At 32.5% G+C, this 72,089-nt stretch overlaps 3 protein-coding genes and 2 long non-coding RNA genes across 5 annotated transcripts; 2 read left to right on the top strand and 3 right to left on the bottom strand.

Moving 5' to 3' along the window:
• Window positions 1-5,531: 5,531 nt before the first annotated feature.
• On the bottom strand, window positions 5,532-7,171 carry LOC120088645 (peroxidase 2-like). The gene is made up of 3 exons (XM_039046061.2): window positions 6,735-7,171; window positions 6,382-6,573; window positions 5,532-6,294 (listed from the first exon to the last, which is right to left on the bottom strand). Exons 1-3 carry the CDS (start codon window positions 7,035-7,037, stop codon window positions 5,704-5,706), a joined length of 1,086 nt encoding a protein of 361 aa, XP_038901989.1. The 5' UTR covers window positions 7,038-7,171; the 3' UTR covers window positions 5,532-5,703.
• Window positions 7,172-26,723: 19,552 nt separating this feature from the next.
• On the bottom strand, window positions 26,724-28,754 carry LOC120088651 (peroxidase 2-like). The gene is made up of 3 exons (XM_039046066.2): window positions 28,030-28,754; window positions 27,662-27,853; window positions 26,724-27,576 (listed from the first exon to the last, which is right to left on the bottom strand). Exons 1-3 carry the CDS (start codon window positions 28,234-28,236, stop codon window positions 26,983-26,985), a joined length of 993 nt encoding a protein of 330 aa, XP_038901994.1. The 5' UTR covers window positions 28,237-28,754; the 3' UTR covers window positions 26,724-26,982.
• Window positions 28,205-29,733, top strand: LOC150033086 (uncharacterized). Its single transcript, XR_016523841.1, has 2 exons — window positions 28,205-28,341; window positions 29,598-29,733. It is a non-coding gene; the product is annotated as an uncharacterized LOC150033086 (long non-coding RNA).
• Window positions 29,734-43,539: 13,806 nt separating this feature from the next.
• LOC120088602 (peroxidase 2-like) lies at window positions 43,540-45,296 on the bottom strand. The gene is made up of 4 exons (XM_039046012.2): window positions 44,780-45,296; window positions 44,501-44,689; window positions 44,218-44,383; window positions 43,540-44,127 (listed from the first exon to the last, which is right to left on the bottom strand). Exons 1-4 carry the CDS (start codon window positions 44,990-44,992, stop codon window positions 43,682-43,684), a joined length of 1,014 nt encoding a protein of 337 aa, XP_038901940.1. The 5' UTR covers window positions 44,993-45,296; the 3' UTR covers window positions 43,540-43,681.
• Window positions 45,297-59,217: 13,921 nt separating this feature from the next.
• Window positions 59,218-60,556, top strand: LOC120089509 (uncharacterized). The gene is made up of 3 exons (XR_005485200.2): window positions 59,218-59,361; window positions 59,442-59,496; window positions 60,330-60,556. It is a non-coding gene; the product is annotated as an uncharacterized LOC120089509 (long non-coding RNA).
• The last annotated feature ends 11,533 nt before the right edge of the window (window positions 60,557-72,089 follow it).

The raw sequence follows: 72,089 nt of genomic DNA, 5'->3' as shown, positions 1-72,089 counted from the left end.
TGAAGGCATCAAAAGTATCACTTTTTTTTTTCCAGCAAATATACAAAAATAAAATCAGAGCAATCATCAATAAAGGTAATAAAATATCTTTTACTGTCCTGGTCAAGATGCTATTAAATTCACATAAATCAAAATGAATTAAATCTAGAGGCTAAGTACATATGTATATGGAGTTTTAGTAATTTTAGCTTGACTAAAATACTCGTATTTATCAAATTCATTCATGGATAACTAGGTATCATTTGTAGCCTAATCATGTTACTAATTATTTTTTATTAACATGGCAAAGTCTAGCATATTAAACATTCATAGAACACAACATATACACAGAAGATTTCATTTTATTAATGTCTAAATTTAATCTAAACATTTCCTTAGTTGCATACCCCTTTCCTACAAATACATTATTTTTGGTAAGGGTATATAAATTTGCCTCTATGGTTTGAGAAAATTTGACCCTATTAAGAAGATAGCTTGAGACCAAGTTTTTTCTTATCTCCGGAGTGTGCATGTCATCCTTCAATGTGAGGGTCTTTTCGGAGGTAAACTTCAGCTGTACCTCGTCGGTTTCAGCAACTTTCCTATAATGATGATTGTTGGGGTTTGTGCCCTAAAGTCTCGTGTCCAGTAGTTTGTAAATAACTTTGTACGAACACTTGTGATGTATAATATAAATGATATTTACCTCATTACTTGACTTTCCACATTTAGATTTTACCACAAACCAAAAACTTAATATCCCTGGTTATCTGTATGTAACTTAAGCATGTATGTGGTGACATACAAGTGGATCATGTCTTGAGTGATAACCAAAATGGTCTATAGTATATGGATATAGGAGGGAAACCTTATCTTGGTAACACTACGAATGCGGCCCGCTTTGTGGAATTGTCACAAGTCTTGTGACTTGTCACAGATGGTCTGATCCTGATCATTCATGTAGGGAACATGTGAGCAGCGACGTCCTATACAAAGAGTTTGTATATAACACCGTTCATAACTGAGATTTCGATGACCATAGATAACATGAGCTCAATCCTGAGTGAGTTGGGAACTCTTGCCATTGAGGGTGGTCCTTTGATTTATATGGGTGCGAGTGGCCAGAACGCCGATTCAAACCTACCATTTTGGGGATTCGTCTGATTTGGGAGTTGGGAACTCAACTTCACAAGATGGAATTCACTCCTTCCTCGAGGCAAGGGTAAGTAGATAGATAGCTCCCTTAAGGGCTGATTCCAGGGCTTGAACGATGTGGCGCCACGCACCTTCTCATGGCCTGAGAGGTGTTCACACATTGTAGGACTATGTTGTATTGTTCATTAGAGGGATCGGTGGTACTTAAGAAGGAAGATGTAATTACAGGAATGAAACAGTAAATTGGCCTGCTGTAATTACGAGCATTTGTGAAGGGTCATCATATTGATGATTGGTTACGTCCAATGGACATAGAAATATATCTATGGAAAGAAGAGTTCAACTGTTGGTCTTTAGTGGAATGCCTGGCAGTTCGTGACTAAAGAGTTTAGTCAACTATTCACGTACCGTTGGAGGTTCGAGCCATAGGTCCATAAGGTACCCCTAGTAGCTTGGATACAAGTTGAGAGTCAATTTTTGGGTCAATTTGAAATGTTCAAATTGAAAAAAGGGAGTTCGATTATATATGATATAATCGAACGAGTTAATTAAATATGATACAGTTAACTTTATGTATGAGATACATTAATTTGGAGAAAATTGGATATAAATATGATTTATATCTAGTAAAGGAAAAATATTATAATTAACATATGATATTAATTTATAAGTTATGAATGTGATAAGATCACATTCATTGGACGGTTATAAAAGAAATGGGAAGGTGTTTCTTCGTTCTAAATAACGTATGAATGCATTATAAATAGCAGACGGTGTGTTGATCTCGGTGTGCGCGAGTATTGTGAAAAAGATAGTGTCATCGTTTAGAAAATCAGTGTCTATACGATAGAGACTGCACGATCACTTACATATACGATATTGCTAAGCGATTGCGTACCGATTACACCGTCGCGCGCTATTGCTTAAACGATCGTTTACCTTTTTCCTAAGTGATCGTTTAGCTCTCGGTATTTACTAAACGATCGAATAGACAATCGCTTAGTTTTTCCTATGCGATCGTTTTGGATGATCATTCACCCTTTTCTTACACAATTGTTTAGACGATCGTTTACCTTTTCCTACACGATCGTATACTTTACCTAAATGATCAAGCATATTGTTTATGCGATAGACGGCCGTATCTCCTACTTGCGTGATCGTTGTGTACGGTCGCTTTTCCTCCTTCCCTCTACCAAATCCGAACAAAGCCCACACTTTGGATTCTCAATCCAAGAATACTAATGGCTATGAGTGGTGTTGTCTTTTTCGTTTCCTTCTGTTCGAGGTAGACGGTTGGGCTTCAAACTCGCTGTGAAGAAGAAATCTTCATCTGGTATGATTTCTTGATCCCTTTAGCATTATGAAAGTATGTTTGAATCTATATGTGGTAAATTTGTCACAATGAATTGGAAAGATCCGCTTCCACTCGTAAGTATTCTTGAATAGGAGTTCCTTCAACGATATTCGCATAGAATATTCTTATTCTTAGTTTCAATGTAAGTTTTAAATAAACTAAGGTTGTGACAGACATGGCGCATGGCGCCCGTGTCTATCCATCACCCCTCAGAACCACCAATCACATTTACTTATGTAATCATAACAACTAATGATTCCTCAATCAGGTTCGCCTGACTAGCAGGACGATGCCTATTCCTACAATTCCTAACCGTATGTCCAGGTTTATTACAGTTAAAGCAAAGAAATTGTATTGTTTCTCCTGAGGGGGGTTTCCGCTTCTTCTGTTGGTTCTAGTTGCTGGAAACATGGTTTTGACATTTCCTACTTTATCATGGCAAAGGCGGATTTCCCAGGTACGATATTTACCTTCTCCCTTTGGTCTTGCTTCCAGCTTCCTCCTCAATCCTTAGTCGGGTGATAAGATTCTCCAAGGAAAACTCCTGGATTTTATGCCTTAAGATGTTCTTAAAGATGTTGGAACTGACCACCCTCCGATGGTGAAACTCGATAGCAACGAACAGCCAGGAATTGTCAGTCGTCAGAAACTAAAACTCGTTATGGGTTGAGTCACGAATCTCACTCTCTTTAAGAAGTTTCAAACAGTTTCAAAAAGGTCTTGATCGAAAAATGCACCATCACCGACTAAAAACTCACCTCCTCACATCTAACATTGGTCTATCTCCTCACTCCTTTTAAAATATGGGTACTTTTTGGGGTTCAAACTTAAGATCCAAGATGAAAGTATATGAAGGAGAATTCACTTCCCAACTTAACTGATGTGGGATTCACAAAAGCCAATTTTCTTTTTAAAAACTCAATTTTCACCAACAAAGTATCATCTCAACTTCATTTCCTTATATATATATATAGAAGTTTCTTTTTGTATAAATTTATACATATATCATTAAGACTATATAATTTTAATTTATAGGTCTCAAGCAACTCATAAAATTGTCTCTTTTATTATATATAATGAATGAAAGAAGCATAAAAAAATTTCCGTGTCATCAAAATAGGGATATTTTCCTTCAATTACACCTTCAAATTCAAACTTCTAGATTCATAGCTAAGTTAAATATATATATATTTCTTTTGTTGAAAAAAATAATTTTGGTGTGAATGTGGAGAAACAAAATTTCATCATAGCGTAGCTTTCACTTTGCAAATAGCTCCTCATTCGATTTTAGAATTATTTCCTCATATTTGATTGAGTGATTGTACATTGGCCCATAGAGGGGAGACATTGTTGGTAAAATCATTGAAAAGTCTATCAACATCATCAAATAATCAAGAAAACCAAAACTCATTCACATTTTTAGCTAAGCTTTTTTCTTTTTTTTGAAAAAAAAACCTTACAAGTACAATTTGGACACCATTTCAATAAAAATCTGTATTTGAAAATTTTTCTTTAAACCTAATTATTTTTACTTTTTAATATGAAAGAAAAATTGAATGCATTAGATTATATTTCTACTTTGAAAAATGCGTACAAACCACTCTTAAATTATTACATACATAAATTTTAAATTTTAAATTTCATCAATCACCATCAAACTATGGAATTTATTGCAGTGATGCATTGAACTTTTACTTGGTTCATTTACTAACCCCTTAAACTTTGAATTTGTTACCTAAATTAATTTGATCAATCCTTTAGGTATGTCGATATTTTAATCAATTAATATGCACCAAAACTTGATTTTGATTTTCTCTTCAATTTAACACATGTTTTTTTTTTTTTAATTATTATTAAACTGATGTTGACATAGTTGTAAAATTGAGAGTATATGTTAAAACTTTTCATAAATGAAATTATGTCAATATTCAAATTTACCACAACAATACCATATTTTTATTATACACACTTTAAATTTTGCGAATATGTTAATATTAATATAAGGGGCAAATTACAACAATTAATAAATTATAAAGATAACGGAACAAATTAAAAATATGTTGGGTGTAATTTTAAAAAAATCTCTTACATCCAAAGGTTATGGATCAAATTAAAAGTTAAGTGTAGTTATAAGTTATAATAAAAACTCTGTAGTTCAGGGATATTTGTCCAATTTTCTCAAAAAAAAAAATAAAAAAAAAATCTTTTCTTCTTCTTCCTCTTTTTTATAATAATAATAATAATAATAAGCTTACTGGTCACTTTCATAATAAATAAATGTATGGGGTGTGGTGGGTAAGGTTGGGGATGAGGCGGCCAATTGTAAAAGTTTGAACTTTGAACGCCAACCCATTTACTTCAATATTAAATGACTGCCTTTATTTCTCCTAGAAAAAATTGTTTCCTTTTTTTTTTCTTTTTTTATTTATAGAAAATGATTGATTTTTTTTTTTAATACAGTGTATGATAGTACCATTTGACATGTTATTAGATGATGACATTTGTAAAAATTAAACCTTCAAATATATATTTAAAAAAAGAAAAAGAAAAGAAGAACATTTTTAACCTAAGGTTGGTTTGAGATTGGTTATGAACACATTGAAAACTTAAGTGAATTATTGTTCAGTAAAATTGAATTATTTATTAATTTATATATAATTACATTCTAGGTGAATTACATATGATAAGAACAACGGACCTCTACATATCTTCATAATGATATGATATTGTCTACTTTATATATGAAATATCGGACTTTGTTTTGGTTTCACCCCAAAAGGCCGAATACTAATAGAGATAGTTATTTCATTCTTATAAACCTATGATCATCTTCTTATTTAACGAATGTGAGATTTGGTCGTATTTCTATCCATATATGTTTAGTTTCACAAGTAGAAATTGAATATATAAATTTGTGATAATTAATTATAATTTTTTTTTGGGCTTGTAATTAATTATGCTTACCATTATTAGATAGTGATTAAATTGATGCATGAGAGGTGGAGTAGAGAAATGAGTTAATTAATCATATGGACAAAGGATATATTTAATACTTGAGTTTGAATATTTATTGAGGTAAAAAAAGGCGACATAGATCAACGCCAAAACTCAAGAAATGTAAACCACAATTTGCCCCTGTTCTAAATTCCACACACACTCCATGTTTAAAATAAAGATACGACAACAAAAGTGGAAGGGACGAGGAAAGTTTGAAGTTACATAACGTCGTAGGCCCTCACCGGATTAACCCTCTTACAGTCCAATCTGACTTCCGATGCAATGCCGGGAGGAGGCTTGAGATTCCCCATTTTGATCATAGATTTCACAAATTGTTTAAAAAATGCACGCTCGTCTGCGGCGAAACTTCTGACGATGGCTGTGGTATCGGCCCTGGGGGTTGAGAAGAGCTCTTGGTCGCTTTGGAGAAGCCCCTTTAGGCTGATCAGATTTGAGTAATAGGCTTTGTCGAATCTGGTGGGTGTGGTTGGGTCAAAATTCACTCGTGTTTCTTGGGTCGTACACAGCCTCCGTAGCTGCTCCCTGTACGTTGGGTCAAGCGTCGGGTCGGGTCTGCCAGTTCTGTTGAAGTTGCTGAGTCGATCACTGAAGAAAAGGCATCTTGATCGCCCGAATGTGTGGGCTCCTGATAGAGCCACCAGATCTGTAGAATCAAGCCCTTGAGCCCCAAACTTGGCTTTAAGTCCGTTTAGAGTTTCGGAGGGACCAGGCAGGTTTGAGGTTCCGGTTCTATTGGCTATCCTACTGTCTTTTCTTCCCATTGGTACTACCCAAATTGGTCCTCCCGACTGCCAAATACCATAATAAACTTAACATAACATTATTAATTAACCTCATGCATACCCACACTATTAACTTTATTTAACTAATCATACCAAGAAAACAGAGATTTGCGCAGAAATGGCTAAGATGTCAGCGCAAGAAACAACGCCTGGGCAAGCACTTTCAACTGCTGCTTTTATGTTGTCGACAATGTCCATTCCTTGGATTCCACCATTTGGAGGTCCGTTCAATTCACTATCAATGACACCCGGTACGTCCACCAATAGCACTGATCCATCACACCCCTGCACACAACCAAACAATATAAAATTTGAACTCAAGGTAGATTCTTTTATGTATATGTGTAATCCTGTATTATTAATTGAATTTGAGTTGGAACTTCATGTTTATACCGAAAAAAAAATGATGTTGTGGGTATATAAACTAAAAAATGAAATAAAATTACATTGACGAAGCAATCGTGGAAATGAAGGCGAATGAGCTTGGCAGCAGCTCGATCGTCAGCTTGTAGAGCTCGGGCAACAACGTTAAGAACAAGGAAAGGCAGCTGAGGGCATGTGTAGGCGTAGAAGAAAGGGGAAAGCTGGGCGTGAGAGAGTGATAGCACCAAAGCGGCCACCACGACAATGGCTGCCAATTTAGGGGAAGCCATTTTCAGAGAACAATTTTGTTTTGGTTTTGAGGATAAGACTAAAGTGTGCAAAGGGGAGCTTTCTTTTATACACACCCAGCAGCTTTTAAAATACATACAACTTGGGATTAATAATAAACCAACTATAAAGCATTAAAATATGAAATTTTGAAATTAAAATCGGTTCTGTATTCATCTCTTTTCCACTTATAATATTTCTTGATTAGCGCTCCACGTTTCTTACCTTATATACACGATGCTTTGTTTGTGTCACCCTACATATAGTTTAACGGCAATTTTTTTTGTTGTTGGGACTTCAACTTTTAAAATGCTCACTTTAAAATAATTGTTACATTTTTTTCTTTTTCATATTCCATATTTTTACAACTTATGGATCCATCAAATGTAAGATTAAAAGATTTTGGTCTTATTATGTTAGATGATATATTACCAAATTTGCTTGAGGTGATTCACGAAGTCATATGTTTAAATTCCTACAATGTTATTTCCTCCCCAGTCAATATTGATTTTCATTTATTGGATCTTATTTGCATTCATCCATCTATTTAAACTTCTTGGTTAATCGATGTGATTTAAGATATAATTTTGTACCGAATAAATCCATTCATTTTCAAAAATCTTCAATGACCAAATTGATAGATTAGAAATTATATTTATTAGACATTTTAGACAGAGAAATAAAAAAAATTCTCAAGTCTTAAGTTGAGAAATTTAGGAATTCCAACTTGAAAGTTGTTGGGTCAAACTTTTAAATAATTAAGTCATTAATATATGTAAAAAATGGTTTAGATTTATGGATTGTTTAGCACAAATAATAATTAGACTCAAAATAATAAAAAAAATATTGAATAAGGATAAACATATTAGAGATATGATACCAAATTAGCATCAGTTATCATTTATAGCAGCTATCAGCGATAGCTACATAGGTAAATGACTAAAAACCCGCACACAACCCACTATTTCACGCTTCTTCTTCCGATTTTCTCAAATTGAAAACTATCATTGATAGCAAACATCTAGCTACTATTAGTTGCTGTTGATAGCTACTATCGGTAATAGCTTTCAATTTGAGAAATATTAATACAACTTTAAAATAGTAACACTTGAAATATCACCTTTCAATTTGTTATCAGTTTTCAATGGCTATCATTGATACACTTTGATCAATTGGAATCAAACTTGAAAGATTAACACCTAAGACTATCAGTAGATATCGATGATAGAATTTTATAAGTAGTTATCAACTTTTGAAAGGAAACTATCATCTTTCAAAGATTAAAATTTAAAGCAAAAAGTAATAGAAGTCTATCAATAAGAGGTCTATAAGTGACTATCTCTGATTTTTACTTAAGTCATATCATCAATATCATTTATTTATTGATATATACCCAAGTCATATCACTGATAGTTATGGCTATCATTGATAGCTTCAATTAGTGGCTATCACCGATAACTTTTAGTAGTAGCTATCAAAGATAGACTTTCATCAAATAGAATTGACTTTTATAACATTGATATCATCGATATATGGATATCATTTAAGTTCTATCACTGATACCACTGATCTCACTTATATTGTAGGTATTGATGAAAACTTCTATCATTGATAACATACTATTAGAGATAAATTATGTCATTCCTTTTTACCATTAAATAACATGTTATCAGTATCATTAATAGCTTCTATCACTGATAACATACTATTAGTAGTAACTTCTAGACATTTCATTTACACTTTATTTCGAGATTCAACTTTATTAATTAAATTAACTAAGTGGATATTAACTGTGAAAAAAATCATCGAAGTTTGAGCTATCAATGATAGAAAATATTAGTGGCTATCACTGATAGACTTTCATTAGTGATTATCAATAATGAACTTTTATCACTAATAGAATTCTACCGCTGATATCTACCTAAATTCGATATCACTAATACATGAATATAACCAATATCTATCTAAGTTCTATCACTAATATCACTAATAATCGTTATTATCAATATGCAAATTACGGTACACAAATACATAAATATTTCAATTTGTGCCCTTCATTTTGGGCCATCTGTGCCACTTTTTCAAGTTTATTTCTGATAGACATCATACTTTTTAAGTCTTATAAAAAGAAAAAAAAACTACTGACTTGTTTGATATCGTCCATATTTCTCAATTTTTGAGAAATAAATTTGTTTAATAACTACTCTACTTTCTTATTTCAAACTTTTAAGAAATATTTCTACAAATGGTGCAAATTTATGGACTAAAAAAATAGTTCCTTTTAAATTCGTCTTCATTTGCTACTTATAGTTACTGTTTTGTTATAATAATCAAATTTGATGATTGGTTTGTTGGTGTTAAGTCACTTATGAATTGGATACTTTCAAATCTTGGGTAAGAAACATAGCCTAATAATTCTTATGAACAAAAAAGGAAGAAAAAAATTTGGATAAAGGAAAGAAAATTAAACAAAAGAAAGAAACAAAGAAAGAGAAGAAGCAATATCTTAAAGGGTAATATATTTTTAGATTTTTTCTCTTATTTTACTATCTATTACAAATATCTTGGATTTATATATACACAAAATTACTATATATATATATAAACCTTATCCACATTCCATACATCTGAGAAAAATTTAGGTCTCAAATGGTAATCATTATGTTTTTATTTTGATTTCTGAAAAATTGGGGCTAGTTTTCTCACAATTTCTTAATCATTTTTAACTAAATTTTAAAAATAAAAAGTTTTAAAAACTATTTTTAACCATTTTATTTTTTATTTTGGTTTTTTAAAAATTAAGCATTTTTTCTCTCATTTTTTTAATAATAATATGCATCTTTTGTAAGTACAAAAGTTGAATTTTAGCCAAATTCCAAAAAGCAAAAAACAAGTTTTTAAAAAACTACTTTTTAAAATTTTCAAAATGTGATTTAGTTTTTGAAAATATGGATAAAAGGTAGATAATAAAGTAAGAAATTTAGAAGTGGTAGAAGTATTTGTAGACTTAATTTTAAAAAACATAAAATAAAAAACGAAATGGTTACCAAACGGGACCTTAATTTTTCAAATTTAGCTTAAATTTTTTAATGCACTAGTTCCTAAAACGTAGACAACAAAAGATAAACACTAATGAAATAGATAGAAATAATGTTTATAGATTTAACTTTCAAAATCAAAATGGTTATCAAAAGGACCGTAATATTCATTTTTTCTTTAAAAAAATGGTAAACCACCTTAGTTTTTCTCCTACCATAAATTGCGCTAATAGCAACCATAAATATGACTCAATTGATATATATTCTTTTCTCTAAAGTTGTAGGTTAAAATTTTCACTCCTTTAGTTTTGTAATAAAATATTTAGGATAAATTGCAAAAATCACCCCTAAAAATATGGTGGGTAGTTACAGTTATACTATTAAACTTTCAATTATAAAAATTGAGTCTTTAAACTTATACAAATGTTAAAATTAAATTCTCAAATTTACATAATTATACAAATTGTAACAACTATATAAGTTTGGAGGTTCAACTTTATCATTTTGGAAGTCAAATTTCTACAATCATTGTAAGTTTGAATGTCAAATTTTAACACTTTTTAAAGTTGGAGTGTCTTTTTTTTACCATTAAAAATTTAAGAGTGTAATTATAACTGGTATCATACTTTAAGAAGCCCAAATATTTAATAAAAAGTTGCACATGATTCACTGTTAAATACACTTTTACTACAAGATGGAACGTGGAGTGAGATTCTTAACCTTGAGAATTTATGATGCCTAAGGCTAAACTTATTGGCTAAAGCTCGGAAAAAGGACAGGAAAAAGAAAAAGAAATGGAGAGATTATGACAATTACTATTGTTTTTCTTTTTTTCTAATGACAGTTGCTTGGGTAATTTAATCCCAGAAAAGGACAGAGATGTCTAGTGGAATTTAATAAAAGCAAGAGGACATTAATTAAAACTTTGAAAACACATGTTCCAATAAATATTATAGTTTAAGCATAAAACCTAAATGGTAATTTAACTAATGATCTATACTATAGGTAAAAAAAAAGGGTTATGAAAAGATAATCTTTACCTTTCAATTTGACCTTCATATCTTTCAAGAATAAAATACATGTATTTATCTTTTCTCACAATTATTTTGAAGTCATTATAGAATACAAATATCGAAGAGTTATTGTACCGTAAAGGAATAACTATCTTGAAAGTAATTACAATGCGACTTGGGTGTCAATCATTGTATTGATTGCTCCCAAAGGTTAACACAATATCCAAATTCAGGTGTGCACTCGCTGGAAGTTGGATTGGAATCGAGGAAAAATAATGTTTAGAATAGATGAAGGAAGTTGAAAAAGCCAAAAATAGAAAACGACATATTATCGAAAGATGGATTGGAATGGAAGGAAAATAATAGTCAACGATATTGAATACGATTTATTATTACATATCGGTGTTTGGGTTTATGAAAAAGAAGCATATGAAGCAACTAGAGTTGAGTCACACTATAATGAATCTGAAACTCATTTAATATTAAAATGTTTAATTTTTAGGTTAAACATTAAACGGATAAGCAACACAAAGTTATTTCTTTTTCACAAAAGCACGACTACCTAAACCCATCCATCCAACCGGACAAAATTGGGCATGAGGATTTCCATGAGCAACAGAATGATCGTTCCAAATCTCATTCGTATTTGAACATACAAAATTACAATCAAGAAACGAAAATTTACAGGCTATGCACAAAACAAAATTACAACATGCTTTACAAAGATCAAGGGAAGAATAACATACCTTTGAATATTCATCTTCAAACTCCCTTGATCACGAACGCTCGAACAATCTCTAAGACTGCAACACACGACTGCTCAAACTCAGTGACTGCAACACAACACGATCACATCAACCACCACACGAACACTGCAAACTCAACGAACGGCCTCCAAAAACCTCAACTCTGTCGAGTTGAGTACGACACCACCACAATGGCTACCTTGGTATTCTCGGTGTAAGAATCCAGAAGTGTGGGCTCTGTGTGGACTTGGGTAGAGGAAGAGTCTGGAGGAAGAACAATCGTGTAAACAATTGAGCAAGTGGGTGATTACAAAGTCTATTGTATAGACGATGCCCAATCGTTTAACAAATGATATGCGATCGTTTAGCAAAAACTCCATGATCGTTTAGCTAATGGTCAGCTGAGTGAACTACCGTGTAGTGTCACTCCACGATCATCTAGTCTCTCTTCAGCTATCGTTTAGTGAATCTAATCCACTTGACACCCTTTCCATGAGTGTTTTCGAGAATGAAAATTCTCAATTCAATAACTACTAAATTTAGGAAAATATTTTTCCTTTTATCTCACGGTTACCATGAAAACTACCAATAGCCTTCCACTCAATTGGTTATTAGTAAAAACAAGATAATTATCCAATAATTAATATTATTATAAATATATATGATAACCATTACCATTGTATATTTATAAACTATAGTTTTAATATTTCATCTCAACCATAGCTTTTTTTTTTCTTTTTTATTTCATGGTACTTAATTTAAATCTCATTTACATTAATCCTCCACTTGATGTATCTCATACATCACACTAATCATATCATATATAATCGAATTACCTCTTGTCAATTTAAAAATTTCAAATCAACACCAATAACTGATTATTAACTAGAATTCATTGAGCTACCAAGGAACACTACGTGAATAACTGACTAAACTCTTTAGTCATGGGATCCACCATCCGTTAACTACCAGACACTCTACTAAAGACCGACAACTGAACTCTCCTTACTACATATATATTATGTGTCCATATCAACTAATCAACAGTGTGATAACCCTTCACAGATCGGTCGTAAGTACATCTGGGCCAATAACCGTTATGCCCATGTAGTTACATCTAACTTCTTAAATACCATCGATCTCTCTAATGAACATAAGTCATAGTCATACTATGACCGAGTTCTCTCTTCCAAAGAGAAGTTGGGGTCACTATCTTCAAGACCCGAAATCAGCCCTTAAGGGAGCAATCTATCTACTTACACCTGCTTTGGGGAAGAAGTGAATTCCATCTTGTGTAACTGAGTTCCCAGTTCCCAAATAAGACAAGTCCCCAAAAAAGTAGGCATGTTCAGTTGGCAATCTAGTCTCTCTCACCCATACTAATCAAAAGACTGCCCTCAAAGGCAGAAGTTTCCAAAACACTCAGGATTGAGGTCATGTCACCTATGGTCGTTTAGGTGAGATGTAAGTCTCCAGTATCAACTGTTGGGATTGATGCCCTAAAGTCTCATGTTCTGTAGTTTGTAAACAGTACATACGAACACTTGTGATTGTTAATATATGATATTTACTTCACATCTTGTTGTTTTTCTTATTTACTTGTTTTAGTAGCTTTACCACAAACCAATAAACATAAAATCCCTAGTTATCTGTATGTGACTCAAGCATGTATGTGGTGACATACAAGTGGATCATGTCTTGAGTGATAACCAAAATGGTCCGTAGTATATGGATATAGGAGGGAAACCTTATCCTGGTAATGCTACGGACGTAACCCGCTTTGTGGAATGGTCACAAGTGTTGTGACTTGTCACAGATGATCTGATCTTAATCAATCATGTTAGGGACATACGAGCGGGGGCGTCCTATACAAAAAGTTTGTATAAGACTTGACCACGAAGTGTTAATGTCTCGTTATATAACACCGTTCATGACAGAGACTTCACTTCACTAGGATGACCATAGGTAACATGACCTCAATCCTGAGTGAGTTGGGAACTTCTGCCATTGAGGGCGTCTTTTGATTTGTATGGATGTGAGTGGCCAAGTCGCTGATTCAAACTTTCCATTTTGGGGATACGTTTGATTTGGGAGCTGGGAACTCAGCTACACAAGATAGAATTCACTCCTTCACCGAGGTAGAGATAAGTAGATAGATGACTCTCTTAAGGGCTGATTCCGGGGCTCGAGATAGAATTCACTCCTTCACCACACACCTTCTTTTGGCTCGAGAGATTTTCACACATAGTTGGACTATGTTGTATTGTTCATTAGAGGAATCAATGGTACTTAAAGAGTGAGATGTAACTATAGGGAAAAAATGGTAAATTGGCCCAGCTATACTTATGACCATCTGTGAAGGGTCATCGTACTCATGATTGGTTATATCCAATGGACACAAAAATATATCTGTGGTAAGAAGAATTCAGTTGTTGGTCTTTAGTGGAATCACTGATAATTAATGGATGGTGAATCTTGTGGCTAAACAGTTAGTCAGCTAATCACGTATTGTTGGAGCTTCGAGCCACAAGTCCATTAGGTCACTGGGTAGCTTGGATAAAGTCGAGAACCAATGTTTGGGTTAATTTAAAATGTTCAAATTGAAAAGAGCAAATTCAATTATATATGATATAATTGAACTGGTTAATTATATATGATATAATTGGTTAAATGTATGAGATACATTATTTTGGAGAAAATTAGATATAAATATGATTTATATCAAGTATAGGCAAAATACTATAGTAGATATATGATATCAAACTATAGGATATAAATATAATATGGTTATATTTATTAAACAAATTAATTGATTAATTATTTAATAATTAACCATTTTCACATTTGAACGTGGGAACGTGGGAAGCGAGCGTTAAGGTAACCGACAGGATTAAATGTTGAAAATCGTTTTCAATTGATAAGTAATTCGTTCGTGCAATTGAAATCTTGCGCCCTATAAAGATCGTGAAAGATTGATCGCCGAGAGCCTATACGATAGATTCTCAGTTGTCTAAACGATCTTCTAACTTATGCGTTCCCTAAACAATCATGTACCAGTTTCCTAAACAATCGTCTAGATTTTCCTAAACGATCGTGTACTTTTACTATATGATAAGCGTCCCCGCTATACGATAGCAAAGTTCCTTCTGTGCGCGCTTGTCGTCTACATGATTTTCTCTCCTCCATCTTTTACCAAACTCACCAGAACCCACTTTCTGGATTTTTGACGCCGAGGATACTTGGGTCTCCTTGGTGGTGGTGTTGTCCCCGATTCCTTGTTCGTCTACATTTGGATCGTGTAGTAACTAATGAGAGACTCGCCGAATGTTGGTAGATCGTTGGAGGTTTTCCGCTGCATTGGGTTCAGAAGTGCGAAGATCGTCTTCCTCTGGTAATGAACACCTTCTCCATGTTTTATCCATTAATGAGCATGCTGTTGTTGAGTTTTATTATGCATAATTGTTAATTTAGAATGTATATCGTTTATATTCCCGTCACTGTGAAAATCGGAGCGATCTAAACCCGCTCATGGAATTCTCGTTTTGAGATCCTTCAATGACGTTATATACAGAGACGAATCATCTCTTGGTCGGGTCTTATACAAACTCTTTGTATACGACACCTCCATTCGCATGTCTCCACATGAATGGTCAAGATCTACCATCTGTAGTAGTTCATAATACTTGCAAACCTCTACAAAGCGGGCTGTATCCATAGTGTCACAAGGATCAGGTATCCCTCTTTAATCCTTATACTATAGACCTATTTATGTTATCACTTAAGACATGATCCACTTGTAAATCTCATATATATGCTTAAATTTTCATACAATAACCATGGAGCTTTGTTTATTGGATATAAGTAAATGCCAAATAAAATAACTTTTATTTTATTCATAACAATGTGTATAGATTACAAACTACGAGACTCCGGGAGAATTAAGACACCAATCCCAACAATTTCCCACTTGTTCTAATGCCTCGGGAGACTAATGCTTAATACAAGATAAATACATGTACAATATACAATAAACTAGGGCATACCCCAGTATCATCTCCCACTTGACCTAAACAAAATGCCGTATGTCCCGTAGACCCAGATTCTCTAGGTGACCCTCGAACACTTTAGCCATGAGAGCCTTTACAAATGGATCAGTAACGTTGTGCTTCGATGCGATCTTCGTGACTATTACATCACTGCGATGCACAATCTACTTGATCGAGTGATATTTCCATTCTATATGCTTGCCTTGACTCCGAGGTTTCTTCGAATTTGCCACAACCCCGCTGTTATCACAATAAAGAGTGATCGGCAAATCCATATAGGAACAACTTCCAAATCTATAAGGAATTTCTTCAGCCAAATAGACCTATCGGTCTGAAAGTTAAAGTCTGTGTATCCTATAAGAATCAGATCCTTATCTCCATACATAAGCATGTAGTTCCTTATTCTCCAAAGACACTTGAGGATTGTCTTGACTGCTGTCCAGTGATCTAATCTTGGATTGGACTGATAACGACTGACAATCCCTACTGCATAACAAATGTCGGGTTTGGTATACAACATTGCATACATTAAGTTTCCAACAACTGAAGCATAGGGAATTCGTCTCATCTCCTCAACTTCTTGAGGTGCTTAGGACATTGATCCTTAGACAAAATGATTCCATTTCTGAAGGCTAACAAACCCTTCTTGGAATCCTACATCCTGTTCCTGATCAACATTTAATCGATATACGATGCCTGAGACAGGGCTAACCTCTTGTTCTTACGGTCCTGAATGATCTGGTCCCTAGAACATACTGTGTCTCACCCAAATCTTTCATTTGGAACTGGGCAGCTAGCCACTTTTTAATGTCAGTCAGAAACCCTACATCATTCCCAATGAGTAGGATATCATCCACATACAGTACCAGGAAAGCTACTGATCTATTGATGATCTTCTTGTAGACACACTGTCAAACTTAATGTTCCACGATCGAGACGATTGTTTCAACCCATAAATAGACCTATTAAGCTTGCAAACTCTTTGCTCTTGATTTTAAACTCGAACCCCTCTGGTTGAGCCATGTAAACGGTCTCCTCAAGATTACCATTAAGAAAGACAGTCTTAACGTCCATTTGCCATATCTCATAATCATAAAATGTAGCTATGGACAGGAGTATCTTGATAGACTTGAGCATGGCAACAAGTGAGAAAGTTTCCTCATATCTAGTCCCTCGACCTTGGTATAACCCTTTGCCACGAGTTTCCACTGCAAAAACCCCAAAACGAGTCTGGAAGATAAGCATAACTCATCATAGACCGAACCATGTCCAACAAGGTTCTATTTCTCTTTTCTTATTCACTATTCTACTAAGGTGTACCTGGGGGTGAGAGTTGATATTGACCAACTTACCCCTACTTCGGGGAAAGAGTGAATTTCATCTTGTGTAACTGAGTTCCCAGCTCCCAAATCAGACAAGTCTCCAAAAAGGTAGGCATGTTGAGTTAGCAATATAGCCATTCTCACCCATACTAATCAAAGGACCACCTTCAAAGGCAGGAGTTTCCAAAACACTCAGGATTGAGGTCATGTCACCTATGGTCATTTAGGTGAGATGTAAGTCTCTAGTATCAACAACGTTATATACAGAGACGAATCATCTCTTGGTCCGGTCTTATACAAACTCTTTGTCTAGGACACCCCTTCTTGTATTTCTCGACATGAATGGTTAGGATCTACCATCTGTAGTAGTTCACAACACTTGCAAACCTCTATAAAGCGGGTCGTATCCGTAGTGTCACCAGAATCAGGTATCCCTCTTTCTTATACTATAGACCTATTTAGGTTATTAGTTAAGGCATGATCCACTTGTATATCTTATATACATGCTTAAATTTTCATACAATAACCATGGAACTTTTTTTATTAGATAAGAGTAAATGCCAAATAAAATAACTCTTATTTTATTCATAACAATATGTATAGATTACAAACTACGAGACTTCGGGAGAATTAGGACACCAATCCCAACACATGTATGGTAAAAGAGTTATGCTTCTACCACCACCAAACCTTAGAGTTACCTCTACCATGCTTCGGTAATTATACCTTTTAGGCATTGTTTAATTCTCCAATGTGAGGCAATATACTCCTATTTCTTTTAACTTTTGCGATAGGCTGAAGCCCAAAAATCATTTCCAACATATATAAAATGAAATGATGCATCTTTTGTATATGAATATGATATGAATCATGAATATGAAATTCATCACGATCTAAATTTAGAGATTTGAATGACAATCACATCTTTTTGTATTTATTTTTCCAAATTTCTATTTTATCTCTCTTCAAATAGTAACGACTATTTGAATCAAATAATGTAAAAGATTATATTGTATCAATTAGACTTTTTAAATTTTTTTAGTACTAAAAAAAATTATAATTTTTTTTCTTTTGGCATCACACATGTTATTAGGAGCGGATTTAGTATGAGCCCGGGGGCTCAAGGCCCCCTCAACTTTATACTCTTTATATAATATATATAAAAAGCTTGCATAATATCAAAACCACTAGCTAAGCTAGTGGTAAATCAGCCTTACTCATCATATTTATTTTTACTAAATTATATAAAGCCTCTATCAACAAAATTTCTAGATCCGCCACTGCATGTTATGGATTAATTTTTCTAAATGATTGTTAAAAGTAATCAAAGAGTAAAAAGAAATATTTTTAACGAGGCTTTCCAAAAGAATAGCATTGGAATCAAACAACGTTTTAATTAAGAGAGAGAGGGCTAATTATAAAAATATACTTGGGAATTAACTCTAACATATTATAAATATGTTAAATTAGGTGTAATGTAAATGCCCATTATCAGTGTCCATTGTCCATGTATCACTCATCCATTACTTCATTTGTTGTCTATGTGTCACAAGATTACATACTATTAGTGTCCATGTAATTCACCTTTTACTTACCAATTTGCTTATAGATAGTGGCATTTGATGAGTTTTGAAAGACATACACATTAGGTAAAGTGCATGAAAATTGGAGAAGTGAAGAATTTAGAGAAATTTCTTATTTTATATTTTGTTAATGTATATATTATGTTTATTTTATCTTAATATTTATTTATTTTATTATACTATATTATATTTTATTGGTATCTGTGTTTTCATTGTGCTCCTCAAATTTACAATACGTTATCAGCATGAGCTCCTTTTGTTTTCCTCGTTAAAGGTAGGCCTTAAAGGTATATCGATTTTTTACTCTTCGTTATAATTAATAATTTAACGTTATTTTGTAGATTTAATATCTATTACATTTTTTTTAAATATGAATACAATATTTTACGATAGTGATGCCACGACAAATCTCACAAAATTAGAATTTTTCACCCTTGATATCAACGACAGTAATTATTTGTCATGGGTACTTGATAACTTGTCGAAATACAAGTTATTTATACTGTTTTATTTAGATATTGCGGTCAAAAGAAAGAAAAGTTGCGTTGATAGTATAGAAATTGGCTAAGAAATGCGAGAATTATAAATCGTCATCAATACACCCACTGACACCATTGCGATGGTAGAAAAGAATGTTTCAGTTTTGTTTTGTAGGAAATCAAGTCACCGCATGCGTTCATGACTCAAAACAACGCATCTACGTCGCATTGCGCTCGTAAATCAATAATGAAGAGACGATCAACGCAATGACGGCACATACGACAATCGATCAAGAGCTTTGCGATCAACGCAACTTCAACCACATGACAACACCGCATGCGGGCAAACGATCGAAGATGTAACGAGCAACGCAATTGCGGAGGATTCTGACGCGTGTACAGCTGACCGTTGTGCATTACTGACGGGATTGATTGCATAACAGAAGGAATATTCACTCCACCATTTCAGTAACTGCCTTAACAATAAAGTGGGGACCACAATGCAAAGAGTCAAAGCTTCGCCTTTAAATAGCTTCTGCAATTCCATTGAAAAATATACAAGAATACTGAATACGAGAGAAAAAGTGTATATACTGATCTGAAAGAGAGACTGGTTGAGCGGCTAATCAGAGTAGATCCGGGAAGAATTAAGAGACAAGGCCGAGAGGTGAGTCTCCGAGAAAAGAATCCTTCCGATCCCCGGCGTCGAAGATCTATACAAAGGTCACCTCTACCAGACGAGCAAGCCTGAGAGGGAAGTTCATCCATTCCACACGTCGGCAAGCAAAACCACCGTCTAGATCTGTGTCAAGACGTTGACACTCTTCTGTATTTGTTTCTATCTCTTTATCATTACTTGTATTCATCTTCTTAGTCAATGATTCACACCATGTATCAGACGATTTATCTTAATATTGAATGTTATGATCATTTCCATTATCATTTCTCTGCCTATTTCCGTTCATCCATAATTCATTTTCTCCATGACGTTTTCTTAATCCCATGGGTAATTAACAAGAATTAAGCGAGTAAATTAATTGGGTTAAGGAAATAATTAAGTATAGTCAAGGCATGCTAGACGACATCTTCACCTGTGAGAGCAGAAGTGAAGATGCTATTCCGCCTATCAAGAAAGGGTTGGAAGAATGTGTTAACTAAAGCGAGAAGTACTTCCAGAGATGGAAGCAACCTTGCGTTCACCACGTTCATTCCTGTTTCACCATAGAGATATAGGAATGCGCCCGATCTCCGAGAGGTGTACGCCAAGGGAAAGCGGAACCTTAGTTACATCTTTAACGCAATTAACAAACTTGTGACATTTGTACTAATTATTCTTTCTCCTTCTGATTCATCCATAAAGACTTGCCATCGCATACCACGATCCTTTGTATCAACTTCACAGTCAGTCTCGAATTCAACATCATATATACCTTGTATCTTATATCTTGTATCACATTAGCTTAAGTTTATTTTCATCGCAATTTAGTTTATTAACGCAATTTTAAATTCATGTACAAATCCAATTCTTATTAATTATAAAAACCGGTCGCATGTATCATAAGAGTAACACATTAACGGAAACAATCCCTGTGTTCGACCTCGGTTTACTCTGAGAAACTTGCGTTGGAATTATACTTGGTTTCAGCACAAGAAAACTTGTGACAACGCATTACTCTATAGCATAATACAAGCATATAATTAACAACGCATATATCTAGAAGTAGTATCGCATAAAAATGTGCATGAGCATTAACATAGCATAAGATTACATTTAGCGTTACAAGTTTATGCCAACATGAGCTTGTAGCACATCATCATGCATGCACAGCATACGACCAATTTTAAGTCATCAGTACTTGATGCCGAAATCCACCTTGATGCTATGAATCTTGGAGAGACTATTAAAGAAGGAAATATGACATCCAGTCATGACAAAGTAAAAGTTATAATTTTCCTTCGTCATCATCTCCACGAGGGATTAAAAACGGAGTATCTTACAATAAAAGATCCCCGTATCTCATGGAAAAATTTGAAAAAGAGGTATGATCATAAAAAAAAGTTATTATTCCTAAAGCTCGTTATGAATGCACGCACTTAAGGCTACAAGATTTTAATTCAATAAGTGATTACAACTCCACATTATTTAAAATCACTTCAAAATTGTTGTAATGTAGAGAGAAAATTACTGATGCTGATATGTTCGAGAAGACATTTTCTATATCTCATGTCTCGAATATGCTCTTGCAGCAGCAATATCAAGAGAAAGATTATAAACAGTATCCTGAACTAATTTCATGTTTTCTCGTGGCCGAACAAAATAATGAGTTATTAATGAAAAATCATGAATCTCGACCAACCGGAATGACACCATTCCTTCGACCAATCAGAACGAAACTATTTCCTGAAGTGAATGGTGTGAATTTTAATAATAATCGTAGTCGTAGTCGTGGTCATGGTCGAGGTCGTGACTGTGACAAAGGAAGAAATAATTATTATTTTCATGGTGGTCGCTCTAATCACTTAAATTTAAAAAGAACCACACAAAATTATGATCGCAAAGGAAAAGCTCCACAAGATAAGGATTCAAAAAGTGTTAAAAGTAAATGCTTCTGATGCGGAATAACTGGGCATTGGTCACGTATCTATCGTACGTCAAAACACTTAGTTGATCTCTATCAAGGATCCCTGAAGAAAAAAGAGAAAAATGTGGAAGCACATTTTGCATATCAGGATAATGACATATTTGACCCATCACAGATGACAAATTTGGATGTGGTGGACTTCTTTGAATCTCCTAAAGAGAAAATCAACAGAATTAATGGAACATCAAGTGTTTCCTTTGACTTTGAGGATATCTAGACTTAATGTTATTTTTTTTTATTCATCTCCATGTTTTTTTTTTCTCCTCTTAGTAGATGTTAACTTTTGTGTATTCCAAGTATTATTTTTCTTATTGTAATTATTTTCTTTTAATGAAGAAACCTTGATCATTTTCATATGTTGGGTGACTAAAAAAATGTGTAAAGAAAATCTATGTTTGGCAGACAGTGCAACTACACATACAATACTTACAAGTAGAAAATATTTTTCTAAATTGACCATGCTAAAAGCAAAAGTCAATACAATATCAGGTTTTGTAAACTTAATTGAAGGGTCTGGGAAAGTATATATTATTTTGCCTAGAGGAACAAAATTTATAATTGACAATGCATTGTTTTTTAGTCAATCAAAGATAAATCTACATAGTTTTAAAATTATATGTTACAATGCTTATTATAAATCTAGACATATTTATAATTTGGCATGACAGATTAGTCATCCAAGGTCTATAATGATGAGAAGAATTATTGAGAATTCAAATGGACATCTATTGAAAAGTCAGAAGATTCTTCAATCTAATGAATTATCATGTGATGCTTGCTCTCAAGGCAAATTAATCATTAGACCATCACCAATCAAAGTGGAGACTGAATCACCTACATTTTTAGAACGAATTCATGGTGATGTATGTAGACCTATTAACCCACCAAGTTGGTCATTTAGATATTTTATGGTATTAATAGACGCATGCAACGGATGATCTCACGTGTCTTTATTATCAAGTCGAAATCTTATATTTGCAAGATTACTTGCTCAAATAATTAAGTTAAGAACACAATTTTCTGATTATACAATTAAGACCATTCATCTTGATAATGCTGGTGAATTTACATCCTAAGCTTTTGATAATTATTATATTTCTATTGGGATAAGTGTTGAACATCTTATAGCTCATGTTCATACTCAAAATAGTTGAGCATAATCATTTATAAAACTTTCGCAGTTAATTGCTAGACCATTGTTTATGAGAGCTAAGCTTCCTACATCTATAAGGGGACATGCTATTTTGCATGGAGCGTCACTTCTACGCATTAGGTCGATAGTTTATCATAAGTACTCGCCATTACAATTAGCTTATGATCATGAGCCAAATATTTCCTATTTGAGAATTTTTTGATGTACAGTATATGTTCCAATTAATCCACCACAACGTATTAAGATGGATCCTCAAAGGAGGTTAGGAATATATGTTGGATATGATTCCCCCTAACGGATGATGTATTTACTGCACGAATTACTGATTGTCATTTTAATGAGACAAATTTTCCAACATTAGGGGGAGAAATTAAGATGTTAGAAAAAGAAATTACATGGAATGCATAGTTATTATCTCATTTAGATCCCCGTACAGATCAATGTGAACTTGAAGTTTAGAAGACAATTCATTTGTAAAATATAGCAAATCAGTTACCATATGCTTTAATAGATGCAAAGAAAATAACAAAATCACATATATCAACTGTAAATGTTTCATAGAAAATTGATATCCCAACACAGTAATTGTCAGTATTGAGTTTGTAGCACACTAAAAGCATGGTATACTAGTGGGTTCCAAAGATAAAAATCCTAAAAAAAAATTAATTAATAGTCAAGAAAACTAGGTTGAGGATGTAAATACCCATGAAAAAATTCTTGACATGACTAGTGAAGAAGGTGAAATACCTAAAGATAATAATGAGATTTCAATAAACTATGTCATGATAATAAAAAGATGGAACCGAACTCATGTAGTTATTACAACATTTTTGTGTATAATGTTGCTCTTGATAGTATATCTGAAAATGAGGATTCTAAATCAAAATTTGTTGAAGAACATTGACATAGAAAAGATTGGCTTCGGTGGAAAGAAGCAATCAAGGCAAAATTAAACTCACTTTCAAAACGTCAGGCTTTTGGACCAGTAGTTCAAACATCAGAAGGTATCAAACCTGTGGGACAAAATGAGTATTTGTGAGGAAAAGAAACGAAAATAACGAGGTCACAAGATATAAAGCAAAGCTAGTTGCACAAGTTTTTTTCACAAAGATCTGGAATTGATTATGAGTGGACGTATTCTCTAATAGTAAATGCAATTACACTAAGATATTTAATTGGTCGACTGTGTATTAAAATCTAGACAGGCATCTTATGGATGTAGTCATAATATATTTATATGGATCTTTTGATAATGATATTTATATGAGAATCTCAAAAGGATTTAAGGTATCTAAAACATATAATAAGATTCTCGGGAATTGTATTCAATAAAGTTATAGAGATCGTTATATGGATTGAAACAATCAGGATGAATGTGGTACAATCGCCTGAGTGGATATTTATTGAAAGAAGGATATCAAAATAATCCAATATGTCCATGTGTTTTTATAAAGAAATCATAGTGAGGATTTGCTATTATAACTGTATATGTTGATGACTTAAATATAATTAGGACATCTAAAGAGCTATCAAAGGTAATAGAATATCTTAAGACAAAATTTGATATGAAAGATCTCGAATTTTTTTTTTTTTTTTTTTGTCTTCGCTTGCAAATTAAGCATTTAGCAAGCATTTAGAAAATTAGATATTTGTTCATTAGTCAACTTATATAGGAAAAGTTTTGAAAATATTTTATATGGACAAAGTATATCTATAGAACATTCCAGTGGAAGTTCGTTCACCAAATGTGAAGAAGATATATTTCGACCTCGAGATAATAATGAAGAACTTCTTGGTCCTCGGGTATCATATCTTACTGCAATTATTGCACTTATGTATCTTGCTAATAATACAAGACCAGATATTGCATTTTCAGTCAATTTATTAGTAAGATATAGTTCTTCTCTAACAAAAAGACATTGGAACAAAATTAAGCATACAATACATTATCTTCAAGGAAAGATTGACATGGGTTTGATTTATTCAAATAAATCTAATTTTGATCTAGTTGGTTCTACAAATTTTGGATATTTATCTGATCCACACAAAGCTAGATCTCAAATAGATTATCTGTTCATATGTGGAGGAACTGTTATATCATGGCGATCGGTGAAACGGACCATAACAACCATTTCCTCAAATCATGCTGAAATTTTTGCAATTCATGAGGCTAGTCGAGAATGTGTATGGCTAAGATCAATGACTCAACAAATTCGTGGAATATGTGATTTGTCTTCTAGTAAAAATCTTCCAATGATATTATACGAAGGCATCACATCATGCATATCCCAAATAAAAGGAGGGTATATTAAAGGAGATAGAACAAAACATATTTCACCAAATCTTTTCTACACTTATGATCTTGAAGAAAATGACGACATTACTGTATAACAAATTTGTTTGAAAGATAACCTGGTAGACTTATTTACAAAGACATTATCTACCACAATCTTTGAAAAACTGGTGCACAACATTGGAATGCGGCGACTCAAATAACTCAAGTGATGTTTCCTTGAGAGAGAGTAAATATATTTTTTAAGAATATCAGATTATATAAAATATGTACTGTTTTTCTTGCATTAGATTTTTTTTTTTCTCATTGAGCTTTTCCTAGTAAGGCTTTAATGAGGCATATTTCATATATAATGGACATCTAAGGGGGAATGTTATACATATGTTAAATTAAGTGTAACGTAGATGCTCATTATTAGTGTCCATTGGCCATGTGTCACTTATCTATTACCCCATGTGTTGTCCATGTGTCTCAAGATTACACACTATTAGTGTCTATGTAATCCACCTCCTACTTGTCAAATTGCCTATAAATGGTGACATTTGGGGGATTTTGAAAGACATACATTAGATAATGTCCATAAAAATTGGAGAAAATGGAGAATTTAGAGAAATTTCTTATTTTATATTTTATTAATTAATTTTATTTTGTTAATTTATATATTTTGTTTAATTTATTTTATTATTATATTATATTTATTTTAATATTATATTTTTTTAGTATCCATATTTCCATTGTGATCCTCAGATTCACAACATAACCTTTATTTTAGAAAATGCTTGTATTTTTTCGGAGTTGCAATATTGTTAGAATATAAATTAATCTTAAATTTAGATATTAGATGTATAATTTTATATAAAAAAAAAAGTTAGAGAAGTAAAATAAAATCAACAGGTACAAATAGGTAAAATTAAAATTTTTGAGGACAAAAATGTTAGGAAAAAAGTTTGTGTGTATCCCCCCGCACACCAATAAAAAAAAAAAAAAATAATTTTATTCTTTTTACTACATAAAGAATAGGATAGATGGTATTAAATGGTTGCACTTAATTATTGTTCAAAATATTATCGGTAATGAAGGATAGATGAACAAATATATTATAGAGAAAGTAATATTAAGGTAAATATATTTTTTTTTTTTTACAATTACCTCGTCATTATTTTTCATACTTGTCAAACCTAACATACTTCAATTGAAATCTTTTCACATATATATTTTTAAACAGAAAATTTCTTATAGTATTTATTATTCGTTTATTTTATGAACTCCACATAATTCTTAAATTCTATTATTGTAATAAGTAATAAATGGAGGTATTTTCCATATTAGTACCATTAGGAATTTTTCAGTTTCGAAACTCATTAACTTTATGTATCAATATTGGTTTGAAATTTGAATTGCTTGATGTAAGATAAGTTTCAATTTCAAATAAGGTAATAAGTATATCTTATAATTGAAACACGTTTGAATTCACTCAACCAGTACGATATAATAATATATATTGTAAATAAAAGCAAAGCAATCCAACCTCTGACTTCGTTATTTTACATCACATTCACACTTAATTGAAAAACTTTCGGATATCAATCCATAGTTTTCAACCAAGCATATCTAGCAAAATATTAATCCAACAGAATTAATGAACGGGATCCAGACGTTTAAACAAAGAGATATAAACAACAAAGTGGAAGCTTATTTGATTGAGAGGATTGGATAGTGTAGATAAAGTTAGATAACATCATGGAAGGTAGTGGTTGGGTTGATCCTCCTACAATTCAATCTGACTTCAGATGGGGTGCCAGGTGGAGGGCTTAGATTCCCCATTTTGATCATGGAATTCCCAAATTGAATAAAGAACAGAAGTTGGCTAGCAGCAAATGTGTTGACAATGGCGGTTGTATCAGCCCCAGGGGTTGAGAAAAGCTCTTGATCACTTTGGAGGAGCCCTTTGTGGTTTTGGAGATTGATGTAATAGTTTTTATCAAAGGTGTCTGGTGTGATTGGATCAAAGTTCACTCGCGTTACTGGAGTGGTACAAAGTTGGCGGAGCTGCTCCCTGTAAGCAGCATCCAAAGTCGGGTCTGGCAGGCCGGTGTTGTTGAAATTGTCGAACCGTCCCGTGAAGAAGAGGCATCTTGATCGACCGAACGTGTGGGCTCCTGATAGAGTCACAAGATCTGTAGAATCCAGCCCAAATGCCGCGAATTTGGCTTTCAACACGTCCAGGGTTTCAAACGGACTTGGAAGATTTGCGGCTGCAGCTCTGTTTGCTATTCTGCTGTCTTTTCTACCCAGTGGAACAATCCACGCTGGTCCTCCAGACTAGTACAATAATTAACAATTTGGCTTTATTAATTATTTATTAAATAAAAAATTATAACAATAGGAAACCAAAAATAATAATTACCAATACGACAGAAACTTGAGCTGAAAGGGCTAAGATGTCAGCACAGGAAACAACGCGTGGGCAAGCACTTTCAACTGCTGCTTTGATGTTGTCCACGATGTCCAGCCCTTGGATCCCGTTGTTAGGAGGTGCGTTTAGTTCACTGTCAATTACGCCTGGTACATCTTCCAATAGCACAGACCCATCACACCCCTACATTTATTTTAAACTTTTCTCCCTAGTTAGTTACTTTAGTTTTTAGATCAATAGGTAGAGAAGGTGTAGATTGATTTTTTAAGTGTTTTAAAGTTTTTTTTTTTTTTTTTTTTTTTTTATAAAAAAAATAGCCAATTCAAACAAATCTATAATTGGCTAAGTATGAAACGTACATTGGCAAAGCAATCATGAAAGTGGAGACGAATGAGTTTGGCAGCTGCTCGGTCGTCAGTTTGGAGAGCTCGTGAGACCACATCCAGAACAACAAAAGGCAGCTGAGGGCATGTGAAGGTGTAGAAGAAAGGGTTAAGCTGAGCCTGAGAGCATCCCACCATCAAAGCTAACACTGCAACTAAGGCTGTAAGTTTAGGGGAAGCCATTGCTAGCTTTTTGGTTTTGTCAATAAGTTGTGGAGATGGAGCTTTGCTTTTAGCCTTTTATACACAGCCATTAAGCTTGGGCCACAAGTTGTCGATGGATTCAAGGTTATTACTTATTACATTAATTATTGACTAATCATTCCACCCGTAATTAAATATGAACATTTTGATATTTTAGGCTTTCGTTTCGTATTGGGTTATACTGCCATCTTAATTTCTTACTCCAATTTGTACTAGTTTAATGGTTTAAATGCATAAACATGTGTTAGACCTAAAATCAAAGATCTTGCCCATCATGAATATTGTTACAATTACGAATATTCATGTGCACAAACTTCTATCACATAAAAATATGATTATAATTATTTTTATATACGTGTATATAAATTACATATATAATTTATAGTAGTGGACACATTGTGCTATAATACATCCATAGACACATGTTGTGCCCATAAAAGAAAAAAAAAATTCAAGACCAAACAAAATAGGGAGATTTTCAAAAATAAAAAAAATAAGAAAAATAATTTACAAAAAATAGCAAAATTTAATTTTTTTTATTGAGGCCAATAGAAGTTTATTAGTCTATCAGTTTAGTGATAAAAATTGATACGATGTGATAGACGCGGATAGAAGTTTATTAGTGTCCATCAATGTTATTTTTTACTATTTTCATGAATAGTTTTACATTTTTCTAAAGATAACTTATTTAAATATTTGGAAGAGGAATGGAAGAAGCCTAACAGGACGTGATCCCTACAATTATTTATACTAAATTTATTATTCTGAGTATAAAGTATAATTCAGGTCTTTGATTAATGTAAGTAAAAAATAATATATAGATGTAGATGTGTTTTGGATATATATGTTGAATTCAAATGCACCGTTTTTTTTTTTTTTTTTTTGGTAAAATAATATTTTGAATTTAATATTAGAGAGTTGTGAAAGAAGACGAGGTTGTAGCTACCTAATCCGGATTATTATTGGAAATTAATTTATAAAGTTGTCTCTATCCAAAAAAATTATAAAAAGAGTGTCAAATTGTGCAGTTACTTTTTCTGAAAGGATATTATATGAAACCTCAAACCATTCCTTTGTTTTCTTCCTCTAATCCAACTTTATCATATGGAAAGAATCCAAATAGTTAATACTCTGTCCATATTGGTCTCATACGTTTTCAAGATATTTATAATACATAGTAGAATAAGAGAAAAAAATCTAAAAAATATATTACATTTTTAAATATGGATGAGTTGATTAGTCAGTCTTTGAATTTTCTTTTAAATTTTTAATTTCGCCCTCGCTTCTTATCTTCTTGTACATTTCCCTTCTTCGATTTTTACTTCTTTCCTTTTTTTCAGGAGAATTATGAGGCTGAGTTTTGTACCCAAGACTTGAAAGTACTCAATTCATAAGTGACTTAACACCAACAAGCCGATCATCAAGTTTGATTATTATAACAAACAATGAATATAAATAATAAATGAAAGTCTATCAGTAATAGCCATTAATATTTTCTATCATTGATAGCTTAATATTTGATTATATTTTCATAGTTAATAGCCACTTATATAAATCTATCATTGATAGCCAACTTAGTGAATTTAATTAATAAAGTTGAATCTTGAACTAAAATGTAACTGGAATGTCTAGAAGTTATCACTAACAGCATGTTTATCAATGATAGAAGCTATCATCGAAAAGAAAAGAGATTTATAAATATTTGAGAAGGACAAGAAAAGGGTAAAAAAGTGTCTAATGGCTATGATTGATAGAAGCTACTACTAATAGCATGTTATCGATTTTAGAAGCTACCACTGATATCACGCTATCGGTGATAGTGAACTATCACTGATAGCATGATATCAGTGAGATCATTGATAACATCTTATCAGTGATGTTATCAGTGAAAGAAGTTATCACTGATAACCATAATATGAGTGATGTTAGTGATATCGATGATAGAACTTACGTGATATCTATATATCGAGTTTCTTTCTAAGGTGATAACTAGTAATCAAAATCTATCATTGATAGCCTTAAGTGTTAATATTTCAAGGTTGATTCTAATTGATGACAGTCTATCAATGATAGCGACTGATAGCTGCTATCAGTGATAGCCATGATAAAAGATTATTAGTGATAGCTACTGTGGTAATCAAAGTTGTGGGTCTTCTTTCAAAGTTGATCACTATTTATAAATCTATCATTGATTCCAATTGATGAAAGTGACTCAATGATAGCTATTGATAATTGATAGCAAATTAAAAGCTAATATTTCAAGATTGTATTAATTTTTCTTAAATTGAAAGCTATTGCTGATAGCAACTATCATCAATAGCAATTGATAGAAGCTATTAGCATAGCAGCTGATAATAGCTATCAGTGGCTATCATCGATTGGCATTGATAGCTTTTAATTTGAGAAAACTTGGAAGAAGCGAGCAAAATGGTGGCTAGGCATGATTTTTTTTAGTCTTTTACTATTTTTGATCTATATATGCAATTATTTTATCCTTATACTACATATTCTATTATTTTGAGCTATTTATGCAACTAGCCTCATTTCCAAAAATTTTACTATCTAGAACTTTAGTTTAAAATTATTTATCATCTTTGCGAGTTAAGAATCATTAAAAAAAACAATATTTCTTTGTTTAAAAATTTATTGGTAAATTTACATAGAAATAATTGAGGATTTGAATATGATTTTGTTTTTTTTTAAAAAAAATTATATTCAACCCTTACTTTAAATCTTGAATTTTTAAATAGTATATAGACTTGGATCAATTTTCTGTATCGATTGTTTTTTTTTTTAATTTCAACTTTTTAAAATATCAATTTTACTCATTAAACTCTGATTAAATTCAAAATATTATCTTATTGGTCAGAAGTCTGTATTATTTTTCTTATGTTGATAATGTAATCTAAACAAACTCATTAGTATTTATTGGATCTGTTGTATTAATTTAAAAACAGAAAGAAGAACTAAATAAATAATAATATAAAATAAAATGATTCTTGTTTTAAAGAATGGAATAAAAAATTGAATAAGATTTGGGGAGAAAATGTTGTTTTTTTAATAAAAAAAAAATGATATGTTTTATAAGATTATGAGAAAAATGAGGAGTTGTAAGTAAAGTGGAAAATGGATGCGATGCACGGTTTTCCAAAATTTGCGTTGAGGGATACAAGTGGAAGCGTGTTCGACACGTGACGGTAGCCAGTAGGTGCAGCCCTATTTAATGAATAAAATATTAGAAAATAATGATAATAATAAAATAGAAAAAAGTCTGTTTTAGTGGTCCCCTCCCGGGCCATTTAATCCGATCAAGTTGGTCAAAATCACGTGTGATTTTTACCAATTCAAATCATATCGTAATCCCATTTTACAATTTAATTTATATATGGTTTATAATATGTTATTTCGAAAAGGATAATATAGATATTTCACTTTCTAAAGGCTTTGAAGTCTCCGTTGGATGGCGTCTGACTTGTCAGGAATGGGGAGCGTTCAAGATAGCTGAGAATTGCCAAGAAGGATCCACGAACTTGCATATCTTACTTTTTTTTTTTTCCCTACTAAATTCTTTTCATATATATATATATTTGAAGAATTTGGTTTTAGATTTTTTTCCTTTTTTTTTTTTAAATGGAAATTCGTAAAACCCAAGGGACAAAAGAAAACAACAAATTACCGATAATAACATCCAAAATCCAAAATCCAGTTCAAGAAATTGGAATATCAACATCAATCAACATCTTCGAATAGAAAGAATAAAAAGACAATATATATATATATATATTAGTAAACCTAGAAACATATTGGTGTGCAATATTAGAAGGAGACAAGATCCAACTGACTTGGCGAAGCTTAAATTTTCTCAACTACATCCTTTACATGGTTTTAGAATTTAACCTCTCTCTCTATATAGATTCAATTGTAAATTTGGTTTTAGAGAACCTTAGCTTCTATAGTTCATAGTTAAAATTTAATTTGTATATATAGTTTGATAAAATTTTCCTAAGTTTTATCAAACCACATGGATTATTATGAGCTTTTTATCAAACTATAAGTACAAAATCTTAATTTTTAAAATCATACGACTAAATTATAACTTTCTCCAAACTATATTGACAAAATTTGTATTTTACCCCTCAAATTGCATGCACGCACACTTTTTAAGGTTTAGTTTTAATTTTATTTTTATAATTTAAAAAGTTACATATATTAATTAAAATTTATTAATAATATCTTCGGTATTCATTTTCTCTTTTTACTTTTCCTTAAATCCCCATACAATTATCTAATATAATTTTCTATTAAAGTACTCATTGGTAATTGATATGATTTTTTATCTTAGAAATGGGAGGTTGAATCTCCTGTCTTGATAATTGTTATACTAAAAAAAAAACTAATATACAACCTCAACTCATTACTACACAATAGTATTGACATGATAGAACAAAAGAATAATTTATGTGATATTTGACCAAACTTGTTATCTAACATTTTATTGTAAACAAAATTTAATTGCTTTTGAGATTTATGTTAACTTTTAGTAAAAATGCGAGATGACTTGTATTTTTAGATGATTAAGTTCTAGATGATTTGTCTAAGATGCTAAATAAATTGGTCAATTTTAAATTTAAAAATCTAGGGTTCTAATTTCTTGTTAACCGAGTTAGGTGATTTCTATTATACAACCCAAAAAAGATTTAATACAAAGTGTAACTTTGATGAGTATGTTCAATCAAAGACACTAATGAAAACTTTTAAACCCAGGAATACAACATTTCATAGCAATGTAAAATAAATTTAAAAAAATGAAAATAAATGTAACCCACAAAAAAAATAATCCATAAGAAGGGATGGGGAGGAAGAGAAAAAAGTACCTCAAAAAATCTTATAAATATCCCAAAATTGAGAGAAAAAAACACTTAAAATATGTTTAAGGATGAAATTATGTCTAACATGTGTTGATCAAAATGAATGTGAAGTAAAGTGTCGATAAAACAATTTGTCAAAATAATGAACGATCCGAATCTTATAGTTGAGAGACCTGTAGCAAATAGCTTTACCACCTAATTTAAAATTGAAATCCTAGATTTTTCAGCATTGCTAGGTTATTTGATAACCTAATCTTAAAAAAAAAAAGCGATTCATCGGTTTAATAATTAAGAGTAAATAGAATCTTACTTGCATGGACCAAAGTAGACACTTTTTAAAAATTAAGGGATTAAAAGAAACATTTTTAAAAATTTAAGGACTAAAATAGAATAAGATTTAAAGTAGAGAGGCTAAAATAGAATTTAAACCAAAACAAAACCATTAAAAATTATAGTAATGATTATCCATATTAGAATTCTTTGATTGCCGAACAAGATAAGAATCACATTTTTCTTTTTTCTTTATATCAATATAAAGTTTATTGTGTTTAAAAAAAACTATATGTTAAAAATAAAATGTGACAAAACCAATGGAACCCCAATTCAAAATTTAACTAGGTTGATTAGGACAAATCGAAACCAAACTAAACTATATCGGCTCAATTCAAATTATGATAGAAAATCAATTTGGTTCACTTTGGTTAGTCAGTTCGATTTATATTATTATGGATCCGTTTGATAACATTTTCATTTTCTATTTTTTGAGAAGCAGACTTGTTGATAATTTGTTCTAATTTGTTTGTTTCTAAATTTTAAAGAAACGTTTGTGAAAATAGGACCAAATTTGACCGAATTTCATTTCTGTTTTATATTTTATCGTTCCTTATATGCATAAAAACCAGCCTTGGCTGTTGGTAGAGTATACGTCTAGTTCATCAATCTTACTAATTGGCTGTGAGTTTAATTCCTAAGTAATGCATTTTTGTTTTATTTTTTCGATATCTATTTTATTTTATTTCATTTTTATATTTTATTTATTTTCTTTAATAATTTTGCAATTTTTTTTTAAAAAATAAGATTTTCAATATTTATATTTTAATTGTATTTTTAAAATTTTCCAATATTTAAAATTTATACATTATTTTAATTTTTAAATTTCAGACTTTCAATATATAATTGTTTTTTTATTTTACAATGGAGATGTTTATATATTATTTTGCTATATTTATATTTAATTTTTAATTTAAAATTTTAACATTTTTCTAGATTTATATATTATTTTAAAATTTAAATTTTAAATTTTCAATATATATATATTAATCTTTTTATTTTAAATTTTGCAATATGCATATTTAGATATTATTTTAATTTTGAACCTTTTAGTACATTCAAAATCCGCTAGAATTTTATACGTACGTGACCACAACAAAATCTCCTATATATTTTAAATTAAATATTTAATAATATCAAATAATATTAAATATCTTCAAAATAATATCTCATACTAAATGATTTATAATATTTAAATCATAACTAAATATTTATCTCCTGCAGAATTTTTAATTTGAATCTAATCCTAATTAAATAATTAATTATTTGAATCCAATTCAAATTAATTATATAATTCTTCCGTCAATTATATAACTCAAATTTATTTAAATTAAATAACTTTATATGGATCTCATCCAAATAATTAATTATTTGAATCATATTCAGATAAATCAATTCTCTATATTATAAAGTTACAATTTGAATTTCTTTCCAAAAAACTTTATAACAAATCATGTAATTAATTGTATTCAATACAATTAATATTTTCTCTCATAAAATCAAATTTTCTTTCACCATATTTGATCCTTGTTGATCTTGGATGAGCTAGCAAAGGGACCTTATGAATCTACATATTATAAGCTTCAATGATCTGAGATTAATTAATTAAATTCTTTAATTAAATTAACCTTCATTCATTAACTACATGACTAGCTACTTTAGACCTATAGTTGAATTCTTCCGTACTGTAAGACAAGTTGTGTCTGTGGATTTAATCAATATAAGCAAATCAATCATTCACGAGTTGTTCATAATTACAACTGGGCTGTCCATTTTACCCTTGTAATTACTTCTTTTTCTTAAATACCATTGATTCCTTTAATAAACAATTAGTTTATGATCCAACCATAAACTAAGTCCATCTCGAGTAAGTGAGAGGATGTAACCCTTTGTTTAAGTCCCGAAATCAGCACTTAAGAGAACTACTCATACTTACCCTATATGGGAAAGAGTTAATTCCATCTTGTGAAGTTATGTTTCCAGCTTCCCATTTAGTCAAGTCCCCAATATGGTAGGCTTATTGGGTTGAAAACTTGGGTCATTCTCACCCATAAAAATCGAGAGATTAACCTCATAGATATGTCATAAATCACCCAGGATTAAGATCGAGTCGCACATGATCATCCTATGCAATATTAATCTCATAAATTAATGGATTTACAAAGGGAGATTAAATATTCTGCGGTCTGGTCTTATACAAACTCTTTGTATAGGATACCCTTACTCACATGTCTCCATATGAATGGTTTGGATCAAACTATTTGTAACTATTACAAACTGAACCATATCCATAGTATTATCAGGATAAGACACCCAACCTTATCCATATACTATACACATTTTAGGTTATCTCTTGAACATGATCCAACCTATATGTCAACTATATGTTGTTCAAGATTACATATGCTAACCTTGAATTTTACTAGTTAATGGATAAATTAATATTTCATAATTAATAATTAAATTAATAAACTAATTAATTATGAGGCTTTAGGGCACAAACCTCAATAATCTCCCACTTGCACTAAAGCCAGTGAAAATCGATTAGACATGTATCCTGGGGCATACTCTATACTCAATATGATCTACCACTTGCCCTAGTGAAAAAGAGACATGTCTTGTAATCCTAGAGATTCTAGGTGGTTCTCAAATACTTTATCCTAGAGAGTCATTTTATATGAATCAAACGTTTGTCATTCAAAGTCATTCTAGTAACTACCATGATACTTTCTCTCCATATGTCTTACTCTAGATAATGGTGTTTCTTAATATCCTTAGTCTTAGTCTTTGCACCACTATTATCTCATAAAAGTGTGATAGACTAACTCACAATTGAAGCTCTTTTAGATCTTTAAGAATATTTTATGGCTACACAAAGTTTTGCTTTACAAGCAAAAACAATTGTCTTGTGTACCAACCTCCACCACATAGGATAAATTTATCTTACTGTAGATTTATCTAAATTATTTTTAAGTCCTAGTGTATCTTGTGAAAGATCATATCTTAACACTATACACAAAAATTTCTCACTATCCATAAATACTTTGAGAAAGATTTGTATTTTGTACTAAATAGTCACACCATTGATATAACTGATATAACTGTATGTCAAGTCTTATTTATACATTAGTTGTCTCCGACTAAGAGAAGATAATTAATCATTTGTCGTCAGCACTTGAGATGTCTTAGGATACTCTTCTTTAGACTTAATTTCATATTAGAATGACACATTACCATTTCTTTTGAAGTTCTGCATGTAATATTTGACAAACATTTTATAAATGTAAGATGCTTGAGACTCACTTAATATTATGTCCCTAATTGATTATGTAGTCAAATTTTTATTCTATATCATTCACAATGAGTGATATGTCATTAACATAAAACATGAGAAATATCCACTTATCAATTAATGACTTTCTTGTCTACACAAGATCATTAATATTTGTTCAAAGTCATAAGTTACGATAACTCTTATCAAACCTCATATTTAAAGATCTAATTGTCTAACTCATTTCTCAAATTAACATATACAATTATGCAAACTCTTTGCATTTGACCTTTGAAAGTTGAACTGCTCTATTTGTCTATGTAGATGCATTCCTTAGATTATTTTCATTAAAACATCTAAACATTGATTTCACATATCACATATGCAACAATAAACAATGTTCAAAAGACTTTATAATAGCAAAGAATGAGAAAATTGACGCACAATCTAATTTCTCTCAACATGTTTCACCGTCTGTGATATTTAGTTTAATTTGTTCCTTTTTGAAGCACAACTTTTTATTCCAAATAAGGACTTATTTCCTTGATCTGATTAGATTATTTAAAGTGAGTTTTGCAAACCTTTTAGGGTTGTCGTATTTGTTTAATTAAGCAAGATGTTTTTCTGTAATTCGGCCAAACTATTCTACATCATGTTCTTACTCGTTTGCTCATTATTTTGTTGTACATGTTCTTCATCCGTTGAGTGCAACACTTCGAAGAGTTTCACGGGCTTGGGGGAGCCTAAGTCATTGCTACCAGAGAAGGAATTCTCAGTTTTAGGGGGAGTCTAAGACTCAACTTCAGAGAAGGAATTCTCTATCTTAAGAGGACCTAAGATTTGTCAGTGAAGATAGTTCGTTAATCCAAGAGGAAGATAATCAAGTTGAGAGAAGTCTCACACACTATCAAGTGTCAAAGTGTCAGACACTAATATTAACATACTTAGGGGGAGCCTAAGTTCAGTTGAACGGGAGTCTCATATCTAGGGGAGCCTAGGTGACGTGTGAGTTAAGCTCTACATGAGCCACTGTAGTACTTGGTGTATTATAGATAATTACTACGTTGTGAACTGCTTAACTCTTTAATATTAGTGGATTATCTTTCCTAGGCACTCTGTCTTTTAGACGTAGGTATTTATCATCGAACTGTGTTATCAACTGTTGTGTGCCTTTACTTGTTTACTTGCTGTTGATAATTTTGTTGTTACAGTTGTGATCACTGCTTTTTATTTAATATTTGCATATCGAGTGACGAGTCATCCTATTGTCTTTTTCAATAACTTACATCATTATCAGTAAATGCCCCCAATGTTAGTAAGTTCATGAACCATGGATGTTCTGTATGCTCCAAACAGTTCTCGATGTTTGATTGACCGTCCTAGGATCTCCGATATAATAAAAAAAATGCTTCTTGAACTTAGTCAGGATTTTAGGTATCTAATCATACGGTTTCATAGCTTTTTCTTTCTCTAATAGGACTACGGAGCTTCCATGGGACTGCCCTCTTCTTGGTGGTGCACTCCCGACGGACCAACTCCAGAGACTGAGACGACGAAATTACTTCGCTATCATCATCTGAAGGATACAAACAAATAAATATTTGTCATGAAAGACATAAACCCTAAAGAACCAATTACATGAACATCAGAAAAGAATACCTCGTCCTTCATCTCGATTACTGTAGGTACTGATGAACCACTCGTATCTTCGCCCTCTGATGATATCTTTATGGGGACAATACCTTCATGATCATGGATAGAAGTGGGATCCTCACCAAGTGGATCGTCTACGGAAGGACTAGGAATATATACATATTGGGTTGTATGTCCTAAAACTCGCAGTTTGTCATGTTAAACATATTCTATTATCAATAAAGATGTTATTGACGTTTATTCAATAAAACTGTTGTTGAATATGTGAATTGCACTTGTAAAGTCTAAATCAAATAAACTAAAGATCCATGACTATTATATGAATACATAAACTTTATGTGGAAACATAAGAATGGATCAAGTTCGGTAAATAACCAAAATGGTCTATAGATATGAATAAGGCTGCGTACCTTATTCTGGTAATACTATCGGATGCGGCCCACTCTATAGTTGTTACAATTTGTTGTAAAGTGCTACAAACGAAGTGATCCTGATTCGTTCATGTATTGACATGAGGAGTGAAGGCGACCTATGCAATGAGTTTGCATAAGATTGGACCAACAAATAAGTCACTCTTACTTTATAACATTATTTACTATTTAAGACTGACTATTTCAAAGCGATGACCTGGGTAACTTAATTTAATCTTGAGCCAACTATGAACTCCTGTTTATTCGGTATTATCCTTAGATTTGCATGGGTGAGGGTTGGCTCAACAACGCCGGCTCAATAAGCCTCCCATTTTAGGGGTAAGACCAGGTAAATAGCTGGGGACATAAGATGCAAGACGAAATTCACCTCTACCCGCTTTTAGGGATAGTAGAGAAGTTTTTCCCTTAAATGCTAACTCTGGGTCTTGCACAAGAGGCCCCACTCTCTCATTGACCCGAGAGGGACTCAGTTTAGTGATTGGATCACAAACCAATTATTCCTTAGAGGATCAGTGGGACTTAAGGAGCAAGATGTAATCTCGGGGGTAAAAAAACTTATGACCCAACTGTTATTAAGAACAACCATGAAGGGTTGACTTACTTATCATGGTTATATCAAATGGACATATAATATATCTACAGTGAGAGGAATGCAACTACAGGCTATAGTGGATAGTCCTATTAGTTAACAAATATTGATTAACTAGGTTAAAGAATTCGACCGGTTAGTCTCGGATCGTTGGAGCCCATGATCTGTAGGGCTATCGAGTCTTCTTATTAGCTCACTATGGATAAAATTGAAGAACTAGGTGAAATAAGAATTTGAAATGTTCAAATTTGGACTTTAGGAAAAATTATATTTTATATGAGATATAATTTACAATTAAATAATTAAGTGAACTTTGAAGTGGAACTTCTAAAACATGACACCTAATGATTACATGCTAGTGGAGTTTGAGGTGGAAGACATGCAAGATAGGATTTTGCATGTAATTTATCTTTAAATAGTTTGGTTTTTGAAATGTGTAAGAATAATACTTATTTGACTTTTGGTTGTACTCTTCCACCAAAATCTCTTTACTCTACACTTTACTAGAGTGAAATTCCATTGTCTTCACTAATAAAATGGTCCCTCCATCGTGTTCATCAACCAGAGAAAAGCGGGGATTTACCATTGATGGTGTCGGTCGAGATCAAAGAGGATGATTGCGGTGGATTCTACTAAGGGTGTATTTTCTAACCCTTTATGCATGTTTATTCTTAGTTTTATGTAATTAGAACGTTATCGATCATTCGCTTCCGCTATTGCATGCTTTCTTTATGTCCTATCAATTGGTATCAGAGCATGCTTATAACGTTGTATTGCATATGGTGGGTGTTTTTTTTTCATTTATTGAATGAATTGTGGACTAAAGTGGATATTTTACGATTTTGGCATTAGTTTCTTTTAATTTCTTGTTGAAATTTATAATTGCCCAAATGTATATGAGCATTAATGTGTGGCAAAGGATCTGTAAATTTTCTAGAGTAATTAGAGTTGTTATTAGGTTGTAATTGCTCGGTTCCAATAAAGAGGACAACATCAATTTGGAGAAGAAATCAGTGCAGATTCGTTTGCTAACTCCCATACTCGAAATTGTTGATCCAGACCCGGCGACTCGACCGAACCCACCTGCATGCAAGCTGTCTTCTCCATGTCTCGCTTGAGCTCTGATCCGTGCACCTGACCCGACACCACAACCTGACTCGGTGGAGCCCCTGCACATGTTAGTCTCATTCATGTCCGACCCGGTTCCCGCCTCGCGTGCCCATTTCGCGACCCGTCGACCTGTGCGCTCTAGTCCGTTGACTTCGCCTTACGCGCTGACCAGTCGGTCCAGATTGTCTGGACTGGTCCGATTGACCAATTCAACCTGGTTTTTTGGAGTTCCTATTGGGGTTGATGCCTTAAATCTTGTAGGGTCCTGTAATTTGTAAACCTTGTATGAATAAACATTTATGTGATTAATACTATATGATATTTTATTCACTTCTGTCTATGAAATATATGATATTTTAGTTGCATTAACCACAAACAAATAAACTAACATCCATGGTTATCGTTGTAACTTAAACATGTATGTGGTGATATACAGATGAATCATGTTTAAATGATAACCTAAATGGTCTGTAGTATATGGATAAGGTTGGGTACCTTATCCTGGTGACATTACGAGTATGGCCTACTTTGTAGGTGTTACAAATGTTGTAAAGTGCTACAAATGATTTGATTCTAATTATTTCTGTATTAGACATGCGATCAAGGATATTCTATATAAAGGAGTTTGTATAAGACCGGACCACGAAATGTTTAATCTCATTATATAACGTCATTTGGCCCAGCTGTACTTATGAGAAATTTGTGAAGGGTCATCGTACTGTTGATTGGTTATATCCAATGGACACAGAAATATATCTATAGGCGAAGAGTACAGCTGTCAGTCTTTAGTAGAGTGTCCGACAGTTAATTGATGGTAGATAATGTGATTAAAGAGTTTAATTAGTTATTCACGTACCATTGAAGCTTCAAGCTACAGGTCCATAAGGTCCACTTGATAGTTCAATGAATTTAAGTTGAGAATCAGTTTTTAGGTTAATTTGAAATGTTCAAATTAATAAGAGGGAATTTAATTATATATGATATAATTGACATAATGTATTTGATACATTATTGATTAATTGGAGGAACAAATATTTGAATATGATTCAAATATATTTTCTATGAATAAGATTCATAGTTATTAAATTTAATATAAATATGATTTATATTAAATGTCATAAAATAGAGAAAAAGAACTATGGTTTATATATTGTATATGATGCAATATGAAAACTATATGTTATAAATATAATATAATAAGTTGGTTATCATTTTTATTTATAATTAACCATTTTTCTTTCTAACCACCCTTACTGGGAAGTTATTCGATTTTATGGCAAAATGGAATAAAATAAAATTTGATTTTATTTATTCATAAGTGAAGTGTTACACGATTTTAGTGACTACACGATTTCCTTGAGAGACTATACGACCGAGTAAGAAAGTCTATGCGATAGGCTTGATTGCCTACACGATAGCTTTCTTCATTCCTCGATCGTGTTCTTCCTCCAACTCCAAACTCCCCTCTAACCAAAATTAGTCAGAGTCCACCACTCATGGATTCCCATACCGAGAATACCAAGGTCATTAAGTGGTAGTGCCCCTTTTTGGTTCGAGTTTGCGTTGTTGCTTTCTGCTGTTCGAGGGAGTTCGTGACTTTTTCGACGCGTTCATGAACAAGCTAGTTCGAGGGATTAACGCGAAGGAAGGTTCTTCAAAGGTATAATATCTAAACTCTTGTTTATTTATTCAAAAGCATACTGTAATTTAGTTTTATGCATAATTTGTTCTGTTTACCGTAAATGTATGCGTTCAATCGAAATGGGATTTGAACGATCCGCTTTCGCTCAAAGGTTCTTTGTCAAAAGAGTTCCTTCAATTGGTATCAGAGCCAGGTTGTGTTATGATTTCCAAATTCTATTTGTTGTATTGAATTTTGTTTACAGTTTGGTGGGTTTTAAGTTTCTACAATGCGTTTAATCGTTAAATGTATGTGGATGTTGTTGATGGATAATTTCAAGATAGTTGTCTCTTTTGTTGCTTTCTGTTTACTTTTACAAAAGTTAATTGTAAGGACCTCTGCATTTTTGGGCATTATTTCTTGCAATCGAGTCTGTATTAGTTTAGAGTTTTTGAGTCATTCGTGAAGAAGCTTCAAACGCAAGAGTTTCAGTTCACTTTGATGGAGAAGACGAAACGATGGTCGCATCATGTAGCTTATGCTAGACGATTGTTTAGTTTTGGCTATGCGTTCGTGTTGAATTGTTCTGCGCGATCATGTAACATTTGCTAAACGATCGTATAGTTAATGCTACGTGATCGTGTAAAGTGTTTACTCGATCGTGTTGCATTGTCTACATGATCATGTAGACGCTCGAGGGGTAAACTATCGCACGGTATTTGATACTCGACGCAAGGCATGTGCGCTAAACAATCGTGTAGACTATCATACTCATTGCATAGTCAGTAGCTACACGATCGCATGGTATACGATAAAAACCTCATTAGAGATATTCAAAAAATGCACAAAAAGAATATCCTTAGTAATAATACCAATTTCAACAAAAGAAACCTCATTCTTATTAAGTAGTTGAATAACTTTGAAGGAATCAAATTCAACCTAAAGCGTAGGGTTATAAGCTAAAAATTGGGAAATAAGTTAGCCTTGATGAAGCTCTACTTGAGAGTCAATGGTCTAAGTGCATTTTTAAGAGTGATTTTTAAATGGTCAAAATTACTATTTTCAAGTTGATTCACTTCGAACACTTTGATAATCACTCAAAGTTAAATTTTTATTAAATTTTACATATTTAAATGTAATTTTCTTATCATTTTAAAATGACTCTCCAATATATCTAAGTGCAATATCACAAACATAAAGTGGGATAGGCCACTAAATCCGCGGCTGTGATGAGGTGTTTGTTAAAGTTTTTAATAATTAAATAAGGAAAGGGAGTGGGTTCATATTTGTAATTTTAAGGTGGCCGTAGTGGGTGGTGTGTGGGAGCCGTGGGACATAACGATTAAGGATGCACGAATCTCGAAGCAATTAAAAAAAATTTGAAAAAAAAGGGTTTAGCCGAAACCTCGTTGCGGGGAAAAGCAAGACACCCACGCTGCCGACTGATAGTTTTTTTTTAAAATTTTATTGAACATTTCTCAGACAACAAAAGAAGGGACCGGGCAGCCATAAAAACGACATTAAAAAACCATCCAACACAACTAAACAAAGTTACATAACATCATGTCCCTCATCACCTCTAGGCCTACTTGGATTCACTCTCCTACAGCTCAATCTAATCTCTCCTTTGTTTCCAGTTAAAGGGGTAATGTTTCCCATTTTAATCATAGACACACCAAAACTTTTGAAGAACTGGCCTTGGCTTTTCGCAAAACGGTTCACAATGGCGACTGTGTCAGCCCCACGAGTTGAGAATAGCTCTTGATCGCTCTGTAGAAGCCCCCGAAGCCCCTGAAGGTTGGTATAATAGTTCTTGTCAAATTTGTCTGGGGTCGTCGGATCGAAATTGGCTCGTGTCTCTGACCCACTAGAGCAAATTCTTCGGAGCTGCTCTCTGTAGGCTGGGTCTAGCGTTGGGTCTGGCCTGTTTGTGCCGTTGAAGTTGGCAAATCGTTGGCTAAAAAATGCGCACCTTGAACGCCCAAATGTATGTGCTCCTATTTAATAAAATTCAATCATTAATAATGAGTTTAATTAATGTAATCAGAATCAGCCGTTTAATTAAATTAATTTTAGTATTATTTTACCGGACAAAGCCACCAGATCAGTGGAATCCAGGCCGAAAACACCAAATTTGGCTTTGAGTGTATCGAGGTCTTCGAAGGGACTGGCAAGGTTGTTTGTGGCTCCTTCTCTATTGGCCGTTCTACTGTCTCTTCGTCCCAGTGGCACAATCCAGCTCGGCCCTCCAGCCTTAATATTCAAATGTATATATTACTACTTTATCTATGATATTGAAAAAAGGTGAGGTATCTATTGTGCAGTCCAAACTGCACACTTTACTATTTATAAAAAGGGCTGCATGTATACCAGTACGATGGATTCTTTGGAGGCAATGGCTAAGATGTCGGCACAGGAGACAGTACGAGGGCAAGCCTTTTCGACAGCAGATTTGATGTCGTCGACGATGTTAAGACCTTGAATGCCTTGATTTCCTGGGGCATCCAGTTCACTCTCTATGCCCGGTGCATTCTCTAGCAAAATAGACGCATCACACCCCTACAATATTAACCCAACATTCAAATCAACCAAAAATAACACACACAAATCCAAAATCACACTAAGTTTGGTTATTAGTTAGTTACATACGTCAACAAAGCAGTCGTGAAAATGGAGACGAATGAGCTTGGCTCCAGCTCGAGCATCGGTTCCAAGAGCTTGTGCAACCACACCATTCACAATTTGGGGTAAATTAGGACATGTTTTAGCGTAAAATGAAGGGTTTAGCTGAGCCAAGGAGTCTCCCACCATCAAACCCACTAGCCAAAACAACGCCAAGAATACACTAAACTTACAAGCCATTTTTTGTGTGAATGATTATGAGACTGCTAATTCAGCTTCCCTTTTATACATAATTTGGGGCAGAGTAGCTGTATAAACCCACGTGGGACGGCGGCGCCCGATTCAATTAGCTATTAAACTTCGAGAACACAAATTCCAAATTAAAATTAAAATTATATAATTTGTTGCGTTCTTCTATTTATTTTCTATATTTTAAAATTGTTTGTAATTAATAAATTAATTCTCACCATAACCACTTGGGACTAAACATTTGATCGGACTAAAAGAAAACATAATTTCCTCACTTTTCAGGTTCATTGTCCATAACCTTTTAAATACAAACACGTTGATAATGTTTGTTTAAAAGTGATCTCATAGATCATTAACAACCCAATATTAATGGACATTAAATTCTTCCATAGTTTTACCTTTTTTATTTTTTCTTCTTTTTATAAATTATAATTTCCAGTGCACGCCAAGTTTGAATGTCGATAAAAATGTAATCATGTTACTCTCTTTTCAATAGAAAAAAAAAAGAAAAAAAAAAAGGTAAATGACCCTATTCTATAAATTTGGATTTCATACAATAAATTGTTTTTTTTTTTTTTTTACCAAAACTTTACATTTTATAATTTTATTTTATTTTATTATTATTATTTTTTTTTATAGAATGCCATTTATCCTTATAATTGTTGGTTCAGTTCTCTGATTATTCATGCTGATAGTGTGTGTAGGCTTGTCTTATCACTGTATTAAACGTGGCCTCTCCCTTTGCTTTATATTCTTCCTTTATGGTCCATTACAATTCAAGGGAATATTTTCATAAAAAAATATTGTACGCATTATCCTTTCTTCTCTGAATTACTCTGTTTTTTTTTTCTTGATGAATTATATTACAAATGAAAGAGAAGATGCTCGTATCTACTAACTCACTAATAAAAATATTAATATTTGATTGATTAAATTATGTTTAGTTTAAAATCTTTAAGGATATTTCAAATATATATATCCTATTCTCTCTAAAGTTCGAGGTTACATCTATTTCATTATCGAGGTTTCAAAAGATACACTTAATCGTTGAAGTTTAAAATCAATTTAAAATAGTTCCTAAATTAAAAAAATGACGTTTATATATACATAGTTTGTATATGTGTCATTTTCTCTTGCCTCATCCTTTTGGTTTTCTCTCTTTTTTCATTCTCTTACCGATTTGCAATTTAAGGAATCAAATTGAGAGTTTAAGTGATGAGGAGAATTATAGGAAAATTAGTATATTTGAATATAATATTTGTTTAGTTGTTAAGTTAAATTAACTAGTGTTTAAGTTGTATTTAAGAATTAATTAGTTTATTGTGGTATTTTCTTCTAAAGCTATAAATAGTCACTTTAAGGTTTGTAAAACTTGGAATTTTTGATGATCCATTTTGAAATATAGAATATCGACTTCTTTGGAGAGTCTCTCTCAACTTTAAGGTGGCAGATCTATTAAGGGGTCAGTGCCCTCCCTCAAATAACGACATTATATATATATATATATGAGAAGAAAATCAATATATTGCTTATGTAGCTTATCCCCTAGACCTTTTTGAGCCCGAGAATTGGGAGTTCCTATCGTAATGCATGACTACTTAACAGGTGGATTCACTGCAAATAATATATTTGTATATGACTTTTTTTATTAAATATAAAATATATGTAATTGTATTCCGTGTATATCATTAATAAGTTTCACGTTCATCTAAAAACTAATGCCCTATTTGGTAATAATTTGATTTTTTGATTTTGAAAATTAAGTAGATAGACACTACTTCACCTCCAAAATTTTCCTTTTTTAGGTATTTTTAAAAATTTATAGAGAATATGAAAATAGACTTCGGAATAGAATAGTACAGAAAATACAATGTACTAAAGAAGAAGAAGACAAGGGAATATAAAGGGAGAAATAGGACACGGGAGACCCAATATTGGTTATCATGAACCAACTAATACAACTAAAAGACTATAAAGCACTCACAAAATATTAATGCAAAATACCATTCTATCATCCCCCCGCAAGTTGAGCAGGGAGGATGAATGATGGAAAGCTTCTTTATGAGATTGCAGAAGCACTGATAAGGTAATGGCTTTGTAAAGATATCGACAAGTTGGTCGTAAGACGGAACAAAACGAACTATAAGCTATTGATGAGAAACGAACTATAAGCTATTGATGAGAAACCCATTCTCTAATGAAATGTTAGTCAATCTCAATGTACTTTATTCGAGAATGAAGCATGGGATTTGCCGCCAAAAATGTGGCACTAACATTATCACATAGCAACAGAGGTGTAGACGAAGGAGAAAGTGCAATTCAGATAGCAACGATTGAACCCAAATTAATTCACTAGCAGCATTCGACATCCATCGATACTCAGATTTGACACTGGAACAAAAGACTACTTTTTGTTTTGAGGAGGATCAAGAAATCAAGTCGCCGTCGAGAAACACAGAGTAACCACTCGTATTATGACAATTGTCTAGACAATTCGCCCAATTAGCGTCTATGTAGCATGTCAAGGGCAAATCAGCAGAGAGCAAGAAAGAAATACTAAGAGAGCTTGTGGCCTTAAGATAGTGCAATATACATTTAACTGCCTGCCAATGAATAGCAGTTGGAGCATGAAGAAACTGACAAACTTTATTAACAATAAACCTTAAATCTGGCAGAGTGAGAGTACAATATTATGCTCCCACAATGCTATGATACATAGATAGGTCAGAAAGCAGATCACCATCATGAGCTGATAAAGAGGAGCTCGTAGCTATTGGGGTAGCAGTATATTTACAATCAATGAGTTGGTCGCACTGAAGTAAATCTACTATATATTTAGTTTGAGATAAATGTAGAGAATCACCTATGCGACAAACTTGGATTCCTAACAAAACGATAAATTCCCAAGGTCCTTCAAGGAGAAATTAGCATTCAGATCACAAATAAAATTCTGTATAAATGCAACATCACTTCCAGTTACAGTGATATCATCCACATAAATTAAAATGAGAACAAAGACTGAGGCAGAGCAATAATAAATAAAGAGAAAACCCCCAATTAAGTGGCCATGGACCAAGCTTAAGGAACCAAGCACGGGGACTTTGCTTCAAGCCATACAATGCCTTACAAAGTTTACACACATAGGATGTTTTGTCTTAATCAATGAAACCGGGTGGTTGAGTCATATAGACATCCTCATGTAAGTCACCATTTAAGAAGGCATCGTGCACATCTAACCGTCTTATAGACCACCTAAAATGGACAACTAAGGCCAGCACAATGCAAATGGTGGCTGGTTTAACTACTGGGCTAGATGTCTCAAAATAATCAATCTCATATATTTGACCAAAACCTCAAGCAACCAGCTGGACCTTATATCGTTCAATGTCCCCATTTGACCTCAATTTCAGCTTATAAACTCATTTACATCCAATGACTTTGTAATCATCTGAAGGAGAAACAAGGCTCCAAGTTTGATTCTTGGTTAAGGCTTCAAACTCATTTTCATAGCATGTTTCCATTTAGCAAATTTAAATGTAGTCTTAAAATTGGGTGGTTCGCTAGGGATAGATGAAGTGGAAAAGGGAGCTAGTTTAAAGATACCAGCCTTGAACCTAGTTATCATAGGGTGAGTATTACCTGTAGGAAGGATGGATTCAGACGATGAAGTGGAAGGTAGGGGTTGAGGATGGGACGAAGTGGTCAGGATATGAGGGAGAAAAGGGTTTGCAGATGAGGTAGAGGAAGGGGAAGGAAGCTGATTGAGAGTAGGTAGAAAGAAGTCAGAAGAGAAGGGAGAGGAAGAAGTAGAGATCATAGGACACAAGGGAGAAAAAGAACAGTGGATGGGGGGAGTAAATAAGAGGAGGTAGAAGCTTTATTATGGTGTTGGTGAACAAGAGCCTCATTTGGCAATGGTGAACAGAATGCAGAAGATGAGAAACTAGAGGGAGCCAATGGAAAGGTAGACATAGGAATAGAAACGACAGAGGAGGCCAAAGGAACACTTGAAGAATCAAGTATGGAAGGTGAAGGAGATGGAAAGGGGGGGGGGGGGGGGGGGAGAAAGAGGAAAGGACAGGGGAACATAGAAAATAGAGGACTAATGAGTTTGATTAGAGTGAAATTGGTTAGTTGTAGGAAAGGACAAAGTAGAGTGTTGAGAGGGAAAAACGTCTTCATTAAATATGACATGATGAGAAACATAGATGTGATCGGATGAAGGATTAAGACACAAGTAACCTTTATAATTGATACTAAAACCAAGAGAAAATACATTCATGGGATCGAAATACAAGCTTATTGGAATTATATGGTCTAAGAAATGGAAAGCAGTCACATGCGAATACTTTTAACATTTGATAATCAGGAAGATAGCCATACAACATGATGTAAGGAGATTTATAGCCCAAAACATGAATAGGCAATCGATTAATAAGATGAATAGCCATTTGAAAAGTAAAGCTCCAAAGAAAATAGGTAGATGAGAGTGAACAAGTAATGCGAGCCCCATCTGAACTACATGGCGATTTTTTCTTTCAACACGACCATTTTGTTGAAGAGTATATAGGCATGAGACTCGATGAACAATCCCAAGGGAGGATAGTAAAGAGCCAAGGCTTCTGAACTCATCGCCCCAATCAGTTTGAAGACTCTTAATTTTTGTATTAAATTGAGTTTCCACGAGAGTTTTGAAGTGATGGAAACAGGAAATGGTTTTGTCCTTAGATTTAAGTAAGTAGAGGAAAAAATAACGAGTAAACTCATCTAAAAATAAGCAAAAATAACTAACTCTATTGATTGAAAGTTGAGGGGAAGGGTCCCATACATCTAAATTAATTAATTGAAAGGGTGCACAAGTTTTTGTAATAGATAATTGAAAAAGGTAAATGGTGGCTTTTAACTATTTGACACGAGTTGTAGAAATGAGTAGTGTTAATACTAGGAATTGAAAGCTTACATAGACGAAAAACATGTTTTAGGACTAGGCTAGCAGGATGCCCCAACCGTAGATGCCATATTGAAGAGGAAGATTGAAGACTAGACACAAATACTGTTGTGAAAGAGGAGGAAGGGCTAGAACAAATGGAAGTTCGAGGAGATGATTTGTATAGACCATCTTCAAGAGTTTTCTGAAGAAAAACTGTCTTGGTTTGAAGATCCTTCACAAGAAAAAAGGAAGCATAAAACTCAACAAAAGCTTGATTATCAAGACATAGTTTAGCAATGCTGATCAATTTATTTGAAATAGTTGGAGTATGTAAAACATTCTGTAAGTCCCAGTATAAAGCATGGGATTTGCCGCAAAAAAGGTGGCACTAACATTATCACATAGCAACAAGGGTGTAGACGAATGAGAAAGATGCAATTCAGATAGCAATGATTGAACTCAATTCATTAGCAGCATTTGACATCTCTCAATACTCGGATTCGGAGCTGGAACAAGACACTACTTTTCTTTCGAGGAGGACCAAGAAATCAAGTTGCCACCAAGAAACACAGAGTAACCACTCGTACTATGATAATCGTCTGGACAATTCGCCCAATCAAAGTTTATGTGTAGCATGTCAAGGAGAAATCAGCAGAAAGCGAGAAAGAAATACCAAGAGAGCTAGTGGCCTTAAGATAGCGCAATATATGCTTAACTGCCTACAATGAATAGTAGTTGGGGCATGAAGAAACTGACAAACTTTATTAACAACAAAGCTTAAATCTGGTCGCGTGAGAGTACAATATTGCGATGCTCCCACAATGCTATGATACATAGATGGGTCAGGAAGTGGATCGCCATCATGAGCTGACAGAGGGGAGCCCATAGCCATTGAGGTAGTAGTATGTTTGCAATCAATGAGCTGACCGCACTGAAGTAAATTTGCTATATATTTAGTTTGAGATAAATGTAGAGAATCATCTGTGTGACAAACTTGGATTCTTAAAAAAAGGATAAATTCCCAAGGTCCCTCGAGGAGAAATTAGCATTCAGATCACAAATAAAATTATGTATAAATACAACATCACTTCCAGTTACAATGATATCATCCACATAAATCAAAATGAGAACAAAGACTGAGGCAGAGCAATAGATAAATAAAGAAGTATCAGACTTAGTTGCAAAAACCCCCAATTAAGTAGCCATGTACTAAGCTTAAGGAACCAAGCATGGGACTCTACTTCAAGCCATACAATGTCCTACGAAGTTTAAACACATAGGATGGTTTATCTTAATTAATGAAGTCGGGTGGTTGAGTCATATAGACATCCTCATGTAAGTCAGCATTTAATAAGACATTGTGCACATCTAACTGTCTTATAGACCACCTAAAATGGACAGCTAAGGCCAACACAATGCGAAGAGTGGCTGGTTTATCTACTGAGCTAAATGTCTCAAAATAATCAATCTCATATGCTTGATCAAAACCTCGAGCAACCAACCGAGCCTTGTATCGTTCAATGTCCCCATTTGGCTTCAATTTCAACTTATAAACCCATTTACATCCAATGACTTTGTAATCATATGAAGGAGGAACAAGGCTCCAAGTTTGATTCTTGGTTAATGCTTCAAACTCATTTTCCATATCACATTTCCATTCAACAAATTTAACAGTAGTCTTAAAATTGGGTGGTTCACTAGGGATAGATGAAGTAGAAAAAGGGGTTGGTTTAAAGGTACCAGCCTTGGACCTAGTTATCTTAGGGTAAGTATTACCCAGAGAAGGGATGGATGTAGACGATGAAGTAGAAGGTAGGGGTTGAAGATGGGATGAAGTGGTCAGGATAGGAGGGAGAAAAGGATTTGCAAATGAGGTAGAAGAAGGGGAAGGAATTTGATTGAGGGTAAGCAACAAGGAGTTAGAAAAGGAGGGAGAGGAAGGAGTAGAGATTATAGGACACAAGGAAGAAACAAGACAATGGACTTGTTTGGGGGGGGGGGGGGGGGAGAGTAAAGAAGAGAAGGTAGAAGCTTCATTATGATGCTTGTGAACAATAGCCTCATTTGGCAATGGTGAACAGAAAGAAAAAAAAGGAAAAACAAGGGGGAGCAAATGGAGAGGTAGACACGGGAACAGAAACGACAAAGGAGGCCAAAGGAGCACTTGAAGAATCAAGTATAGAAGGTGAAGGAGATGGAAAGGGGGGAAAAAGAGGAGAGGAGAGGGGAACACAGGAAAAAGAGGACCAATAAGTTTGATCAGAGTGAAATTGGTTAGTTGTAGGAAATGACAAACTAGAGTGTTGAGAGTGATAACCGTCTTCATTATATATGACATGACGAGAAATATAGATACGATCGGATGAAGGATCGAGACACAAGTAACCTTTGTAACTGATACTAAAACCAAGAAAAATACATTCACGGGATCGAAATGCAAGCTTATTGGAATTATATGGTTTAAGAAATGGAAAGCAGACAGACTTAAATACTTTTAATATTTGATAATCAAGAAGACGACCATACAACATGACGTAAGGAGATTTATAGCCTAAAACATGAGTAGGTAATCGATTAATAAGATGAATAGCCATTTGAAAAGCAAAGCTCCAAAGAAAATAGGTAGATGAGAGTGAACAAGTAATGCGAGCCCCGTCTTAACTACATGGTGATTTTTTCTTTCAACACGACTATTTTGTTGAGGAGTATATGGGTATGAGACTCGATGAACAATCCCAAGGGAGGATAGCAAAGAGCCAAGACTTCTAAACTCATCGCCTTAATCAGTTTGAAGACTCTTAATTTTTGTATTAAATTAAGTTTCCACGAGAGTTTTGAAGTGATGAAAACAGGAAATGGTTTCATCCTTAGCTTTAAGTAAGTAGAGGCAAAAATAACGAGTAAAGTCATCTAAAAACAAAAGAAAATAACTAGCTCTATTGATTGAAAGTTGAGAGGAAGGGTCCCATACATCTAAATGAACTAATTGAAAGTGTGCACAAGTTTTTGTAGTGGATAATTGAAAAGGTAAATGGTGACTTTTAGCCATTTGACACGAGTTGCAGAAATCAGTAGTGTTAATACTGGAAATTAAAATTTTACACAGACGCAAAACTCGTTTTAGGATGGGCTAGCAGGATGCCCCAACCGTACATGCCATAATGAAGAGGAAGATCGAAGACGAGACACAAATGTTGTTGCGAAAAAGGAGGAAGGGTTGAAAAAAATGGAAGTTCGGGGAGATGATTTGTATAGACCATCTTCAAGAATTCTCTGAAGAAAAACTGTCTTGGTTTGAAGATCCTGCACATGAAAAAAGGAAGCATAAAACTAAATTAAAGCTTGATTATCACGACATAGTTTAGCAATGCTGATCAAGTTATTTGATATATTTATTTATTATATTAATTATATATATAATAATAATAATAATAATAATAATAATAATAATTTTATACTTTTTAATGTATAATGAACCTCTCATAACTCTCTAAAGAATGTGTAATAAATCCTTAAAGTTTCTATTCTACATCCAATAAATCTTAAAAATATTGAAAATGTTTAAAAATTAATCATTTTATTAAACAAGAAAATTTATATTTAACTAAACCTTAAATTTTCATTTTTTTGTTATTATATATTAAATTTTTACATTTTTTAAATATGTAAGAGGCTCTTTGTATTTTAAGAATTTAATAAACACAAAATTGCAAATTCATAAACCTATTATATATTTTTAAAAGTTTAGTGACTATATACACACAAATCTAGAAGTTCGTGGACAAAAATTGTAACTTTGAATAAATTTGTATTCATGTGAAAAAGTTTTGGATCCGCCACTAATTACAGGTAAATAAACTTGTGCGCTTTCTCATATAAAATTTTAGATCCACCACTCTAAACCTGCCAGATCACCAAGGTTTGAGGACTAAAATTGCATTTTATTAAATAAATAAATAAATAGGGACGTGTTGTCCACAACACTCATGTGGCGTGGTGGAGAGAGGGGGTAGTGCAGGTCACCTAACTCAATATATATTCAAATTAAAAAAATGGGGTTTTTGGACTTTTGGTCTTTGGAAATTGGTGTGGGTCCTACTCCCAATTTTTTTTTTCCCTCTCATGTTGTGTTATTTTTCAATATCCAATTTCACTTTCTCGCCTTTATCTTTTACATTTTCCTCTTTTTAGCAGCCATTATTCCACTATCCTCCTAAGCCGGTTTTTTTTTTTTTTTTTTTCTTCTTCCTTCTTCTTCTTAAATTTTTAAAAATAGATTTAAAAAGTTTTTCAAATAACTTTATACTATTATTTTAAATAATTATATTATATTTTAAATTAGAAGAATAATTTTAAAAGATTATATCCTCTCTAAAACTATTTTTTTATAATTTTAAATATCATATAATTATTTTCAAAAAATCAAATAAAAAAAAATATTCAATGATCTTTTAAACCTATTTTTATAAATTTAGAAATTAAATAGGAACTTTTTGAAAACTCGAAGACTAAATAGACCCGTTTTTATAAACTTGGGACTAAAAAAAAGTAATTTTTCCTTAAAATTATGTTATTCAAAGTTTGTAACCCAAATTCAAGTTGATAAGCATCTTTTCCTTATTTGTTACCTAGCACTAGCAGACATGAGAGAACATATATTTAATTTCTTTAAAAATGTTTAACCCAAAAAAAAAAAAAAAAAGAGAAGAAAGAAAACATTAACGTTCGTGTAAGGAACACAGTGCTAAAATTTCTCATGGTCATCTATTAATTTTCATTAAAGAGATGCTTAGAAAGAGGTAAATTTTAAAAAATATCTTTAAATTTTATACTTTGCATTAAAAAGCATTTTTGAAGTTTCAAAAGTTTCAAAAATACTCATAAATTTGTAAATTGAGTTCACAAGTATCCTTATCATTAGTTTTGGATGGAAATCGTTCAAATTTTATTTAAAAAATACTCGTGAATTTTCAAAGTTTCAAAAATACCCTAAACTTAATATAAATTAAAAAAACTACCCCACCATTAATTTCTCGAGAGAACATTAACATTAAAAATTAAAACAAAAAGTTAAAAAAATTGTTTCTACCATTAATATGACAGTCAACTTGTTTGAAGTTCTCTTAAGTTGGAAAAGAACCAAATTTAAAGCAAATTATATAAATATTCTTATTTTTTCATATAGATACTCTCATATTTCTCTTATTTTTCCAATTCTTAATTTACACCAATTTTCTCTACAACCAAAATTTTAAGTTAAAACATAAAATCCCACAAAAAATTTCATAAAATTCCAAAAGCAAAATATTCTCTTAAAATATACTAAAACAGTAGATAGTCAAATAAAAAAAGTATTGGCCTATTAACACACAACTACTATCGTACAATTTTGTTAAAATATGTAAGTCTTAAAATCATTTGGTTCTTTATTTATTATCTTTTTTCTTATTAGTTCATATACCTTAACTAAAATGTGCAATCTTATTTATTTAATTTAGATAAACGAATGTCAAATAGTTAACAAAAAAAAAAAAAGGAATAAGAGTGTATTGAAGAAGGGAGGGGAGAAAAAGATGGAAAATAGAGAGGTAAGATGGTATTAACTATTTTTGTTCATATAACAAGGAGAATTTTTATTTTTATTTTTTTTAAATGTTTAAGGATATTTTTTACACTTTTGAAGGTTTAGGTTATTTTTAAAATAAAAATTTAACTGTTTTCATCTAAAATTAATGGTAAAGTATTTTTTAACCCATTTTAAAAATTTAGGAATATTTTTACAACTTTTGAAACTTTATTTTTGACACGGTGTAAATTCATGGGCATTACAAAGAATAAGAAGAGATAAAGTGACCACAAAGAAAGAAGATAATTTTAATAATAGGGATGCAACGTTGGCTTGGGAAAAGCAAAAGGAAAGGTTTGAAAAGTAAGCTCAAAAGTAGGATGTTTCAACAACTTTAATCCATCCATCAATCAATTAATAATAATTATTATTATTTTATTATTATTATAGACTAAAATATGTATTGACACATTTATAACTGGAAGAGTTCTGCATAGATATTAAGAAGACATTTGACCTCCTAAGTTGTATTAGATTGGGAATCATTTGTGATTTAATTGGGCAATAATTAAAGAGATTTATTACTTTATTATTCATGGTAGCTTACATAAACATATTTATAAACAATCTTCTATATCTTTAATACATTTTTATAAATACCCATAAAGATCCGTAAGAATGTTTTGAACATATAAAAATCGGTTTGGATTGACTTTCTAAGTGTTTTATAAACATTTTTTTTTTTTACACTTATAAACATTTATTTATATGACTAGAAAGTCAATCCAAAAACACAATAAATTTACTTTTATTGATTTTTGTGGACAAATGGAAATTTAAGTGTATATTACTATCTCACCACACCCTTATATTAAGCATAAAAAAATTGAATAAACTCAAATATTAATAATCACTCCAAGAAAACAAGTTTATTGCACTAGTTAATTTGACCTATTACAACGGTTTGGAACCACCGCAAAGTTTATTGCAACAATTTATTTAACAACTATTGGTAAAAGCAATGTTGAAAGACAAAAATGGATCTTTTGCTCTAACACCTAACTCTGGCATAATCAAGTAATGCAACAACGAGACCCACAATCTAACTTCCATGGTAGCTTGGAAACTCCTCTTCACCTTGAATCATCGATTGATTTTATGTTTAACATGTGGGACTGAGAGTTTAATTGGAAGTTATGACTATTTCACCTAAATAAACCAATTGAATAATACTTAAGTTAGTCACTCACTCTTTCTTATTATAGATATATATATTAATTCAAATAAGATTTTTGTATACTAATAATTTTCCATCAAGAAGGGAGTTCGAAATTAAGTTTACCATTTTTAACCTTCTAAATATATATATCTGATTTTCAAAGGAAAATTAGAAACAAAAATCTTAAAACCCAAACTTCTTTTTTGATTATATAACTTAGGTTAGAACCACCCCTATTCAATATTCAATGTGTGGGTGTTTTAAAACAAGAACCTAGCAAGCTACTTCCTTTTATATATGATCTTATAATAATTCAAAAGAGAATATTACAAGTGGACATTCTGCTAGCCCAGCTACTTCATTTCCACACACATCTGTGCTTTTACTCCATTCATTATTTCTTTTGGGTTGCAACTTGATGAGGGACTATAAATCCTCAAACATATCTCTACAATCTATCGTGGATAGATCGATTTAATAATAATGTCGATTACGAGTTCTATAAATCATAGATCTATTACTAATCGATAAGAGATATTTTAAATTATTTTCCATTCATAGTTGTTTGCATAATACATTTGATTTGTTACGAGGTTAATATGTTTATTGATTTATCATATCAATATAATTTTAAAAAGACACACTTCAAGAAAATACATCTATCGCAACAATTTTTTTTTTTTTTTTGTAACGGTTTAACGAATGTTGCAAAGGTTTATATGCAATTGCAGCAGTTTATTAATGATGTATTTATAAATGGTTGCAAACATGTCTATTGCAACACTTAAGTGACAACATTTTTAGTATATATTGCAATAGAGTCAATCACAACCATTACATTCCAACATTTAGTTTTCAAATCGTAAAAATAAGAAAACATTTGAAGATATGTTTTTGGAACAAAATATGAGAAAATAGAGGATAAGTAGATGCATTAAGATATCTTAACTAGGTTGTTTAAATTGTTGCAGCGGTGTAATTGTAGGTATTGAAATTGTTGTAAATCAATACGTATTTGTAGTAACTACGTAGCAACATGTATATTAAATTACAGGTTTAGCTCCTAAACATTTGAATTTTGTATCATATATGGATTCCTCAACTTCAAAAAATTTATAGGTCCATAAACTTTCACTTTTGTGTCTATTTGGTTTATAAAATTTTAAAAGTATTTAATAAGTACCTAAATTAAAGTACTTAAATTTGATTTTATTACCGTTATACTTATCAATCACATATCCATTTGTCAAGTGTTTTCAATCATCCCTGTCTATTAGAATTGTAACTAACCTCATTCGTATGTAATTGTAATAAACCATTTTTTTTAGTAACTTCACACATCTATTAGACACAAAAACTCAAAATTTAATGATCTATTAGATCTAAAAATTTAATTTTATGTATAATATATTCATAAGCTAATGCCTTAAATATGTCAGCGGTCTATTAGACGTAAATTAAAATGTTCACAGTTAAACTTCTAATTTAACTCAATAATGTTAGAAAGTTAAAAGAATTCTCTATTTTATTATATTTTCGAGCTTTCAACTTCAAAAGTTATTCAAAATCTATAAAGCATAGATATTTCATGTGAGGCAAAGAATCCTATCAGACATGTATTGAATACCGATACTTCTAGATACTTCTCATATACGTATCTCACATGCGATTTGACGTATCTATTTCTACGCGTATTTTTTAAAAGAAAAAAAAGACAAACAACTCATCTAATCTTTCCCAATCTAAAACTAGACAACCTATTTAAAAAGCTCACTACTTGAGTACAAAACTAAAAAAAAAATAATAATAATAACGAAACAAACCCTACACTAAATCATCTAATCTCCATCTTCACATTTGAATCCCCATAAAATCGACCAAAATATAAACCATTTGGATATCTTCAACAATTCAACGAAGAAGTTTTTCATTTATTTTCATACTTCTCCCTCTAATCATCTTTCTTCTTCTTTCTTGCAATATGAGTCACTTTTCTATTGCATTTTTATTAACTATTGTAATTCAACATCTTAAATGTTGTTTTTTTTATTTTTTTATTGTATTTCAATGTTTGTATTCTTCTGCTATTGTTATTAACTTATATACTAAATTTATCTCTATCCTAGATTTTTTAAAGAAAAAAATGTATCTTCAATGTATCAGTATTCCAATTTTTTTGGAAATATATATATATATTAAAAAAATATATAAAAAAATGACGTATCTGTATCTTAGTTTTTTAAAAATTGACGAATGTTGTATCTGATTATATCCGTATCGTATAGCCGGTGTCTGTGCTTCATAGTTGAAAATAAAAGAAATGATATAAAAAAAATAATCTTAAAAATGAGATAGTAAAAAATTAAATTAAAAAAAAAAATGTCAAATTCATTATCTTTCTCCCACTACATATTTTCCCAAAAATAGGTCCCTCTTTTTCAAAATTCATTATCCCACTCAAATTTTCCCTTTTAAGTGGTGGATTCCCTCCTAAAAGATTTACTAAAATCCTAATTTAATGGATCCTAACCACCACACCACATATGAAGGAGTTGATTGTAGTAGCCTAATTGCTTCTCAATTCTCTAACCCTACAAAATCCCTCCATCTCTCTTTTGCTAGTTCTTCAATTGGAACTCGTTTCGGTAAGTATTTGCTTTTAATATGATATGAAATTCTTAGCAATATGATATTTTCTTATGGGATCTTGTATCTGGATTTTTAGGGATTTCACTATTTTTCAAGAAAAACCTATTTCCACAAAGGATTTGGGGGTGCAGGTACTTGCGTTTTAGTTATCATTCTAAAGTCCTGTATTTTCTTTTCTCCTAATTACCATTTTTTTTTAAGTTAATAATGTTGTAGAAGGTAATATTCTGCCGTTGATCTCCCCTAAGACATTCAATGCATTATTGAAATATACATATTTGATATTACAATGAATGAGGAAATTTTAGCAGATATGGGTGAGAATGATGGAATATGTTTAGAGTTATTGTGAAGAAATTTTATGGCAGTGATGTTTTTTCATTTTGAAGTACCAATTAGTACTCTTATGTTAGATTTGGTGTTGAATATGTTGTTTTCTAAGGGATGTGCATTTGATTAGTAAACAAGAATGGATATTTTTGTTGTACTAGATCTTTTGATTTTGAACATTTTGAACCTTTTATATCATGGGCACATCATGAAAACTTTCATCCTAAGGCATCTGATGTTATATCTTAGAATTGGTCAAATTAAGCATTTCAATTGTTAGATGAAAATTTTTCGTTGATTTGCATTGGATCCTCTCTATTATGTTTGTATTGGGACAATTTTAGTAAATACGGAGGGTATTTTGCTGACTAAAATATTGTAAGACACATTAATTAAGTTTATGTTGATGAAATTTCTTAATCAATTTATTTGTTGTTGTAGGATTTAACTAGGTCTAAAGGTATAATCTATTTAAGCATTACAAAGAATAATTCTAACTTTAGCCTTTGTTAGATTTTTGAATCTATAAGGATGTTCAATTTCAAGACATGGTCGATTATAACATGATTGTATCATATTCAAGTCTTTTTTTTAATTTATTTTTTTATTAATCTTTATCATTATTCATCTTCAGGATTACGAAAATAATACTCCAAGAGATAAACATCCAATTTCGTGAAGTCAACAGAGCATCTTTAATAATAACTTAGTATCTTAGTTTAAAGCAATATAGTATTCCAACACATCTTTGTTTATTATGTATTTTTTTAGATATTATTTGTAAATTATATATTCTCATATTTATGTATTTGAACTTTATCAATTGTAGTTTATAAATATATATACACTTTGGACCTATCATTTTTAGGAGTATACATTTTGCATTATTAAGCAATTATATAATTTAATTGGTTTTTTTAAAATAATGCAATATATTATAATTAAAAAAAAACCAAAGCTTAAATAATTGATCCATAACAATTGGTAAAAGTTTGTAAATTGTTTGAGATAATTGATGCAAGACATCTTTTATGCAACTGCTATGGCAATTTTATTAGTATTGCAATAAGAATCTTTTAATCGATTTTATAAACCACACAAAACGCTACATACTAAAATATTTATTGTTATAAAAAAAGAAAAGTATCGTTATAGAATAAAATATGTGTTGTTATGAAGAAAAAAGTGTTTTTATAGACTAAAATATTTGTTGTTATAAAACAGCAAAAGTGTTGCTATAGCCTAATATATTTTTATTGTTATGTACCAAAAAAGTGTTGCTATAGCCTAATATGTTTTTATTGTTATGTACCAAAAAAGTGTTGCTATAGACTAAAACATTTGTTATTATAAGCAAAAAAAAAAAAAAAAAAAAAAAAAAGTTGTTGATGAAGGTATTGTAGCAGTTTGTATTTTTTTTATTACAATAGTTTAAAAAATCGCATCGATTGACCTCTTAACATTGCTTTTACTAACTGTTGTAAGATTGTTGCTATAAATGTTATAGTGGTTAAAAATCTTTGCTACAAATCTACTTTCTTGTAGTGACATTACGTCTACGTTTTAGCGTCCCTATCACCCACAACTGACCCATCATTTCTCAAGCGGAATCAAGTTTCAAATCATAAGATAACGAAGTGACTGCACTTCTTTTTAGTGATTGCTTTGATGCTCATTTGGTCCCATCTTCGATACACTATATATAATAGACATCTATTGTTAATAGATGTATAGATGATCAATTGATAATAAACACGAAAATGTTTTATTGGTGATAAACACATAAAAAAAAAGGTCTATCAAATACTTAGAAATGACTACTAATAAATATAAAACTAGTCTATTAGTAATAAAATGATAGTTGATGGATATTATTTGCACGGGTTTTCAAAGAAACTTGTTTTTTCGGGGAATTGGACTCATGTTTATGGTCATGGTCATTTATATAGATGTGGCTTGATCTCTAGTACTTTATCATCTAATTTTCACGGTTGAATGTGTATGCTTGATTTGAGGAAGTGGAACTTGAAGTAGTTTTGTAAGAATATTTGTATCTTCTAAGAACTTTTGTATGTGATTCAGTCTTAACTTAATGAGTCTTCTAATTTTTGTCATAATTCCCTCTGGTTTCTTGAAGTGTAAAATTTTTTTAACATTTCAAATGAAGAGAATTCTTCAATCTATAGAGTTTTCAAGTGGGCTCAGGGGATTTGGGTTTGGTTGGTCATAGACCTGGCCCTAGTCCTTTTGGCCAAATTAAGTCTAATTTTTTAGTTCAATTGGACCTAAGCATCAGGTATGCTTGCAAAAATGTGAAACCTAACCTTAGAATTAGCCTTTGTCCACATTTCGTATGCATCACGAACATTTCGTGTTGAATCAGGGGTTGGAACTCGAGGACAATCCTTAGTCAATTAATCTCACATTGTTGGAGCTTCTGATCTATAGGTCCACCAAGTCCTCTTGTTAGCTCATTAAAGGATCTTAATGAGGAATGATTTGAATTGTTTAAATCAATTGAGAAAATTGTATAATAATGTGATTAATATATAATTAGATATAAATGTTATCTATAATTTAATTCATGGAAAATAAATATGCTTGTCTTATGCTATGCGTTGATCTCCATGCGTCGAAGGTGATGCATTGGACTAGAAAATATGAGACATGTGTTAAGCTTGTATGCAATGACCTTGCGTACCTATCACAAGTTTTCTTGCTTTCTCGCCAAGTATAACGAGAACGTAAGTTTCTCGAGATGATCCAAGGTCGAACACTGGGACTTGTAACTCAATATTTGTGAAGTGATGCATTTGAGGCAACAAATAAAAGTAAAAAGACAGAAGTTAATGGAATATGTGCTACTCCTACCCCTAACTAAACAGATTGAGCAATGGATGTTTAACTATGAGAATTGATAGAGATGCAACAATCGTTAACGCATAATAATGTACATTATGTTAGGTCGCCTGAGTAATCCCAGCTCGCCACACTAACGCATCAGACCTCTTGGTGGCCAGCCATATGCCTATATCTCTATAATGCATGGTTGTGTCGAGCATGAGACCGCGCCTATCTCTAGGAATAATGCATACTTTGCTTTAGTGTATTCCACTACCCACCCACTCAGACGGTTAGTTGCGGCTAATAAGCTCATAGACAAGCATTGCGACGACTCATAGACAAGCGTTGCTACTGCTTCACACTAAGCGAAGAAGATTAACTCACTATACTCCCGCAACGCACACCTGTCAATGGGTTGCTACATGCGTTCTATCTCTAGGTTGCACGATTGAGTATGCGACTACCTTTGATAACTAAACGATGAATGTAAATGATGATGAAGGAGAAAAAGATGAAGAAGATGAAGCAGAAGGAACTAATAGATGCAGTGATTACAAAATTTATTAATATCTTAAGCCAAAATGTAATACAATACAGAGATAAGAGGAGAGGTGGAAGGCTAAATGAAAACAATCTCTTGCTGTTCATCAGAAATGCGTCAAGGCTGCTGTTGGTGCCATGGATGGATGGTGGAGACATCTCTCTCAAGCTTTATCTCCTGCGTAACTTCGGTCGTCACTCGGAATGGTCTGTGGAGGTGGAGAATGCTCAAAGAAAATCTTGCTCAAGCTCTCATCTGTGATCACAAGGATCTGCCTTAGGGTTGGAGCTCGGATGTTTTGAAGTGAAGCTTCAAGGCACTATTTATAGAGCTCAAACACCGACAACATTGATGATTGTGTTTTGACTCACTGCTACCTTTGTCACGGTATAGGCAATGTCAACATCACCTTATCTTGTTGATACTCCCAATATATACGTTCGAGCTTATTTCTCTTGAGGTATCAACGCATTCCATCTACCTTGCGAGCAGTCTTTTATCACAATTATCACTTTGTGGACGCAACATTCAATGCGGGGAACTAATTTTTATGACGATCAACTTATGCAGTCAACCTTGCGGTGGTCTGAGACCGACGCATGCGGTCAATTCCTATAATATCTGCAAAAATAGAAACTTTGACGCGGAAGAACGCATGGTATAGGATTAGTGAGGATTTTTGGTGCTGATCGAGGCAATCTCACTTTTCTTCATGAATTCTTGGCATTATTGACGCATATTCTACTTATTGGCTCTTATAACTCTAAGTAAAAGGCTACAATAGCTTATATTTCTACAAGCTATCAATTATATTCATGAAGAATTAATTATAATGTTAGAGAGGTGGAAGCATATAAACATGTGATGTTTATATATCAATTAATTAATTAACTATATATTGAATTAGATTTAATGTGTGGTTATTTAATTAATGTGCCAATTAATTAAATAAGGGGTTATTTAATTAATTGACATCAAGGGTAAAAAAAAAAAAAAAAAAACTTGGAGAAGGGTTAAACTATTCTCCATATTAATTCATCCTATTAGATCATTTAGGGCAAACATTGATTTTGTACAAAATCATACCCTAGCCTCCAAAAGAATTCCTCTCTACACCGTCTCTACAATCTCTCTACCTCTTCCTCTTCCAAGGGTTAGAGACCACTCATCCAACTTTTGGAATCCTAGAGAATAACAAGGTTAGTTTTGTGGTAGTGTCGGTGACCGTTGAGAAGATGTCCGTTTTAGTTAGTTGTCTTTTGTCTCTTTAAAATGGAAAAACCAAATGCAAGGGGTTCTCACGCTTCCGCTTGGTATTCGATCCCTTCAATTGATATCAGAGCCAATTTCTTACATTTTATTTTTTCACATTTTGGAAACAAAAATCAGTGTAGAAAAGTGGGTTTTAATCGAGATTTTGAATGTGAGGTTTGTAATATTAGATATTTAAATTTTTTGGCACTTAATGACCCGTTGTTTTTTGGGCATTTATGTTTTTCTATCGAGTCTGTAAGTCCATGTCGATTGAGGATCAAGAGTTGTTGAAGAGATCGGTGAAAAATGAAGATTTTTGGTCCAAGTGTCAAGGAAAACACGACAAAAGGGAGCTTTCTAGACTGCAACGTCGCAACGCTTCTACCTAGGAACCGACCTGGAAGGTTAATTGGGAAAATATTTTATAAACATGTAACAAATAATTGATTTTATTAAAGAGTTTAATAAATGAAATCAAGTATTTTTAAAACATTTAATATAAATTTTATATTGAGCAAATTAAGAAGGACTTAGGTAGATACATTAGCCAGAGTTTAACTAAGTATAATAAAACCCAAAAATAATAGAATACTTTAGTGGGAGAATACTGGTATATGGGATATAGCATTGTGATGCTGGGGGGTCATGCTAGATGGACAACATCTATACCGTTGTAATGTTTCGAACTTCACAGGCACTCGCGAGGAGTCCAGCGGTCATGGGTTCAAGCCTCTTGTTCGATGTTTACAATAATTTTTTCTTGTTTTGTGGAATTTTATTTATTTTAATTAATTGAATCAATATAAATTAGTTATATTAATTTAATTAATTTTTTGAGGGTGTCAAAATATGGTACAATTTTTGTTGGTTTGTTTATTTGCATTTGATGTATTTATAAATTAATGGATGGACTTATATTACATAATATATGTCATATAGATTTAAAATCCCACCTAAGGATAAATATTTTCATACATTATATTTAATATAAGTGTTATATTATTTATAATCGCATGATTTAATTAACATACCCATGCATCATAACATAAGTGTTATATTATTTCTATGTATGATTAACTAAGCATGTTCATGCATCATACAATGTTATAAATATTATATTGTATGGTGGAATGATGAATATGTATGTTTAATTTTCATGGATGACAAATATAAATGTTATATTTTTCCAATGAAAATGAATCTTACATTGAGTATGACACCGCTTAAATAAATATAATTGTTATATTTGATCAACGTCATTAGATGCAAAACATAGGTTTTAATATGTCATTAAAATATAAGTTTCATATGTTTAATGTGATAGATTAAAATCTATAATCAAGAGTTGCATGCAAACATAGGTCCAAATTAATTTTAAATGGTTTAAACTAGTTCACTTAAACTCATGTTGGAAGTATTTCTAATGAGATTAGAAATAGGTTAATCTTTTATTTAGTTTCAATAGGATTAAAATGAATTCCATTAAAAGATTAAATTATAAAATAATTGCCCATAAGGGACCTTTGTCTTAGGAATGTTCTGTCTAGGCAGGGGGGTATTTAGGCTGATGAAAACGGAACACCTCCACCTGAGAACTAACCTGGAAGGTGAATTTGGCAATCATCTTATAAGCATGTAATAGATGATTGATTTTATTAAAGAGTTTAATAAATGAAATCAAGTATTGTTGAAACATTTAATACAAATGTTATATTGAGCGAATTAAAGACTTAGATAAATTAAGAAGGAGTATAACTAAGTATAATAAAACTATAAAATAGTAGAGTACTTTAGTGGGAGAAAAAGGGTATATGGGATATATTAAGTTTTAGCTCTCACATCTCTAAGAGTTCATACTATGAGATTCATGTTTGGTTTCATGTCGTCTTGAGCACGACCACCCTTCGAAAAGTGTTTGCATGGGTTATACCAAGGTGAATAGGGAAAGTATTTATGGTAAGTGGGAGAAGGACGCGTGTCAATGTATACTATGGTCTCGTCCATTAGGTTGTACTGTGAAATTTTTTGCCTGCGGTGTCGTTCTGGGCTGGCCACATATATTAAATTAGATTTAATGTGTGAATATTTAATTAATGTGCCAATTTATTCAATAAGGGGTTATTTAATTAATTGACACCAAGGGTGAAAAAGAAAATACTTGGAGAAGGTTAAACATTTTTTATAGATAAATTCATCCTATTAACCCATTTAGGGCAAGCATTGATTTTGTTCAAAATCATACCCTAGCCTCTAAAAGAATTCCTCTCTACACTCTCTCTACAATCTTTTTGCCTCTTCCTCTTCCAAGGGTTGGAGACCACTCATCCAACTCTTAGAATCCTAGAGAATAACAAAGTTATTCTTGTGGTAGTGTCGGTGATCGTTGAGAAGATGTTTGTGTGAAGAACAAGAGGAACTTTGAGAAGTTTGGGAATTTACAAAGATGAGAATCATTCATCTCTTTGTTTTTTCTTTTATTATGCATGCTTAATATGATGTTTATCCTATTTCATTCTATTTTAGTTTGCTGTTTTCTGGCTCTTTAAAATGAAAAAACCAAATGCAAGACGTTCTCACATTTCTGCTCGAGATTAGATCCTTTCAATCAAAGAACTTGCTAATAACATTTCTTCTTACACCTCATCATGCGAGATTTCTGAGTATGATGTGTATTCAGAAAAAATTTTCAAAGCTGTAAGCCATGGGTCTACAAATTTTTCTTATCATGCCCTGTTTCTCAAATGGCAAGACGATCATAAAGTTGTTACCTGACATTGTTAGCTGACAATCACAAACTTATGTCTACTATTGCTGATTTGAAACGTAAACTTTCACATGTTAAAGTTGAGAAGGAGTCAATGTGCAGAAATGTCAGAAGGTTAAACACTGGTATTGAGTTTCATGAGAAAATTTTGACAAAAGGGAAGACAATTAGTGATAACTCTGGGCTTGGTTTTTCAAAAGGAGGAAGTCAACATAATATGCAATCTAAAATGAAGCAAAAGATTGAGGTTTTTTGAGCTTAAGAATCAGAGTCTTATGGTTTTACAGATACTTCATCCAACAATTCTATTGGGAAATGCAAATGTACATTCAGATAGAGAAGATTTGTCACTATTGTGGCAAAGTGGGCCATAAGTGTCCTTTTTGGTACGTTATTGAAAATTCTTCATAGACTCACTTATGCCATCTCGACTCCCCACTTCTCTCAGAATTACCGTCAAAGACAGATAAAAATAAAATAGGTTTAGGGAGAGAAGAACGTTAAGAATATATTCAATGATGTGTTGACCTTCCTCAAATCTTCTGCTAAAGGAGATTGTTACTTTGACAGTGGAAGCCCTCGTTATATGATTGGTAAAAGAGCTATGTGTGTGATCTCAAATCTACCAGCTCAGGAAAGGTCACTTTTGGTGATGGTGCTTGTTGTATGATAATTGAGAAAGGGAAACTAAATTACCCGTGTCTTTCATAATTAAATGATTTAATGTTGGTTGCAGGGCTTACGACCAATCTTATTAGCATTAGCCAACTAAATGTGTTGTTATAGACAATATCAAAGCTCATGTCATGACAGGTACGCGTTCTTCTGATAATTATTATTTGTGGAGTTCTGATAATTCTTCATAGATTTGTCATCTCTCTAGGCAAGCCTATTGGCATGGAAGCATGAACACTATACAGAAGGCTAGCCTATGGCACAAATGCCTTGGGCATGGAAGCATGAACACAATACAAAAGGCTCTTAGCAAAAATGTTATATCTGGACTTCTTTCTTTAACTGCATCCACTGAAATTATATGTGGTGATTGTCAATGAGGAAAATAAACTCACACTCCTCACAATCAGACTAGTCACTCTGGTTCATCTCTTGTTCTAAAACTTCTTCATATAAACCTTATGGGTCCCATGCAATCAGAGAGTTTGGGAGACAAACGATATGTTTTAGTTGTTATTGATGACTTCTCTAGATACTTTGATTTGTGTTTTACGTGATAAACTAGATACATTTTCTGTTTTTCAACTTCTTTGTCTTTAATTACAATGCGAAATACTTTCACACTTTGGCAATATTTGTTACATCCTAGTTGATAGAGAGGCTAGACAAAAACGAGATTCCAAATCAGATGAAGGCATTTTTCTTGGATATTCCAAAAATAGTCGAGCTTACTGGGTCTACAATAAACAAACTCGCACTATAATGGAGTCTATTAATGTTATGATTGATGATGATGTTGCCTCTTTCGAGTCCACTTCAACACTAGAAGAAGATTGTTGCACCACTTCTTTATTCAATACTGATGTTCCTAACATATCATCTGACATGCCCTCTCATATGATTTAGAAATCACTATGGAGGACAACCTGAATGTTCCTGAGCAGGCAGAGGGTAGTAACAATCAACCTTCCAACAAAGTTCATAAAAATCATCCTGCTATACAAGAGCATCATTGGGGGCTTGCACTATTTAACAACTAATAGACCTGACATTACTTTTGTTGTAGGTGTATGTGTTAGATATCAATCTTCTCCTAAAAAAAGTCGTTTGCTTAGTGCAAAGGATAATAAAAATCATACATGGCACAAACGAATATGGTTTACTATATATGTTTGATACAAGTAGCTCATTAGTTGGCTACTGGATGCTAATTGAGCAGGAAACTCATAGGGCAGAAAGAGTTCTAGAGGTTGTTTCTTCTTGGGCAACAACTTAATTTCGTTGTTTGGTAAAAAACAGAATTGTGTTTCCCTGTCCACAATTGAAGTTGAATAAATTGCAGCTGGGAATAGTTGTACTCATTTGATCTGGATGAAGAACATGTTACTGGAGTATGATGTCTCACAAGATGTAATAACTCTTTATTCATGATTTTGTGGAAAGTAAACAAATCAAGTTAGAGCATGTCAACACTAAAAATCAATTACCAAACATCATTACCAAGGTGCTAAATGCTTATCGTTTTGAGGCCACGAGGGCAGCTTTGGGTCTTTGTGTCTTAAAGGAATAACAATTAAATTAATGGATCGTTCAACTGAGAATCTCAGCCCATCAAGCGTGCAAACCCATAAAGTTATTGATGCAAATAACTGTCTTAATTATAGTTGTTCGAAGTTTAAGGAAGTTTAATTGTGTTTTATTTTCCAATTACTTTTTAAAGTTGAATTGTTGGCAGGTTAATCGTGGAAGGTCTTCTCATTTTGTCGTCAATTTCTTTTTCTCTCAATCATCTCTTACAAAATTTATGTGCTTGGTTGTCATAATAAGTCTTCTCTGATGGTGAGTACTCGTCAAGGAACTCACACTTCTGACGAACAAATGGTGAGGTACAAAGAGAAGGCCAAACGAAAGCTTCATGTGTCTAAGGATGTTTCTCTCACTTCAATAAAAAAAATATGGAGCTCGTGTGCAATGACTCCCCACTCAATAGAATGAAATATGGAGCTTCCTCCCTCAATGAAACGGAGATGCTCTAGGTCAGGATTGATTGAAGAAACAAAAGGAAAAGAAAAGATAAGCTTATTTGCCTTGACATTATCTGATCTGATTGAACCTAAGATAGAAATTCGTCCAAATGTTGAAAAATCTACTTTAAGTGATTCTTCCAATCACACATATGATTATATAGCCTTGCCTAGAAACCTTAATGAGATTGTCACCCCATCTATCAATGTTCAAATAGAAGTTGGTTTCTGAGTGTAGATTAGTTAATGACAAAAATCTTGCATCTAGTTCTTGCACTATTGATTCTATTGTTCATGCTTTTGATATTGCTTTTGGAGAAAATGTTGGTATTCTTGGTTGTTCTGAGAATGAAAAATTATCTGTACCTATTGAGACTACTATTGAGACCGTTGTTGAGTTGGCAAAAACTAAAGGTGTGAATATCTCTGAAAAAAATGTTTGAAAGTCTACTATTGAAACTATTGTTTCTACTTCCTCTATGCTTGATGCTTTTGATTCGCTAAATGCTCATGTGATTCTTGTTGTGGCTAATACTGGGGCTAGTGAAGAGCCCAAATTGAGAATGTCAAGACTCTGGCTGAGTCTTCCCTTTACCAAATCAAAGACGTGACCGATGATTTGTTAACTACTGCGATTCTTGAGAATGTGAAACATACTGCTTTATCTGACGATGCTACTGACTCCAGCAATCAAAGTCATGAGAATTCTCCTCACTCTACTCATTCTAATGATAAAGACAATGAAGACAGTATTGTTATCGCAGAGCTTTGATAAAGGAAAACTATACTTTGCTGGGGTAACCGATGTTGTTAAGGTGAATGTTGATGCCTCCTCTGAGACATCTGAAAATGAATTCGAGAAAAATGGTTTTGAGGAAGCTTCAAACTGGGTTTCAAAAACAACTCAGACAATGATGATATTGATTTCATTTGTACCACTAAGGCCTCTAATCATGCCAAAAAAAAAAAAAAAAAAAAGAACAACTAGCTACTTCCAATATTCCCTCTATGCCTTTAGATGGTGTTTCCTTCAACTTTTCAGAGGGTGCTAGCCTGTGGAAGTACATTATTAAGTGCAAATTTGTAGATGAGAAAGAATTATTTAACCGTACTTATGAGTGTATTGAGCTTATGAATTTGTTTCATACTGCTAGATTTTAATAGACTGTTTTGAACTTAGGACCTTACTATCCACAGCTTGTTTATAAGTTGATTGTGAATCTTTCCTGTGGTTTTGCAGATTTAGCTAGCCCAGATTACCAAATAGAGCATATTAGGCATCATCCGTTTGTTTTCTCTATTTCTTTGATTAAACAATTTTTTCAACAAAATGTGTCTGAGAATCTGATGGAAAAATGTCTTTCCCTCAAAGATTTAGTGTTTGAACTTATTGGAGGAATCCGTTCCACATGGCCACGAAGAGGTCAATTGTCTACAACTATTTTAAGTGTCAAATATGCTATTCTATACAAGAACGACATTTATAATTAGTACCCCTATTTTCACAAATCAGGCTTATCCATTGCTCTTGCCACCTTGTTGTATCCGATAGGGACTCAAGTTCAGTTCAATTATGGTGTATTTATGCTAAACCAGAACCTGTTGTTTGTTCCTTGACTAATCTGCGATATTTTGCTCTCCTAGAAGCCTAATCTTCTCTCCTCTACAGAACCTGTTGGGCCCTCTCCAAGTCTTTTCTCCATTAACTCAAAGCTTCTGTTGGGACATGGATACTACCACTACAACTCATCATCTTCATGGTCCAAGCAGAGGTTTAATTGAGTCTTCTTTTGGTAGTCGTATCATTCACCTACTATCCAATGAATCTCGTCATCTTGAGTCCATAATGTAGTACAGATTATGCGGTCTGTCCTTTCCTAGGATGAAGGAGCTTCTTCTTCTCAACCGAGGAGTTGATTTTTTTTTTTTTTTTTTTTTTTTTTTTTTTTTTTTTACAGCAAGAAAGAGGGAGTTTTAGGAAGTGGAAGAGTTGTTGTGTTTGATTTTGGTTCTGGTTTCACTGTTTGGTACTTTATTAAAACTGTTCTTTTGTTTGGGTTGGTGTTGCTCTAGATTTATGGTTTATGGTTTATGGTTTGGTTTTATTCGTGAAGACCTTGTTGTTTAAACTGATGGACTTGGTATCCTGAATTTCATATATCCTGTAGTTTGTAAAAAAAAAAAATTATATATTTAACAAAATACTTATTTTATTAATATTTAGATTGCATTAATTCAATCCAATAAACTAAGATCCAAGGTTATTTTATGGAGCTGAAAACATATATGTGG

Source organism: Benincasa hispida, chromosome 10 (genome assembly GCF_027475165.1).
Source record: "Benincasa hispida cultivar pf3 chromosome 10, pf3_genome.v1.1, whole genome shotgun sequence".
In the NCBI taxonomy this organism is placed as follows: domain Eukaryota; kingdom Viridiplantae; phylum Streptophyta; class Magnoliopsida; order Cucurbitales; family Cucurbitaceae; genus Benincasa; species Benincasa hispida.
The sequence above is the reverse complement of the archived record's forward strand: the minus strand, read 5'-3'. Positions and strand labels throughout refer to the sequence as shown.

Coding starts and splice junctions, on each gene's coding strand:
- LOC120088651 (XM_039046066.2), bottom strand. CDS start 28,236: ATGGCTTCCCCTAAACTTACAGCCTTAGTTGCAGTGTTAGCTTTGATG. Junction 27,854..28,029: donor TTCATGATTGCTTTGCCAAT/GTACGTTTCATA, acceptor AAATAAATGTAG/GGGTGTGATGGGTCTGTGCT. Junction 27,577..27,661: donor CTCAAGTTTCTGTCGTATTG/GTAATTATTATT, acceptor TTATTGTACTAG/TCTGGAGGACCAGCGTGGAT.
- LOC120088602 (XM_039046012.2), bottom strand. CDS start 44,992: ATGGCTTGTAAGTTTAGTGTATTCTTGGCGTTGTTTTGGCTAGTGGGT. Junction 44,690..44,779: donor TTCACGACTGCTTTGTTGAC/GTATGTAACTAA, acceptor TTAATATTGTAG/GGGTGTGATGCGTCTATTTT. Junction 44,384..44,500: donor CCAAAGAATCCATCGTACTG/GTATACATGCAG, acceptor TTGAATATTAAG/GCTGGAGGGCCGAGCTGGAT.
- LOC120088645 (XM_039046061.2), bottom strand. CDS start 7,037: ATGTATTTTAAAAGCTGCTGGGTGTGTATAAAAGAAAGCTCCCCTTTG. Junction 6,574..6,734: donor TCCACGATTGCTTCGTCAAT/GTAATTTTATTT, acceptor GGTTGTGTGCAG/GGGTGTGATGGATCAGTGCT. Junction 6,295..6,381: donor CGCAAATCTCTGTTTTCTTG/GTATGATTAGTT, acceptor GGTATTTGGCAG/TCGGGAGGACCAATTTGGGT.